Genomic DNA, 58,738 nt, shown 5'->3' with positions numbered 1-58,738 from the left:
AGGATTTGTTGAGCCCAGGAATTGAAGACCAACCTGGGCAACATGGCGGAACCCCGTCTCTACAAATTATACAAAAATTAGATGGGCATATCAAGTTCCTGAGTCTGTAGAGAACTGAAAAAAAAAACAAAAACAAAAACAAAAACCTGGGTGTGGTGGTGCGTACCTGTAGTTCCAGCTACTCGGGAGGCTGGGGCAGGAAGATTGCTTGGGCTCTGGAGTTTGAGGCTGCAGTGAGCTAGGATTAGGTCACTGCACTCCAGCCTGAGTGACAGAGTGAGACTTTGTCTCTGAAAGCAAAAAAAAAAAAGATCGTAAGGACGAATTTACTCAGAGGCGGGACTACTGTGATAGGTACAAGGACCACTGCAATGGGGTCTTGCGGTAGGAGAGTGATATTAGGATCGACTTCGACTCCACCAAAGACAAGTGGGGATTTGCAGTCAAGGAGTAGGAGCAGGGGCGGGGCAGGGGGGCAGTCAAAAGATGGGAAATTACTTGAAGGAAATCTCAGGTGCAAGGGATTCTGGCTAAACGGACTTGACAGGATTTTTGCTGAAACAGGCTAAATGGGCAGAGTACCTGGATGAAGGACAGAGCCTGAGGTTGGGACCTAGTCATTAACAGGACTCAGAGGAGCCCCACTCAAGTTTGGTCAAAGGAGAGTGTCTCTGTCTGAAAGCATAAGCAATAAAGTCAACAGCAGTAAAACGAATGGATCACAAAGGAGAATTTTTGTGCAATGCTAAGCAGGACTCTGCTTTAATCATTGTAAAAGTTGATTATGTGAAGTGTGTCATTCTTAGTTTTTTTTAAGTTCTTATTTGCAGAGGAAGCCTTCAGCTACTATGCTTCAGAGAGAACAGATTGTAACCTTTTTTTTTTTTTTTTTTTTTTTTTTTTTTTGAGACGGAGTCTCACTATGTCACCAGGCTACAGTGCAGTGGCTCCTTCTCTGCTCACTAAAACCTCCGGCTCCCGGGTTCAAGCGATTTTCATGCCTGAGCCTCCTGAGTAGCTGAGACTACAGGTGTGTGCCACCATGCCCAGCTAATTTTTTGTATTTTTAGTAGAGACGGGGTTTCACTGTGTTAGCCAGGATGGTGTTGATCTCCTGACCTCGTGATCCACCCTCCTCGGCCCCCTTAAGTGCCGAGATTATAGTCATGAGCCACCGCGCCCGGCCAACATGTTTCTTATCAGACTTCAAGTCTTTGTTGATGTTGATGCCAGAGAGGTATAATGAAGCATGTCTGACCCCCACTTCCTGTCATGGCCTGAAACCGTCTCTCTGGTTAAATTTTAAAACAGTCCTGGCTTAGGAGGACGTTCATTCAGATGGGTGGGAGCAGAGGGCTTAGGATTTTATTTTTGATGTACAAGTCCTATAAGATAAAACTGCACAAATTTTAAAGAACAAGTGTCATGCCTGATGTATGGATCACACAAAAAGTTCACCAAACTGTCCAATGCTATAACCAGAGACATTCGAATGACAAATCAGGATGAGAAGTTAATGTTTCCACACTGTAGACAGCTTTTCCCAAGACGTCAGAATAAGTCTTCATATCATAATGAGACTCTTACGCCCTTAACATCTACATTTTTCACTTGACAGAACCTGACCCCCAAATCCTTTCCTGCCGGGGGGATGGCTTGAGATCAGGAGGTCAAGACCAACCTGGTCAACATAGTAAAACCATCTCTACTGAAAAAACAAAAATAAAAATATTAGTGGGGGCGAGGTGGTGCATGCCTGTAGTCCCAAGAACGAGGCAGGAGGATTGGCCAAGGCAGATTTTACCAACACCACAATCACATCCCATAAGTAAATATCTTTTCCTCTCTCCAGGACTACAGGTAAAGAATGGTAATTGTGCACACCATACTTAGATTCCCTTTCAAAAATGTAATCATAGGTTAGAGGGCCTTGGACTGTTTTTTTTAGTTGCAACAGGTGTAGAAGCCACTGAAGAATGAACTCTGTGACTAAGTCCAGCAAAGCTGTGCAAGTGTGCTAGTTTGGAAAACATTGTGTCTTTCAAGTAGAAAAACGACAGATTGACCATTTATTTCTTCCCACAGTTCAGACTAAAATACAGATGTTTAACCCAAGATCCAGGGAGGGTCTTCAGAGAGATCAAAATCTCCTGATGGTGCCTGAGGACCTCCCACTTTGTCGCAGTGGCAGGAGGAGACAATATTCTGCAATGTCACTGCCCGAGGATGATGGACCAATCAGGGCAGTTAGTGAACTCGATCTGGCCAATCGGAAGTCAGAACAGTAGGCGTGACAAGCGAAGCTGATGTAGTGTCTATCAGTACAGGCTCCAGTGAGACAACCTTCCCAAGCAGTGATGGCAGGGAGAGGGAGAAGAGGGGACGGAGACTGATTTTCCCGAATAAAGCATCCCCTGGGATTGGCTACTTTAAGTTCAGAGTACACCTGCTCTTTCCATTCTTCCAAAATCAGAGTAAGCATGTGCTGATTTTCTCTTTCCATTCTTCCTACCCCTCCTCCCACCGTGGTGCATTTGTTATCTACTTTTAATAAGGCAGGTCGCCATCTCAAATCCTTCCTGTCAGTTTCTAACTTTTTCAGGTATGGGATTTTTCCTAGGAACTCTCTATTAACTTAAGAAATTTGGGCCAGGCGCTGTAGCTCAGGCTTGTAATCCCAGCATTTTGGAGGACACAGCTAGTGGATCGCATGAACCCGGGAGGCAGAGGTTGCAGTGAACTACGATCACACTACTGCACCCCACCCTGGGCAATGGAGCAAAACCCTGTCTCCAAAAAAAAGCTCACTCAAATCATTCCTCCTGGGCTCAATCGATCCTGTCACCTCCGCCTCATTACTACAGGCGTGTGCCACCTCACCCCTGCTTATTATTATTATTATTATTGGTTTTTTTAGTAGAGACGGTTTCTCTGTGTTGGCCAGGCTGGTCCAGACATCCCGGACTCAAGCCATCTGCCCGCCTTTGCAGAGTAGTAGCCCAGGGGACAGTGTGGGGTGACCAGGTTTCTGAGGAGGGGAGGACAGAGATACTGGGGGCAGGGAGCAGGGTCTCGGGGGAGATCTGGACCCTTGGGAGCCTCCCACCCTCGCTCTGTCATCACCTAGCATCCCTGGAGACAAGTCTGTGACCGTGCACTACATTTGGTGACTCTCAGTCCATTCTGGAAGGTGGGAAGGGAGCCAGCCAGCAGCATTAAAGCCCTACTGTGTGGCAGGGGAGAAGCTAGGGAAGATCCCCCATGTTCTGTCAGTTAGCCATGGCATCAGCCAGGACGGATTATCATCCCCACTTCCTAGATCCAGCACACAGGAAGCGGCTCCAGCTGAATGGCAGACATGCCTAGCTGAGTCACTGCCAGAATTCCTTTTTATTTTCCAGGCCTTCAATGATATTGCCCAATACTTCTCTAAGAAAGAATGGGAAAAGATGAAATTCTCAGAGAAAATCATCTATGTGTATATGAAGATAAACTATGAGGCCATGACTAAACTAGGTAACAGAAAGTTCTAGGTACCGGCAAGTCTGGGGACACATGAGCATCCCTTTTCCTGCCTAGGCTACTTCTTAGGCTGCAGAAAGTACCCCACATTTTCCTTTTGTGCAGGGAAAAATCACAAGGCAGCTTCTGGATGTTCTGCTCTTCTGTATCCTGCAGGGCTGAGGGCAGGGACTGGCCACAGTGGAGCTCATACCTGGATCCTGCACATTCCTCTCCCTTAGGCGTCTGTTCGGATAAGTCCAGCTGTCTCTGTGGCATTCCGGCACCCCCTACCCCCACCACCACCCACCCTACCTTCCTTCTCTCGGCTTGTCTCTCTTTTATTTTTTTGAGTCTGAGTCTCACTCTGTCACCTAGGCTAGAGTGCAGTAGTGCAATCATAGCTCAATGCAGCCTCAAACTCCTGGGCTCAAGCAATCCTCCTGCCCAGCCTATGGAGTAGCTGAGGCTACAGGCTCGTGCCACCATGCCAAACTAGTTTTATTTTATATTTTGTAGATAAGGGAATCTCTCTATGTTGCCCAGGCTTGTCTTGAGCTCCTCGCCTCAAGCTATCCTCCCGCCTCAGCCTCCCAAAGTGCTGGTACTACAGACATGAGCCACCGTGCCAGGCCTAAGCTTGTCCCTTAAGGAATAAACATTTGGCTTCTTTCTAGATTTCAAGGTCACCCTCCCACCTTTCATGCATAATAAACGGGCCACAGACTTCCAGGGGAATGATTTTGATAATGACCATAATGGCGGGAATCAGGGTGAGTAGATGGGAAGGGGCTGGAAAGGGTCTCCTCAAGCCCAACTACTTTTCAGCTCAGCTACCTGGGAAAGATCCTCAGACATTTGTTCCCTCATACACATCAGGACTGAGTGGAAAAAAAAATTGCTTGCAGAAAGTTAACTACAGAGGCCATTCATATAAAATGCTAAAACATGCAAAACAAGAATATATATTTTATGGATAATAAGTAAATGGTAAATGTATAAAAACATGAATGCGAATAAAAAGCCATCAAATTGAGAACAATGACTGTAAGTGGAGAAGGAGGGGAGCAGGGATTGGTGAGTGCTGCACAGACAGCTTCAGCCGTGACTTGTTGATAGTAGGGGTTTTTTTGTTTGTTTTGTTTTGTGGTTTGTTTGTTTTCACGGAGTTTCACTCTTATCACCCAGACTGGAGTGCTATAGCGTAATCTCAGCTCACGGCAACCTTCACCTCCTGGGTTCAAGTGATTCTCCTGCCCCCGCCTCCCGAGTAGCTGGGATTACAGGCGCCCACCCCCATACCCAGCTAATTTCGGTATGTTTGGTAGAGACGGGATTTCAGCATGTTTGCCAGGCTGGTCTCAAACTTCCTGATCTCAGGTGATCCACCTGTCTCAGCCTCCCAAAGTGCTGGGATTACAGGTATGAGCTACCACTCCCTGCCTGTTTATAGTATTTCTAACATTCTGAATAAATAAATCAGGTCTAACATAGTTGTGGGGTACCGTTGAGATGCGACTGGACTCAATAGTATTCCACATACTTTTCTGTGTGTTTGAAATATTTCTTTTTTAAAGGACATGTTGTTCTTGCTAAGCACTGTTAATGAATGAAAGGACAGTTAAGAAAGCGTTACAAGTGAAAAAAATTTTAAAAGAATGTATTAAAAGTGCAGATCTGCAAAAAACTTCCAGAGTTTGTTTGATTAACAACACGTAGGTATTGGATAAGTATCTTATGAGAGAGGATAATGAAAATATTATGTAAAAAAGATCACTATTTCTCTCTATTTTACAAAAACCAAATACTCTTCTCACTCTCAAACAACTCTGAATCTCCATGATGAGCTTGGAAGAGAGTTTGAAAGAGTGATCCCTCATCCAACACAGACAGCTTTCCCACTTTTCAGTGAGCAGAGATAACATAGGGTGAAAAAAGACAGGTTCTTGCATAGAGATCTTTGTGGATTTCAGGACTATTAAGGGGACTTTTATGTTTACTTGCTCTTCTGCTCTGAAAACACAGTTATAAGATAAGGTCAGAATGTCCAAACTGTCTCCAATAGACCTATTACTCCCCAACTAAACAGGCCAGGTTCTACAATCTCCCACCATCACTATAAGAGATCTGAAAATCCAGTGCTTGAGTATCTGCCAAATTTTTGACATTAAAGGAGTGTCTTTATACTGAAAATATTTCAGAGCCACTGGACTAAATCATCCATGGTTCATCACACATTTAACAGCTTAATTGACATACCATAAGATTCACCCATTTCAAGTGTAAAATGATTTTGAGTTGTTGTATATCTTGAGTGGATACAGTTCAGATTCCCAACCAAATAATTTAATTATTTGAGAAAAATTAAAAGATATGTAATGGAATAAGATGAGACCGTGATGGGGTTTAATCCCCATTTAATAAACCATGAGATGGAAAATTCTGAACTGATGCCACAGATAAATGCACCAACCATGACTAGACATAATTCAGAAGCAAATCTCAAATAACTCCTCAACAATGAGTGGACTCATAACCCTCCGCTGCAGAATGCCCTCATGCGACAGAAGTCTCTCTAGAGTTTGGAAATCTTTCCCAACAAAGAAAAATTCTGATGTATTCTCTTTCAGTTGAACGTCCTCAGATGACTTTCAGCAAGCTCCAGAGAATCCTCCCAAAGGTGAATGTCTCTCAAATTTTAAGGGCCAGAGAACCTTTGTCCCTCCATGGATGCAAACACTGGTAAGAGTTGGGGAATATCAAAAATGCCCTCACTGCCTCCTTCTCCCCATGTCTATCCAACACCTGATGTAGCATCGACAGCTTGATAATACTAACAGTTATGATCCTAATACCTCTTTGTTTTCATAGAGATGCCAGATATTCTAAACAGTTTACATGGATGAATTTAATCTTTAAGAAGACCTCTATGATGATGTTTCTATTATTATCTCCAAATAATAACGTCTCATACATTTCGGTTGTCATCCACACAAAAGCCATGTGACTTGGTGCAAATCTTCTAAGTTCTCTGAGCTCCAGACTCCTGGTCCATGAAATGGAAGTAAAGAATCATAGTTCATGTTATAGATCATAGTTATCAGCAAAATAATAATGACATGAGGCAGTCGTGGTACAGAGATGTTAAAGAATTTTCCTGAGGTGCAGTGGCAGTGGTAGCCTAATCCAGAGCTCCAAGCCGTTTAAAGCTCATTCATGTTTGCATTAGTTTAAGAAGTTCAGATACTGCTCACTATGGCTTTACCTCATAGGGCCTGCTGGTGCTTCCATTGAGACACCCACTCTTGCAACAGGAAGGACCAGCTGGCCTCTGCTCTGTTACTGGGGCCACTCGCATCGCTTAGGAATCGCTTGACTGTTGGTCCCTTTCTACTGTGAAACCCTTGAGGGCCTCGTCTACACCTGGGGCATCCCGGAAGCCCCAGTCCCAGCCCAGGGTATCCCTCAGAGGCCCTTGAATGAGTGATTCCACAAGCGCAGATTCAACTCTGGTTTAGAGGGTAAAGGGATCTGTGAGTTGGGTTGCCAGTGTGGAGAACAAATTCAAAGAAGGATCATGAAAAGTATTAGCTTTTGTTACTACTATATTTAAAGTGTTTGCAAGCTCAGAGAGGACTTTCCCTTAGCCTGTTTTACATGTATTTTTCACTATTTCATAAGTGAAGAAGCTGTGTAAATGTAGCTTAACAATGTTGGTCAGTGACACTTCCCAGTGTAGCCAGAATTCGTATGGGTACCACCTCGCCTAATTCCACATTCAGTGTTCGTTCCTTGGTAGGGTGGTATGCCGTATCTAGTACTGCTTTCTTTGCTACCTAGATTAATTTCAGCAAACCATTTCTTTCCCTCTCCCTTCCCTGTATTCATCTCCACACACCATCTTTCCCAGCAGTGTTTTGTCCCCTCTCTATGTACATTTACTCTCTCAGCAGCTGTCTACAAGCTTATGTGGGATCCCTTGTATTTTATAGAAGCTCTTCCTTTTATAGACCTTGTGAATTCTTAGAATGCTATTCTCCAAATCTTCTGTATAACAGACTCTCAATTACATTGAGATTTTTCACAGACTACTCTAACAGATATAGTAATAATGGGTCTAAGGTATCAGCCTCTCTAAGCCAGAGAATGAGAAACTGGATAAAGAAGACACATGGGCACTTGGGAGCAGCGAGGCATCTCCTTTTTTTGAGTAAACAGAGACTAACACTCTCCAGCCTACCCAACCCTCATTTTCCAATCTTCCCCATCATAGGACCCAAAAGGGGGAAACATACCTGGACCCACAGACTGCGTGAGAGAAAGCAGTTGGTGATTTATGAAGAGATCAGCGACCCTGAGGAAGACGACGAGTAACTCCGTAAGTGAACCTTCAGCTCATCCCCCACATCCCTGCAGATGTGCTCTTCTGTTATGGTACTGGTATCCCATCTTGTCACTTGTTCCCCAAATCATTCCCTTCTCATAATTTTCTAGGGTACAGCATTGAGGCTAAATGATGAGATCTCCCATGCTCTTTCTACTCCCTTGCCTGTATATGCAGGGATCCTCCCTACCCAGGATGCTGTGGGATCCCAAACCCCAGGTCAGCCCTGATATGCGGGCCACACCTTCCACTAGCCTAGGAATGGATAAACCAGGCGAGGAAGTCACTGTGGCATGTGCAGATGGTTTATTTCAAGGAATCGTGGAAGGCCTGTGTGGGTCCTGAGGTAGGGCAGAATCGGAGTGTGCAGGGTCTGCAGGTCAGGAGGAGTTGAGATTGAGTTATCAGGCAGTGGGAACTCACTGCCACTTACTTACCTTCTCTCTTCTTGCCTCACCCTCAGGGATGTGACACATGCCCATGATGAGAAGCAGAACGTGGCAATCTTTCACGAACATAGGCATGGCTGTGGACCCCTCATCATCAGGTGCATAGCAAGTGAAAGCGAGTGTTCACAACAGTGCAAAGTTGAGCATCATTTTTCTTAGTGTGCCAAGAGTTCGATGTTAGCCTTTCCGTCGTATTTTCCTACAGTGTGCCATTCTGTTAGATATTAGTGTTTTCATTGATGAACAAGACATACTTAACGTATATTTCAATTTGTGTATCCATGCACCTGCCTTAGAAAACAAGTATTTTCAGGTATTCTCTCCATAGCATAGCACTACCCTCCTCTCTCCCCAGATGTGACTACTGAGGGCAGTTCTGAGTGTTTAATTTCAGATTTTCTCCTCTGCATTTACACCGCCCCCCCCCCCGCCACACACACACCAAGTACCACTATAAGCATCTCCCATCTGTTTTTCTCCATTGCCATGCGTCCTGGTCAAGCCCCCCTCACTCCATTTCCTGTTCAGCATGCACTCCCTTCATCCGATTCCCCTCTATCAGTCACTGACAGTTAATAAGCATTTGCAAATGTTCCCCAATTGTTTGTTCCTCTCATTATTGTGCACACAGTTCTGTGCACGTGTGTAAATATTTCTTTAGTATAGATTCTTAGAAGTGCAATTGCTGCTTTCAAAGAGTCATTTATTCAACAAAAACCTAATGAGTGCGAACTGGTGCTGAGCGCTGTTCTAGGTGCTGGAGAGACATCAGGGAACAAGGCAGACAGATGTTCCTGACCACCATTCTAGAGGAGGATATTTCAAGTTGTTGGGTTTGTTTGTTTGTTTGTTTGTTTGTTTGTTTGTTTGTTCTAGAGACAGGGACTTGCTCTGTCCAGGCTGGAGTGCAGGGAAATGAGCATAGCTCAATGCAGCCTTGAACTCCTGGGCTCAAGCGATCCTCCCACCTCAGCCTCCAGAGTAGCTGTGACTACAGGCACGTACCATCATGATCTACTAATTTTTTTTTAGGTTTTGCCTACAGAGTCTCACTATGTTACCCAGGCTAGTCTCAAACTCCTGGACTCAAGCGATCCTCCCACCTTGGCCTCCTAAAGTGCTGGAATTACAAGCATGAACCTCCTTGCCTGGCCTCCAGTTTTTATTTTGATAGCGACCATACACTTCAGTCCTGGAGCAGGATTATGCAGCAAGTGGTTGGGCATCTTGGCCTTCGCTCTCTGAACGATTTTCAAGTTCTAGGGCTGGGACGGTCCATTTGGGAGTATGTGGGAGGAGACACAGATGAAATCGTCCTCTGGGAAATGTGGAGGAATGAGGAAGATGCGTGCACTGTAGACCCTGTGATAGACAGGGAATAGAAGAGTCCACTTAGTCTCCATGCAGGGGAGCAACGGTGGGAAAGTCCCCTGGACAGAAGCATGAGACTGCCCATCAAGGGTCTCACCAAGCAAGGGCCTCAGGGATGGGGTGGGGACAATGATTTGAAATGGGTCAGTTATTTCTCACAGGTACCACTGCACAGTGCAGAGGGGAAACAGTTGTGGGGAAGGGAAGGGCAGAGGGGAGTCTGTTTTAGAACAAATCATTGTGTGTGAATGAAGACATTAAGGCTCCATTCACACACAACAGACTTGAAACACCAGCCCCAGGTGGAGGCAGGATCAGAGCTGTTTTGACTATCTGTAGCCCATCACCTTGGCCTCCTGGTTCTCCCCAGCCTTGGAAGGAGGACACTATCATCATTATATCTCTATGATAGATGAGAGACGGAGTCCCAGACAGATGGTAGGCGTCTTGTCACAGGTCCTACAGCTGGCAGGTGCAGGAGAAGCTGAGTTTGGAGCTCACTGACTCTAGAAACATTAAGGAGGACAGGTGTGTGTGATGGACGGAGGGAGAATTGAACAAACCCCGGGTTCTGCCCCCAATCACAATGTAGAGGCTGTGGGTTCATTTACCCAAGACAAGGAGCGCTAGGGGAGAGAGAGTGCAAGGATGGAGAGGCAGTCGTAGTCACAGCAGGGACAGTGGGAGACAGAGATATGCAGGGTGGGCAGAAGAGGGGCAGGCAAAGAAGCTGGGAGACCCAAGGCCAAGTGTGGGCTGTCACAACCACCAGAGGAAGAGGGTGCCAGGAAGGAGGTTGTGGGGCTCCAGGAGCAGCAGAGGTTCCCCAGATCTGTGAGCATGCCCTGCCTGGCACTGCAGGAAGAGGTGGCTGCCACCCGGGTCAGTGTGGACGTACCTTTACCTGTGTCTCAGAGGAAACAAATTCTATTTTATCCCAATATGGTTCTGTACTAAACAAATGTAACATTCAGCTACTAGATATTGAGTGCCTTATCCTCCACCCAAATAGAGGAGAGGATGCCCCAAGAGAGATACTGAAGGGTTTAATTTTTCTTTCTCCCTGGGAAAATGGGATCCATAAGTTGGGTCCCCCAGCCCTCCAGACAGGTGCAAGGAAGGGTGGCTGGAAGATTCTGAGTCATGACAGGGAACATTTTTCCTTACATTCCTTGGGTGTATAAAGCTCCTGACTATCTGTCTATCATGTGTAGATAATGAGTGAACATGGTCCCCTCTCCACAAATGTGTTTCTCTCCTTCATTATTTTTGTGAAGGGCTGAATTTACACCAAGTCATGATACACTACTTTTGGGGTTTTTTGAGACAGGATCTCACTCTGTCTCCCAGGCTGGAGTGCAGTGATGCAAGTCCAGCTCACTGCAGCCTCGATCTCCCAGGCTCCAGGGATTCTCCCATTTCTGCTTCCAAACTAGCTGGAAGTACAGGAACATGCCACCACACCCAGCTAGTTTTTGTATTTTTTCTAGAGAGGGTGTCCACTATGTTTCCCAGGCTGGTCTCGATCTCCTGGCCTCAGCAATCCTCCTGCTTCAGCCTCTCAATGTGCTGGGATGACAAGTGTGAGACACCTCGCCAGGCCTTCACTTTCTTTAATGAACAATTAGCAGAGTTTCATCTTAGAGGCAAAAGTGGCTACTGCCAGCCGATCTGTCTGTGGTGTTGGAGGGGAATCTGGCTGATTCAGATGTTTCCAATGAACTTTTAAATTAACCTACCTGATGACTATCCTAAGGCCCTTTCCAGCTCCGTGTTTTTTTGATTCAGAGTGTGGAGTTTTTCAGAGGCTTTATTACAAAGAGCATCTCCTGGCCAGGCGCGGTGACTCACACCGTGATGCCAGCACTTTTTGAGGCTGAGGCAGGCAGATCACTTGAGGTCAGGAGCTCGAGACCAGCCTGGCCAACATAGCGAAAGCCCTGTCTCTACTGAAAATACAAAAATTAACCGGCCGTGGTGGCAGGCCCCTTTGAATCCCAGTTACTGCAGGGGCTGAGGCAGGAGACTCCCTTGAATCCGGGAGACAGAGAGTGCAGGGAGCCGAGATCACGCCACTGAACTCCAGTCTGGGTGACAGAGTAAGTCTCTATCTCAAAAAACAAACAGCATCTCATTCCTACAGTGATTTAAGCTGTGGTCTTTTCTACCTGGGTTTCTCTATCAGTCTGATCCCATCTACTCTATCTCCCAGGAATGTCTCAATATTTCTGGTGGACCACTGACCTGTTTTCCTATTTTCCTCTACTGTTAAGAATTGATCCTTGAAAACATTTTCTTCCCAGTTCAATGCAATGTTGAGTGGGGCACAGGATCTATCTTCTATCTTGCTCCAATCATCTGGTTTTAGATATTTTATTTACTTTTGTCACTATATTAGTGTAATTTTTCTCAATTTGGTTTTCTAAATGGTTATTAGTGGTATGTAGAAAACCTACCTATGAGTGTATATAATATTTTATTACCTGTCTGGGTGCAGCTTCCTCTGCATTTTGGCACAAGACTCAGTCTGTTTTATTCTCCAAAAGGAAAGTGGCAAGCTGAGCGCAGTGGTTTACGCCTACAATCCCAGCACTTTGGTAGTCCAAGGCGGGTGGATCACTTGAGGACAAGAGTTCGAGACCAGCATGGCCAAGATAGTGAAACCCCATCTCTACTAAAAATACAAAATATATATATGTGTGTGTGTGTGTGTGTATGTATATATGTATATATATGTGCGTATATATGTGTGTGTATATATGTATATATATGTGCGTGTATATATATGTGTGTATATATGTATATATAGCTGGGCATTGGTGGTGGGCGCCTGTATTCCCACCTACTAGGGCAACTGAGGCAGGAGGATCACTTGAACTCAGGAGGCAGAGATTACAGTGAGCCGAGATCGTGCCGCTGCACTCCAGCCCGGGAGACAGAGACTCTATGTCTAAATAAAAAAGAAAAAGAAAAAAAGAAAATTCACCTCACAGGCAATAGATAGTTATAAAAGGATACTGTATGGAAGATTTCATAGGGGAGACTGATGGAAAGAAAGGAGATATATAGATATATATATTTTTTTTTACAGAGCTGAGCAGTTCACTGCAAAAATCAACAGAACTGCCTTTTTCTCCAAAAATTTTACCCATAAGCTATTCTACTACTGGTTCTTCTAGTCCTTCCCTCTATTCCAAATCCTTAAATTGTCCATTTCCTTATTGCGATAATTTTCCTCTGCCCAAGTCTGGGTCCTCCACACATGTAACACTGTCTTCAGTGTTTGAATGCCCATTGTTTTAGCTCAGGTTCCCAAGGAAACAGGCTTTGGGCCATACAGGACACCTCTAGACAGACTATACTGAGAAACCATGCTTGGAACGGTGCATGGGGAGTGGAGAGGAGAGGGAATTTACATACCTGGCTCTCATTCCTGGTTCCTTTTCTTATTGATCAAAATTTACCCCACAGGCACGAACTCCCCCATGCTTCTAGATTGTATCACCTGCCCCTTTCGCAACTGTCTGGGAAGCCAGATCCCACACTTGGAAGTGTAGTGTTTCATACAATCCAAAACTGGTAGCAGAGGCCAGGTGTGGTGGCTCACACCTGTAATCCCAAAACTTTGGGAGGCCGAAGCAGGTGGAGAATGAGGTTAGGAATTTGAGACCAGCCTGGGCAGCATGGTGAAACCCCTTCTCTACCAACAATACAAAAATTAGCTGGGCATGGTGGTGCACGCCTGTAATCCCAGCTACTTGGGAGACTGAGATAGGAGAATCACTTGACCCTGGGAGGCAGAGGTTGCAGTGAGCTGAGATCACACCACTACACTTCAGCCTGAGTGACAGAGCAAGACTCCATCTAAAAAACGAACAAACAAACAAACAAAAGTGGTAGCAGAAGTCAGAAAGTCCAGGCATGTAGCTACTTTGCCTGGTTGTACAGCAGCAGCCAAGGGTGAAAACTAATGCTCCAAGGCAAGTCCTAAATTCACCTAGTAACTGGAGTACCCATCTGTGTTAGTTAATTGCCTTTATCTGAGGAAAAATAAAACTCATATCTCTATGACAAGCAGGTGCTTACAAGGTGGAGCTAGGCACCTAGGCTAAACTCCCCTGGTGACAGGGAGACAGGGACATCATCTTCCTCAACGTTCACATTTCAAAGATGGCTCCAAGAAAAGAAAGACATTTCCAGGGGCCGGGCGTGGTGGCTCAGGCCTGTAATCCCAACACTTTGGTAGGCTGAGGCTGGAGGATCATTTGAGGCCTGGAGTTCAAGTTCAAGACATTCCTGGGTCATAGGGTGGCCAGAGGCTTACAGATCAAAGGAAGAATTTACAAATACAAATTTTCTCAAGGAAATACTCTAAGGAAAGTGAAATGGGGGAAGGTCTCTTTTTCCCTTTTGGCAAGAGGAAAAACTCAATTCATATTTAGTTACCCTTACAATTTCCCCCGTTTGTTATTCTTTTATAGTAACACTACAATTTTCTAATTATCTCCACTGCTGTTTCTATCTTTCTCTGGGTAGTTTACAGCCACCTAGATATCCAACAAGTCCATAGTAAGATGCAAAGCAAAGCAATTATCAGGATTACAATAGGATGAAAAAAAAATTTTTTTTTTTTTTTTTGAGATGGAGTTTCGTTCTTCTTGCCCAGGCTGGGGTGCAGTGGTGCAATGTCGGCTCACTGCAACCTCCATCTCCCGAGTTCAAGCTGTTCTCCTGTCTCAGCATCTGGAGTAGCTGGGATTACAGGCATGAGCCACCATGTCCAGCCTGGAATGAGTTTTTAAATTCAGTATAATACTCACCGTGTCAGGGTGAGGGGCGACCTTTAAACATATCATACTGGTTAATTGTGTCAAAGTCAAAATAAATTATAGAGACAAATCCCTGAATCAAATGCTCTATTCGGGAATCACAAAATTGCAATTCAGGACATACACACGGACTGCGGTGGTCTTCAGTATGTCCAACAAACAAAGGGAAGTTGGAAGTGGCCAGGCGCGGTGGCTCAAGCCTATAATCCCAGCACTTTGGGAGGCCGAGATGGGCGGATCACGAGGTCAGGAGATCGAGACCATCCTGGCTAGCCCGGTGAAACCCCATCTCTACTAAAAAATACAAAAAACTAGCCGGGCGAGGTGGCGGGTGCCTGTAGTCCCAGTTACTCGGGAGGCTGAGGCAGGAGAATGGCCTGAACCTGGGAGGCGGAGCTTTCGGTGAGCTGAGATCCGGCCACTGCACTCCAGCCTGGGCGACAGAGCAAGACTCCGTCTCAAAAAAAAAAAAAAAGAAATAAAGAAAAATGTTACTGTGAATAGTGCCGCAATAAACATACGTGTGCATGTGTCTTTATAGCAGCATGATTTATAATCCTTTGGGTATATACCCAGTAATGCAAAGACTTGGAATCAACCCAAATGTCCATCAGTGACAGACTGGATTAAGAAAATGTGGCACATATACACCATGGAATACTATGCAGCCATAAAAAAGGATGAGTTTGTGTCCTTTGTAGGGGCATGGATGCAGCTGGAAACCATCATTCTTAGCAAACTATCACAAGAACAGAAAACCAAACACCGCATGTTCTCACTCATAGGTGGGAACTGAACAATGAGATCACTTGGACTCGGGAAGGGGAACATCACACACCAGGGCCTATCATGGGGAGGGGGGAGGGGGGAGGGATTGCATTGGGACTTATACCTGATGTAAATGACGAGTTGATGGGTGCTGACGAGTTGATGGGTGCAGCACAGCAACATGGCACAAGTATACATATGTAACAAACCTGCACGTTATGCACATGTACCCTAGAACTTAAAGTATAATAATAATAAAAAAAAGAAAAATGTTACATATTGTTTTGGAATGAGGCTCATTGGCCCTGGAGAAGCTGATTCATTGGCACAATCAGCTTTCACATTCCCTCTTTTGATCAACATCTTTCTTTGAAAACCTCACTGATCAGCCATCTTAAAGTAAGGCTTCATTGTCACTCCATGCGAGGATGGACCTGGGCCGGTTGTCTTTGTCCCATGTCAAGGGAAAGGTAAGGGAGTCGATATCAGGGACATGGGCCACATTTGAGCAACAAAGAGGTCAGAAGAAAAAAAAATCAGGCAGTTTTGTCTGCAGTTCAGCAACATGTTCCATCTTATTAGTCCCATCTGTATTGGCAATCATCTTGAAGCACTAGGCCAACATAATCCTGTTTGGAGAACTGGCTTAACAAATATTAGACTGACAATCTAATATCATAATACAAAACTACTTAGCAATCGTTTTATTTTATTTTATTTTATTGATATGGAATCTTGCTCCGTCACCCAGGCTGGAGTGCAGTGCCACGATCCTTGCTCACTGCAACGTCCACTTCCTGGGTTCAAGCAATTCTACTGCCTCAGCTTCCAGAGTAGCTGCGATTACAGGCACCTGCCACCACATCTGGCTAATTTTTTTGTATTTTTCATAGAGACCAGGTTTCACCATGTTGGGCAGGCTAGGCTCAAACTCCTGACCTCAGGTGATCTGCCTACCTTGGCCTCCCAAAGTGCTGGGATTATAGGCGTGAGCCACCATGCCTGGCTCATCCCAAGTTTTTAGATAAATCTAACCAATTGTCAAGCAGAAAATGTTTAAATCTACCCACAAGCTGGAAGCCCCTGCTTTGAATTGTCCTGCCTTTCTGGACCAAACCAATGTATTTCTTAAATGTATTTGATTGAGTCTCCATAAAATGTATAAAACCAAGCTGCACCCCGACCTCCTTGGGCAACTCAGGACCTCCTGAGGCTGCGTCATGGCCCATGGTCACTCCTATTTGGCTCAGAATAAATCTCTTCAAATGTTTTCCAGAGTTTAACTCTTTTCATCAGCAGACTTCAGGAATGGAGCAGAATCTGTTTTTAGTAATTTTATGGGGAAAGGTTGGAATTAGTCCATTCTATATGTAGATAACAAGAACTCGACTGGGCGCAGTGGCTCATGCCTGTAATCCCAGTACTTTCGGAGGCTGAGGTGAGTGGATCATGAGGTCAAGAGATCAAGACCATCCTGGCCAACATGGTGAAACCCCATTTCTACTAAAAATACAAAAATTACCTGGGCATGGTGGCGTGCGCCTGTAGTCCCAGCTACTCTGGAGGCTGAGGCAGGAGAATCGCTTAAACAGGGGAGGTGCAGGTTGCAGTGAGCCAAGATCGCGCCACTGCACTCCAGCCTGGTGACAGAGAGATTCCATCTCAAATACAAACAAAAAACCAAGACCTCGAAACAATGCAGACAGCCACAATCTAATAACTGGTCTATTAGAACTTTTCTTTAGCAACATGATTTTTCTCTATATATTGATCACTTAGGAATCTCAGATTTAAAAACCTCTTGAGGACAGAAAGTGAAACCAAGGCAGACTCTAGATTTCACCTACATTCTCAAGGTTCCTGGGCCTGCCAGAAAGTGACCGTTTTTATTTACTCACTGTAAAGCTAAAAATACTTGAAGTTAGCCATTCCTTGCATTTTGATGAAAGCCTTGGTAATATAACCAATGTTTCATTTTTTTTTCTTTTTGAGACAGGGTCTTGATCTGTCACCCAGGCTGATGTGCAGTGGTGAGATCTCAGCTCACTGCAGCCTCCGCCTCTTGGGTTCAACCAATTCTCCTGCCTCAGCTTCCTGAGTAGGCAGGATTACAGGCGTGTGCCACCAAGCCTGGCTAACTTTGTATTTTTAGTAGACATGTGGTTTCACCATGTTGCCCAGGTTGGTCTCAAACTCCCAACTGCAGGTGATCCACTTGCCTCAGCCTCCCAAAGTGCTGAGATTACAGGCGCAAGCCACTTTGCCCAGCCCTATAACCAATGTTTTCAGTTGTATCCCTCTATAAAGAGAGAGCAGAGGTGTTTTGTTGTTGTTGTTGTTGTTGTTGCTTTTTTGGTGGTTTTGTGTGTGTGTGTGTGTGCCTAAAAAAAAAGGGGGGGGCCAGGTTCAATGCCTCACACCTGTATTCCCAGAACTTTGGGAGGCCACTTGAGCCCAGGAGTTCAAAACCAGCCTGGCCAACATAATGAGACCCCCATCTCAAAAAAATAAATAAATAAAGGAAAAGAGAAGAGAAGTATGGTTTTATTACTACCTGCATGCAGGGCCTGCATGAGGTGGTAGGTGTGCTGGGCCCAGGGGACGTGTGGGCTGTGAGGAGATGGTGATGGCAAGGCTGCAAGGAAAGGGGGTGGCTTGGAAACCAGGCCCAAGGGATCCTCAGATCCGCTTCTTGAAATGGGCAGCCTTGAGAAAAGAGTCACGGTAAGCCACAGTCATGCCATCCATCAGATGCAGAAATTCTTGGAAATCTAACTGCCCATCACTAGTGAGATCCAGTCTCTTCACCATGTGTTCAAGGACACTGGGGCGCTTCTGGTTCTTTGTGAAGGCAGCTAGTTCCGTATTCATGAAGCTTGGGAACTCCATCTTGGGGTGAATGCTGTTGTAACCATCCTTTCCAGCCTATTTCTGGAAAACAGAAATTGGGGAATCGATGCACTGCTGTGTCTCTGTAGGGCTGGAGATTTTTGCCATGTTGGAGTTGAATGAGTCACCAAGAGCAGGTTTTTACTGGACCTGTGTAAATAACCATATTGCCATAAGAATATTTACAAATGGTTTTCGAATTCTGGAGGAATCCAGTAGAAAGAAAAAGCAAACATTTCCATCTTAGTTTACAAAAGTATACTTAACCAAATTGTTATAAACTATAGATACTTTAACAGAGAAAATTTTCTCCTTTTTTTTTTTTTTTTTTTTTTTTTTTTTTTTTTTTTGAGAAAGGTTTGTGCCCTGTTGCACAGGCTGGAGTGCAGTTGTGCAAACACAGCTCCCTGCAACCTCTGCCTTTCAGCTCAACTGATCCTCCCACCTCGGCCTCCCAAGTTGCTGGGACCACAGGCGTGTGCCACCTTGCCCAGTTAATTTTTTTTGTATTTTTTGTAGAGGCAGGGTTTTGCCATGTTGCCCAGAATGGTCTTGAACTCCTAGGCTCAAGCGATCCTCCCTCCTTCGCTTTCCAAAGTGAGCAACCCCACCCCACCAGAAAATTTTCTTATATGTGGAAAACAAAACATTTAATTAAAAAGAAAGTTTTTATTGTCTTAATTTTTTTTTTAGAAACTGGGTCTCCTATGTTTCCCAGGTCGGTCTTGAACTCCTGCACTCATGGGATTCTCTTGTCTCAGCCTCCCAAAGTGCTGGGATTACAGCTATGAGCCACCGCACCCAGCCAACAAACAAAGTTTTTAAAAAAGGTCAAAAATACATTAACTTTATCAGTTATTCAGCTTCATGTAATTAATTTTTGTTCTGCTTGATCTTGATGATCATTTGCATGAACCCATCAGTTTCTGTTAGAGTTTTGAAAAAAAATTATTTAGTTCATTGATCTGAAAGATATTAGAAATCTATATTCAACAGTACTTGTTAGAATCTTTTTAATGAATCTGATTCTAGATGCTTTTAGAGAAGAATCAGCCCTGTAGATGAAAAAACTTAGAATAGTGATGATTAAAATCTGATGAAAGTTCAATATTTGACATGAAAGTTCAGATATTTCTATTATATAGAGCATTTTAAGATAACAACCAGAATCATGACTGATAGCATCACATCAGGATCATCAGACCTCTGTAAATTTTATATGATCTTCAGATCATATAAACATTAACATCAATAACATATCTATGTAAGTGTAAACATATAACATTAACGTCAATATCATATCTACATAAGCGTAAACAGCAATTAGTATTATTTTATTATTTGACATTGCTTTTCATATAATCTAGCATATCAAATAAGCCTAATGAGAGACACATTCTTTGAGGCTCTCCAGGGGCCTCACTGGTAAATCTCAAAGTCAATTTCAGGTTAAAAAGACTTAAATTAGAATTTGATTAGTTTGTTCAACAGCAACAGATAAATTAAAACAGAATTTGATTTGGGGGAAGTTTGTCAAAGATGTTTAAAGGCTCAAAACATTTGTTCAAAACAGGATCACGGGTCACTGTGAAATAATAGTCACTCGTTTAGGGGCACATGTTCTCAGGACCTCCTGAGTGCTGTGTCACAGGCCAAAAATAAATTCTAAAAGAAAGAAAAGAAAAAGGGAAAAAAGAAAATAGTCACTCATGTAACCAGATTGATAGTCAACAGACTTCAACAACAATACAGAAAGTTACGTGGACTTAAAAACATAACCCTTCCAAAGCTCAGTTTCCTAAGCAATCAGAAACCTAATTATAGGCCTGGCGTGTTGGCTCACACCTGGAATCCCAGCACTTTGGGAGGCTGAGGCAGGGAGATCACTTGAGGCCAGGAGTTCAAGACCAGCCTGAGCAACATGGTAAAACCCCATCTCAATTGAAAGGACAAAAAATTAACTGTGTGCGGTGGCCTGTGCCTGTGGTCGCAGCTACTCCGAGGCATGAGAATTGCTTGAACCTGGAAGACGGAGGTTGCAGTGAGCGGAGATCACGCCATTGCACTCCAGCCTGGGCGAAAGAGACAGACTCCGTCTCAAAACAAAACAAAACAAAACCCTAGGATCAACAGAAAGGAATGCCAGGGTTAAGATAGAGGATTGCAGAGCCCCAAGTTCTTCCTTGCAGAGGAAGCCTTCAGGTACTAGGCTACAGAGAGAACAGGTTGTTAACATGTTTCCTTTTTTTTTTTCTTCAGATGGTGTCTCCCTCTGTTGCCCAAGCCAGAATGCAGTGGTGTGACCTCAGCTCACTGCAACCTCTGCCTCCCAGGTTCAAGTGATTCTCCTGTCTCAGCCTCCTGAGTAGCTGGGATTACAGGCGCCTGCCACTGCATCCAGCTAATTTTTGTATTTTTAGTAGAGATAGGGTGTCACCATATTGGTCAGGCTGGTCTGAAACTCCTGACCTCAGGTGATCCCCCTGCCTCAGCCTCCCAAAGTGCTAGGATTACAGTTGTGAGCCACAACGCCCGGCCATAATATGTTTCTTATCAGACTTCAAGTCTGTGTTGATGTTGATGCCAGAGAGGTATAATGAGGCATGTCTGACCCCCACTTCCTGTCATGGCCTGAAACCATCTCTCAGGCTAAATTTTAAAAGAGCCCTGGCTGAGGAAGAAGTCCACTCAGATGGTTGCAGGGACGCAGGGGTTTAGGATTTTATTTTTGCTTTACAAGTCCTATAAGATAAAACTGTATAAATTTTAAGGAACAAGTCTCATGCCTGACGTATGCACCACACAAAAAGTTCACCAAACTGTCCAATGCCATAAGCAGAGACATTCCAACAACAAATCAGGATGAGAAGTTGATGTGTCCACACTGTAGACAGCTTTTCCCAAGACACCAGAATAAGTCTTCATATCATAATGAGACTCTTACCTGCTTAATGTCTACATTTTTCACTTGACAGAACCTGATCCCCAAATCCTTTACTTCACCTAGTGCTCCCTTTTATAGAGTTGGCACTCTGCTTTAATTCAACCCAGTCCTGAAATGCTACTCAAAGACTATAAGAGGTCTCATTCACTTTCCCCACAGTCTTTTGATTTGTTCAGCTGATGGCCCTTAGGCTTCGGATCTTGGATCAAAACTATTGTACAAACTAAATTTATTATACTATTGCTAATGACAGCTGGGTGCGTTGGCTTATGCCTGTAATCCCAGCACTTTGGGATGCCAAGGCAGGCAGATCACTTGAGGTCATGAGTTGGACACCAGCCTGGCCAACATGGTGAAACCCCGTCTCTACTGAAAATACAAAAGTAAGCCAGTCATGGTGGTGGGCTCCTGTAATCCCAGCTACTTGGGAGGCTGAGATAGGAGAATCGCTTGAACCCAGGAGGCGGAGGTTGCAGTGAGCAACCTAGCTCACTGCACTGGCTGGATCGCACCACTGCACTCCAGCCTGGGCGACAGAACGAGACTCCATCTTAGAAAACAAAAACAAAAACTTAATAAACACAGTTAAGAACCTTTCTTAAAATGCGAAATCTCTGTTGTTATAGACTGATTATTTAAAAGGTAAAGAAAAACAGATCAACACGTTAAGAAAACCTATCTCAAACAGAGAGGAGCAGACTCGCCCTGCTTCAGTGCACCCTTGACACTAATGTTCAATTTTTAGAAAAACTGATAAACAATTTCTTTTCCATCCCAACCTATCTCATCATATATAAGACTTCCTTCCCAAGGCTCATCCTTCATAAACCCTCAGCAACTTGCCTAGACATTCTGTCATTTTTTTTTTTTTTTTGAGACGAAGTCTCACTCTGTCGCCCAGGCTGGAGTGCAGTGGCTCGATCTCGGTTCACTGCAAGCTCCACCTCCCAGACCCACGCCATTCTCCTGCCTCAGCCTCCCAAGTAGCTGGGACCACAGGCGCCCGCCACCACACCCGGCTAATTTTTTGTATTTTTAGTAGAGACGGGGTTTCACCATGTTAGCCAGGATGGTCTCGATCTCCTGACCTTGTGTTCCGCCCGCCTCGGCCTCCCAAAGTGCTGGGATAACAGGCGTGAGCCACCGCGCCTGGTCGACATTCTGTCATTTTTTTACCCCCAGTCTTAGCCGTATAAATTTTCATTTTTATATTGGACTCCATTCCAAGTACTAACCAAGCCTGACCCTATTTAACTTCTGAGATTAGACAAGATTTGGCACATTCTGGGTGGTATGGCCATAGACTATTTTTTATATTAAAACAACCAATCATTTTATTTTAGGAAAAAAGCGTATTGTCACTCAGACCACACAAAATTTTGTCATATAAAAATTATTTTTTTACATTTTGTATATAGAATTATATATACAAAGAATTTTTAATTTTTAGTAACCTTAATTTTTAGTAAAAACCTAGGAAGTAGTTGGGAATTGTTACATATTAACATCTCATGAATATATATTTTATAATCTTTAAAAATATTTTTATAGAACAATTTTCAATGTGGAACAGGGTATTTTATTAACAGATCCAAATACGTTTTGTCTTTTATAAAACTTAAGGGCCAAGAACAAACTTGTACTTATGTTCAGCGATTTGTATCTGTTATTTTCTTAGTTGGAAATGATCCTGGCATTTAGTGAGTACCTGTTACTTAATCTGACATAACGTAACTTTAATATTTCATCTTCATATGGTAAGAGCAAGAGAAAAAACATTTCAAATTACATGAAAAGTTCACTTTATAAACATGTATCTCACATTTACCTCATTTATTCATTTTAACAATCATACTTAGATTACTTATGAAAACTGACATATTAAGCAAAGCCAGTTGGCTGGGCGTGTTGGCTCACGACTATAATTCCAGCACTTTGGGAGGCCGAGGTGGGCAGATCACTTGAGGTCAGGAGTTCAAGACCAGCCTGGCTCACTGGGTGAAACCATATCTCTACTAAAAACTATAAAAATTATCCAGGCGTAGTGGCGCACGCCTGTAATTCCAGTTACTCAGGAGGACGATGCACGAGAATCAGTTGAGCCTGGAGGTGAAGGTTGCAGTGAGCCCAGATCACACCACTACACTGCAGCCTGGGCAACAGAGTGAAACACTGTCTCAAAAAAAAAGAAGAAAAGAGAAAAAGAGACAAGAAAAGAAAAGAAAGGAAAAGAAAAGAGGAGGTTCCATAACCAGGAGGAAGAGAAAGACCCTTCCTAACAAATTCCCAAATAAAACTGAACTCAACCACCCAGAAAATGGCAGTTTGATCCAAGAAACACACACCACGGGGGAAAGAAGCAACCAGAAAAGCAAAAGCTCAAGGGGGCCAAGTGTGCAGACCTCATGCCATAGTTCCAGAGGTCATTGATGTCTCCAAGGTGAGTCAGCTTCAGATCCCATTTCTGACACCACAAATATCAAAGTCAAAGACTATGGAGATGAATCTCTTTTCATAACTACAATATCAAGGATGTTATATTATGGGGTTCTTTTGTTTTAAGACAGGGTCTCGCTCTGTCACCCACCCTGACGTGCAGGGGCACAATCTCGCCTCACTGCAACCTCTACCTCCCCTACTCAGCCTCTGGAATAGCTGGGATTACAGACATGCAACACCACATCCAGCTAATTTTTTGTATTTTTTGTAGAGACAGGGTTTCACCACGTTGTCCAGGCTGGTCACGACCCCCTGGGCTCAAGCAATCCGCCAGCCTCGACCTCCCAAAGGGCTGGGATTACAGGCGTGAGCCACCATGCCCGGCCATGAATCTCTAAACATTTTCTTTCAGAATCATAAAATCGTAATCTGAGGCATACACACAAACTGGCTGGTCTTTGGTGTGTCCAAAGAACAAAGAGAAAGTTGAGAGTTTTATTAGAAACAGAAATGTTACCTATATTTTTTAAAGCAAGTCCATTGGCACCAGAGAAGCTTTCGGGAGCTGGCAAGCTGTGATTGGTGAGTGCGGACAATAGGTAAAACGAGCCTTAGAGTCATTGCAGGTTGTTTCAGCATTTACACAGTAAAAGTGGTCTTAGGATGGCAGTAGGCCATTTCAGCCACCAGCCTTGTGGAAAATTCACTTCTTGGAGCAGGTGCAATGTGCCCTGAGTGCTTTTTCCCCTGGCCACCCAACTCTGACATAGTTGTGTATGTCAAGAATTGAGTCAATTCAGGTGGGTTGTGGTGGAGCACGCCTGTAATCCCAACACTTTGGGAGGCCAAGGGGGGCAGATGGCTTGAGGTCAGGAATTCAAGACCAGCCTGGTAAACATGGCAAAAACCCTGTCTCTAGCAAAAAAACAAAATTAGTGGGGTGTGGTGGCGCGTGACTATAGTCCCAGCTACTCAGGAGGCTGAGGCAGAAGAATCGTTTCAACCCAGAAAGCTGAGGTTTCAGTGAGCCAAGATCACGCACTGCACTTCAGTCTGGATGACACAGTGAGACTTCATCTAAAAAAAAAAAAAAAAAAGAACGACTCAATTCACATAATAAACTTTCACAATGGTTAAAGCAGAGTCCTGCTTAGCAATACACAAAAATTATCCTTTGTGATCCACTCATTTTACTGCTGTTGACTTTATTGCTTATGCTTTCAGACAGACGCTCTCCTTTTACCAAACTTGAGTCAGGCTCCTCTGAGTCCTGTTTCTGACTAGGTCCCAACCTCAGGCTCCGTCCTTCATCCAGGGACTCTGCCCATTTAACCTGTTTCAGCAAAAATCCTGTCAAGTCAGTTTAGCCAGAATCCCCCTGCCCCTGAGGTTTCCTCCAAGTAATTTCCCATCTTCTGACCCCCGGCTCCTACTCCCTGACTTCAAATCCCCACTTGTCCTTGGTGGAGTTGAAGTCGATCCCAATATCACTCTCCCAGCACAAGACCCCATTGCAGTGGTCCCTGTACCTATCACAGTAGTCCCCGCTCTGAGTAAAATCGTCCTTATGATCTTTTCTCTATTTTCAGAGACAAAGTCTCACTCTGTCACTCAGGCTGGAGTGCAGTGACCCAATCCTAGCTCACTGCAGCCTCAAACTCCAGGCCCAACCAAACTTCCTGCCACAGCCTCCCGACTAGCTGGGACTACAGGTACGCACCACCAAATCCAGCTATTTTTGTTGTTGTTGTTGTTGTTGTTGTTTAATTCTCTACAGACCCAGGAACTTGATGTGCCTGGCTAATTTTTGTATTATTTCTAGAGACGGGGTTCCACCATGTTGCCCACGCTGGTCATGAACTCCTGGGCTCAACCAATCCTCTTGCTTCGGGCTCCCAATGTGCTAGGATTATAGGCATTAGCCACTGCAGTTGACCCTTCCTTACAGTCTTTAATAAGTGCAATAAATACTTGTTTGCTTTAACATTTCCCTGTGTCTTCAATCTCCTGAAGTCTTACATGCCTGACATTGTCTTTACTCCACCCGATATCAAAATTCCTTTCTGTCGTCTGGTTCAGTGGCTTACGCATGTAATCCCAGCACTTTGGGAGGCCGAGGTGGGCAGATCACCTGAGGTCAGGAATTCTAGACCAGCCTGGCCAACATGGCGAAACCTTGTCTCTACTAAAAGTATAGAAATTAGCCAGGTGTGGTGGTGTGTGCCTGTAGCCCCAGCTACTCAGGAGGCTGAGGCAGGAGATTTGCTTGAACCCAGGAGGCATAGGTTGCAGTGAGCCAAGATCATGCCACTGCACTCCAGCCTTGGTGACAAAGCGAAACTCTGTCTCAGAAAAAAAAAAAAATCCTTTCTTTCAACAGTTTGGAGTTATTACACCATTGTATCCTTGCCTCCAGTGTGGTGTTCGAGAGATCCAATGTCAGTTTAATTATTTTTCCTCTGTAAGTAACCTGCTATTTCTCACTGATCATTTTTAAAATATTTTTTCCTTGTCTTTCACAATTTTACATTTCACTGTTCCTGTGTGTGTGTACTATAACACCTTTAATTCTTAAGTCATTTTTCTAAATCTGAGAAATTCTCATTCATTACTTAAATATACTCTCCTTTTTAATGACTATATTTTCTTGTTATAAGGCTACTATTAGATGTGTTCTGACATTTGTTCTTCTATCCTCCCTATTAATTAACTTTTCCTTCATTTACTTCTTCTCTATCCATTACTGATTACTTTTATGAATTCTTTAGATACATTTCCTTAGCTCAGTAATTGCTTTTTCAACTATATCAATTTTAACATCCAACTATTCCACTGAATTATTTATTTGAGCAGTTAATGTTTTCATATCCAATAGGTTTTCTTTTTTATTTATTTATTCATTTCTTCGTTTATTTGAGACAGTCTTCCTCTGTTGCCCAGGCTGGAGTGCAGTGGCACGATCTTGGCTTACTGAACCTCTGTCTCCCGAGTCCAAGCAATTCTACCTCAGCCCCTTGAATAGCTGGAACCACAGGCCTGTGACACTATGCCAGGCTAATTTTTGTATTTTTAGTAGAGACAGGGTTTCACCATGTTGGCGGGCTGGTCTCGAACTCCTGACCTCAGGTGATCCACTCGTCTAAGACTCCCAAAGTGCTGGGATTATAGGCGTGAGCCACGGTGCCTGTCCTTCCTTTTTTTTTTTTTTTTTTTTTTTTTTTTTTTTTTTTTACAGAGTTTCACTCTTATTGGCCAGGCTGTTCTTGAACTCCTGACCTCAGGTGATCCTCCTGCCTTGACCTTCCAAAGTGCTGGGATTACAGGCATAAGCCCCCACCTCCGGCCTTTTTTTATTTATTTATTTTTAGACGGAGTTTCACTGTTGTTGCCCAGGCTGGAGTGCAATGGTGTGATCTCAGCTTACTGCAACCTCCGCCTCCCAGGTTCATGTGATTCTCCTGCCCCAGCCTCTTGAGTAGCTGGGGTTACAGGTGTGCACCACCACGCCCAACTAATTTTATATTTTTAGTAGAGATGGGGTTTTGCCATGTTGGTGTTCCTTGAACACCAAAAGAACTTCTCTTTTCTTTCTTGTCCCTCCTCCCATCTTCGAAGCTTATAATACTGGGAATTTTAGTTCAAGACTGCAATTTTTTAAATTTACAGTCTAAAGTTTACACTTTTCGATACATTTTACTATTTTTCTCCTCACCATTGCTTATTGAAATCACCTCCTTTCTCCTAAATTTAGTTTTTCCTTCTGATAGAACTGTATACCAATAATGATTTCTGAAGGGTATATGTGTCGTGAATTTTCTGAATATTTTTTCCTTCATTCTGGATTATCCTGGCTGTATACAGATATCTAGGTTCACCTTTTTGTGTTTGTTTGTTTTTGTTTTGTTTTGTTTTGAGACAGTGTCTGGCTCTGTCACCCAGGCTGGAATGCAGTGGCACCATCTCAGCTCACTGCAATCTCCACGTCCTGGACTCAAGCGATTCTCCTGCCTCAACCTCTCAATTAGCTGGGACTACAGGCATGTGGCACCACATCTGGCTACTTGTATTTTTTGTAGAGATGGGTTTCGCCTTGTTGGCCAGGCTGGTCTCGAACTCCTAAGCTCAAGCAATCCTCCCGTCTCGGCCTCCCAAATGCTGGTACTACAGGCATGAGCCACTGCGCCCGGCCCAAAGTTATCTTTAATCAGCTCCTTGAAAAACTTCTCCATTGCATTTTCTCTTCTCTTTTTCTCTGGGACCTTTCAGGATTTTATCTTTCTCCTAGAAATTTTACTCCTACGGTGTGTGGGGGTGGGGGGGGGGGCGGGGGTGCACCCATGTGTGTGTGTGCACATGTGTGTTAATCATACTCAGAACTAGGTGGCTCTTTTCAGGTGAAGATTCATGTCTTTGTTTAGTTGAGAAAATTCTAGAGCATTATTTCTTCAAGTACTGCCTTCTCTCCAGTCTTTCTATTCTTTTCTTTTCTTTCTTTTTTTTTTTTTTTTGACGGAGTTTTGCTCTGTCACCCAGGCTGGAGTGCAGTGGCACAACCTCAGCTCACTGCAATCTCCGCCTCAGGAGTTCATGTGATTCTCCTGCCTCAGTGTACCTAGTAGCTGGGATTTCAGGCGCCTACCACCCCACCGGGCCAATTTTTGTATTTTCAGTAGAGATGGGGTTTCACCATGTTGGCCAGGCTGGTCTCTAATCCTCACCTCAGGTGATGTGCCTGCCTCCCAAAGTGCTGGGATTACAGGCGTGAGCCACTGCCCCTGGCCCGGTCTTTCTATTCTCTATCTCTGGAACTTCTCTTGGATGAACATTGAAACTTCTGGGATCTATTCTCCATTTCTTTTATTATTTTTCTTTCGTACTTTCTATTGCATAGTCCTTTTCTGCTATACGGTGAAGAAGTGCCATGTCTGAACACATTTTTTTCACTAGGTTGTTCCAGTTTCTCTTACTGATATGCAAAAGCTCTGTTGTATATTAGAGATGGTTACTTTTAATTTATTGCGGATCCTTCACCATTTTCCCCCAAATTTGCCTTTTTAAACAGTTGTTTATGGTGTCTTTTGACTTAGATGATAGTTTAACTTTTACATCTTTATGTCAGATTCATTGTTTATAGCCTTGGTGTAATGTCAGGAAGTGCCTATGCCAACTCAAGATGTCTTACACTATAATATTTTCCTAAATTTTCATGTAGTTCTTTATGATTTCATGTTTTCACACTGAATTTTTAGAATTTACTATTTTATGTGGTTTAAAGTGAGGATTTAATCTTTATTTTTTCAAATGGATAGACACTTGTCAAGCAATAATTTATTATACAACCCACCTTTTGCCCACTGTTTGGAAATGCATGCTGAAGTCTGCACATAAATTAGTCTCTTTCTTGATTTTCTATTTTGTTTCACTAATCTGTTTCTATGTGTATTCATTTTGTATTGTTGCTGTAACAAATTGGCAATAGCTAAGACAATGCTGGACGCGGTGACTCATGCCTGTAATCCCACCGCTTTGGAAGGCTGAGATGAGCGGACCGCTTGAGGTCAGGAGTTTGAGACCAGCATGGCTAACATGGTGAAACCCCGTGTCTACCAAAAATACAAAAATTAGCCGGGTGTGATGGCACATGCCTGTAATCCCAGCTACTCAGGAGGCTGAGACAGGAGGATCCCTTGAACACAGGAGGCGGAGATAGAAGTGAGCTGGGATCACCCCACTGAGCTCCAACTTGGACGACTACAGTGAGACTCCATCTCAAAATATATATATGTAGCTAAGACAAATTTTGAAAAAGAAGAATAAGGTGGGAGGAATGGCTCTACCATATTTGAATACTTCTTATACAGCTACAGGAATCAAGACTGTAGTATTGTGAGAAGAATAGACACGTAGATCACTGGAACAAAATAGAGAACCTAGAAAAGAACGTAGAAATAGCCCCACACTGATTTTTTACAAAGAGACAAAAAGAAGGAAGGATCGCCTGCTTAACAAGTGGCGCTGGAGCAGTTGCATATCCATAGGCAAAAAAGAAAGAAAGAAAAAAAAAAAAAACCTTTATACAGAAAAAAAAAACCCCAACACCCAGTGAATCATAGATTTAAATGTAAAATATAAAACTGAAAAAACTTTCACAAGAAAACATAGGAGAAATGTCTAAGATCTAGGGCACAGTGAACGGTTCAAACAACATAATCCATAAGGAAAAAAAATAAATTAGATTTCATCCAATTTAAAACTTTGGCTCTGTAGAAACTGTGTTAAAAGGATGAAAAAACAGGGTATAAACTGGGAGAAAATGCTTGCAAACCACATATCCAACAGAGGACTCACATCCAGAATATATAACGGGTATGTATAGTACTCTCAAAACTCACCGGTAGGCTGCGCGTGGTGGCTCACGCTTGAAATCCCAGCACTTTGGAGTTCGAGGTGGACAAAGCGTAGATCCCTTGAGGCCAGGAGTTCGAGACCAGCCCAGGCAACATGGCAAAACCCATCTCTACTGAAAACACAAAAATTAAACAGGCATGATGGGTTGCGCCTGTAATCCCAGCTATGCGGGAGGCTGAGGCATGAGAATCGCTTGAACCTGGGAAGCAGAGGTTGGAATGAGCCAAGATCATGCCACTGCATTCCAGCCTGGGTAACACAGCGAGACTCTGTTTCAAAAACAAAACAAAACATGGATGAAAGCAAACAAACAAATAATCCAATTAGAAAATTATGAAAAGATATGAACATACATTTCACTGAAGAGGAAATAAGCAAAGAAGTATATGAAAAGATGTTCAACATTCATTTGCTTCACTAGATGCAAATTAAGACCATGATGAGGTATCACTACACCCTTATTACAACAGCTCAAATAAAAGATGTACTGACAACACCAAATAGTGACAAGGATGCAGAGAAACTGGACATTTTGTAAAATGCGGCTGGGAAGGTAAAATCTTACAGCCACTCTGGAAAGCAGTTTGGTAGTTTCTTATACAACTAAACATGCAATGACCTTACAATTCAACAATTACACTTCAGAGAAGTTAAAATTTATCCCCATCCAGAAATTTGTACATAATTATTCATAGTAGCTTTACTTGTAATAGCCAATAGCTGGAAATAATCCATATGTCCTACAATAAGTGAATGGTCAAGCTGTGGTACATCCATCCCATGGAATACTACTCAGTAATAAAAATGAAATATTGGTCATGCACGGTGGCTCACGCCTGTAATCCCAGTACTTTGGGAGGCCAAGACAGGCAGATCATGAGGTCAGGAGTTCAAGACCAGCATAGCCAACATGGTGAAACCCCATCTCTACTAATAATACAAAAATTAGCTGGGCCTGGTGGTGTGCACCTGTAGTCCCAGCTACTCAGGAGGCTGAGGCACCTGAATCGCTTGAATCCGGGAGGCAGAGGTTGCAGTGAGGCAAGATCGCACCACTGCACTCCAGCCTGGGCGACATAGTGAGACTCTGTCTCAACAACAGCAACAAAAATATGAACTATTGATACACAAATATTAATATCTTGGATGAATCTCTAGGGAATTATGCTGAGTGAAATAAGCCTCTAAAATGTTATGTACTATGAGATTTCATTTGTACAGCATTCTAGAAAAGATAAAATTGTAGAAATGAAAAACAGATTAGTGGTTGCCACGGGTTAGGGATGGTGGATGGGAGGAGAGTCGGTATTACTAAAAACAAGTAGCACAAGGGATAGCATTGTGGTGACGGAAATGTCTGTACCTTTTTTTTTTCTTTTTTTCATTCCAAGATGGTGTCTCACTTTGTCACCCAGGCTGGAGTGCAATGGCAGGATCTCAGCTCACTGCAACCTCTGCCTCCCAGGTTTGAGCCATTCACCTGTCTCAGACTCCTGTGTAGCTGGGACTACAGGCATGTGCCACCACGCCTGGCTAATTTTTGTATTTTTAGTAGAGATAGGGTTTCACCATGTTGGCCAGGCTGGTCTCAAACTCCTGACCTCAAGTGATCTGCCTACCTTGGCCTACCAATGTGCTGAGATTACAGGCGTGAACCACCGCACCTTGCCATGTTCTGTATCTTTTTTCTTCTGAAATACATGCTTTATTTTAAATTTAAAGAAATATTTAAAATAAACATTTTTTTCACAAATTACAATCAAACACTCAAAACAATTTAGGAATTTTAAACACTAATTCTTAATTCAAAGTAATGACATCCATAGAATACATTCTGGCATTGGCCCAATATGAAGTTTACTTAATATTGGTGTTTTACATATGACTAACCATTCATCCTTCCTGAAATTCAATGCTAACAGTGATTTGACTTTACAAGGTGAAGCCTTTTATTTAATACCCCAGAGATAACTTTTTCAAATACAAAACATATATACCAGCAAAGAAATTATAAAAACATATATAAAGTATACTAAAGGACATGATTTAAAGGCTGTCTGTATACGTAGGTGCGTTTCACCTTAGAAAGTATGCCATTACTTTCCCTTTCTTACATTGCAAAGCAAACAGCAGCTTCATAAACATTGTTCTATTATGTATCAACTGAAAAAAAACATATATTCCACAAAAAGGTTTTGAAGACACATGGAAGTGGAATACGCCCTCATTAAGAGCCAAGCTTTTACAGGACCACCTGTCTCCAGCTGGCTCCCAGCGTCCACTGAAAATAGCTGCTACCCTCAGAAAGACAAGATGGTCTTGTTAATGATTTCTATGGATTCTCGACTCCCATCCTCCTTGACCACCAGTGGAGGAGAAACCTGATGATGTCACCATGGGTGGGCTTGGCCAGAAGTCCATTATCTCGAAGTCTTACACACACCTTCCAAGCAGCACAATCTTTGGTTCCTTTAATAACATTAGAGACTAATAATTCTTTTCCTCACCGGACATGGTGGCTCACACCTGTAATCCCAAAACTTTGGGAAGCCTAGGCGGGTGGATAGCCTGAGGTCAGGAGTTCAAGACCAGCCTGGCTAACATGGTGAAACCCCATCTCTACTAAAAGTACAAAAATAGCCAGGAATACTGGCTCGTGCCCGTAAACCCAGCTGCTCATGAGGCTGAGGCAGGAGAATTGCTTGAACCGAAGAGATGGAGGTTGTGGTGAGCCAAGATCGCGCCATTGCACTCCAGCCTGGGCAACCAGAGTGAACCTCTGACTCTAAATAAATAAATAAATAAATAAATAAATATTTTCCTCTGATGGCAGTTACAACATCAGAAGGTAACTTTATGGGTTCATTTCTCAAGATAATACCCATTTTTTCTGCATTTTCAGCAAGGTTTTCTTCTTCTAAAACCTCAAGGGCTGAAATGGCCACTTCGCAGCCTAGTGGATTGCCACAGTATGTGGACCCATGTTCCCCTGCCTTAATGGTCAGCATTATGTCATTGTTCCTCAGCATGGCAGACACAGATTATCAGCCCCCAGAAAGGGCCTTTCCAAGGAGGACTGTATCAGGTCTGACATTTTCATAATCAACAACCAGCCATCTACCAGTTCTGGCCAATCCTGTCTGGATTTCATCAGCAATGAACGGAACCAAGATGGGAGCATGAGCTGGGATGAGTGTAAGTTAAAATGCCACAAAGCTTACTGTTCTTACAGAGATTCAGCTAGTTTTTTCTCTTTCTTTCTTTCCTTTTTTCTTTCTTTCTTTTTCTTTCTTTCCTTCCTTCCTTCTTTCCCTTCCTACCTTCTCTCTTTCTTTTGTTCTTTTTTCTTTCTTTCTTTCTTTCTTCCCTCCCTCCCTTTCTTCTTTCCATCTTTCTTCTTTTCTTTTCTTTTCTTTCTTTCCTTTCTCTTTTTTTTTTTTTTGAGACAGTCTGGCTCTGTCACCCAGATTGGAGTGCAGTGGTGTGATCTCAGCTCAGAGCAAACTCTGCTTCCCGGGTTCAAATCATTGAGTGAGCCCAGGAGGTTGAGACCAGCCTGGGAAACATAGCAATAGGCAGGGTGGTGCAGGCCTATAGTCCAGAGAGCAAGGCAAGAGGATGGCTTGAGCCCAGGAGGTCGAGACCAGCCTTGACAACATAACGAAACTGTCTCTACTAGAAAACTTAAAATTTCAGTGGGAGCGGGGTGGTGTGAGCCTGTAGTTCCGAGGCCAAGGCGGGAGGATTGCTTGAGCCTAAGAGGTTAAGGCCAGCCTGGCTAACATAGTGAAACCCAGTTTCCACTAAATAAATAAATAAATAAATAATTTAATTAAAAAAAAAATCTGGGCAGGGCGGTGCATGCCTGTAGTCCTGAGGCTGAGGCGGGAGGATCGCTTGGGCACAGGAGGTCTAGACCAGCCTGGCCAACATAGCAAAGAAGGCTCTACTTAAAAAAAAAAAAAAAAAAAAAAAAAATTAGTTGGAGCTGGGTGGTGCATGGATGTAGTTTGGGGATCGAGGCGGGAGGATTGGACAAGGCAGATGTAACCAACACCACAATCACATCCTATAAGTAAATACATTTTCCTGTCTCCAGGGCTCCAGGTAAAGGATGGTAATTGTGCACACCGTACTTAGATTCCCTTTCAAAAATGTAATCAGAGGTTGGAGGGCCTTGGACTGTTTTTTCAGTTGCAACATGTAGAAGCCACTAAAGAATGAACGCCACGACAAAATGTGGCTGAGGTGGCGACAACATTCTGCAATGTCACTGCCCAAGGATGATGGACCAATCAGGGCAGTTAGTGAACTCCATTGGGCCAATCAGAAGTCGGAACAGTAGGCAGGATAAGCGAAGCTGATGTGGCGTCTATCAGTCCAGCCTCCAGGGACAGAACCTTCCCAAACGGGAAGGGGCGGGAGGCGGGGAGCCAGGGCAGAGACTCTGATTTTCCCACCTAAAGCATCCCCTGGGATTAGCTACTTTAAGTTCAGAGTACGCATGTTCTGACTTTCTGTCTTTTTCGATACTTCCAAAATCAGAGTAAGGATGCACTGATTTTGTCTTTCCATTCTTCCTACCCCTCCTCGAACCTCTCCCCCACCCCTCCACCAGTGGTGCATTTGTTATCTAGTTTTAATAAAGAGTGTATATGAGGCAGACCGCCATCTCAAATCCTTCCTGTCAGTTTCCAACATTTTCAGGTATGGGATTTTCCCCAGGAACTCTGTAGTAACTTAAGAAATTTGGGGCGGGAGAGGTGGCTCACGCGGGTAATCCCTGCACTTTTGGACGCCACAGGTGGTGGATCGCTTGAACCCGGGAGGCAGAGGTTGCAGTGAGCCAAGATCAGGTCACTGCACCCCAACCTGGGCAACAGAGTGAGACCCTGTCTCAAAAGGAAAAAAAAATAAAGCTCACTCAAATCATTCCTCCTGGGCTCAAGCAATCCTCTCGCTTCAGCCTTGAGACTACAGGTGCTCACCACCTGGCCCCTGCTAATTTTTGTTTGTTTGTTTGTTTGTTTGTTTGTTTGTTTGTTTGTTTAGTAGACACGGTTTTGCTATATTGACCAAGCTGGTTTCAACTTCCTACCTCCTGGGCTCAAGTGATCCGCCCACCTTGGCCTCCCAAAGTGCTGCAATATCACAGGCCTGTGCCACCACTCCCAGCTAATTTTTTGTATTTTTTGTAGACAAGGGGGTTTGCTGTGTTTCCCAAGCTCGTCTCGACCTCCTGGGCTCAAGCAATCTGCACGCCTTGGCCTGTCAAACTACTGGGATTACAGGCGTGAGCCACTGCGCCTGGCTGATTGCTGCATCTTGAAAAACCCCACGTTCTCTCTAAGTGATGGCAGGCTCTTGTAGTCTCAGAAATTCTAGCCTTCTTCCTCCTGATAATTTACAAATCACCCAGTAATAGCCTCTAAATCTGTTCATATTAGCGATGCTCATTTCCCTTCAACAGAACAGAACCCCCTATCCCACTGCCTGATCAGATCCATCACCAGGGAGACCATGTTATCTCTGGGACTCACTTCCCTTCCTTTATTTATTGAGTGGGGGTGTCAGAATGCCCCCACTGAATAAAATTACAAAGTCACATCCCTGCCTCCCCAACAAGGGTCTGTACATCTTTCAGGGTAAGCCTAGCCACAGGGAAACTACTAACAACAGTAGCCAACCCCCTCCCAAAGACTCAAGTTTGCGTTGCCCATAGGAAACCTGTCATCCCCAATCAATACTTCTCCCAGAGACCCCTGGCTCCCTGTTTACATCTGACTTCTCCCCATGTCCTTACTGAGGGACAGATGAGCCCCGGATGGAGAAATGCAGCACCTGATTCCAGGTGACAGAGTGTGACTGGCCTTCACTGATTTCTCCCTCCACAGGACCAAAGGTCCTACGGCTGGAAAGACTCAGGCAGTTTCTCTTGCAGGTTAGACTGGTCCCGGTGCCATGAATGGAGATGACGCCTTTGCAAGGAGACCCAGGGTTGCTTCTAAAATGCCAGAAAAGATACGAAAGGTGAGGTGACCTGGAGGGGGCAGAGTAGTGGACCAGGGGACAGTGTGGGGTGACTAGGTTTCTGAGGAGGGGAGGACAGAGATACTGGAGACAAGGAGCAGGGTCTCGGGGGAGATCTGGACCCTTGGGAGCCTCCCACTCTCACTCTGTCATCACCTAGCATCCCTGGAGACAAGTCTGTGGCCGTGCACTACATTTGGTGACTCTCACTCCATTCAGGAAGGTGGGAAGAGAGCCAGCCAGCAGCATTAAAGCTCTACTGTGTGGCACGGGAGAAGCTAGGGAAGATCCCCCATGTTGTCTCAGTTAGCCATGGCATCAACCAGGACGGATTATCATCCCCACTTCCCAGATCCAGCACACAAGAAGCAGCTCCAGCTGAATGGCAGACATGCCTAGCTGAGTCACCGCCAAAATTTCTTTTTTTTTTTTTTCCTAGACCTTTGATGATGTTACCAAATAATTCTCTAAGAAAGAGTGGGAAAAGATGAAAGCCTCGGAGAAAATCATCTATGTGTACATGAAGAGAAAGTATGAGGCCATGACTAAACTAGGTAACAGAAAGTTCTAGGTACAGATAAGTCTGGGGACACATGAGCATCCCTTTTCCTGCTCTGGCTACTTCTTAGCTGCAGAAAGTACCCCACATTTTCCTTTTGTGCAGGGAAAAATTGCAAGGCAGCTTCTGAGTGTTCTGCTCTTCTGTGTCCTGTCAGGGCTAAGAGCAGGGACTAGCCACAGTGGAGTTTATACCTGGATCCTGCACGTTTCTCTCCCATAGGCGTCTGTTCTGATGAGCCCAACTGTCTCTGTGGCATCTCGGCACCCTGCCACCAACCGCACCTTCCTTCCCTCGGCTTGTCTCTCTCTCTTTTTTTTTTTTTTTTTTTTTTTTTTGAGTCAGAGTCTCACTCTGTCACCTAGGCTAGAGTGTAGTAATGCAATCACAGCTCACTGCAACCTCGAACTCCTGGGCTCAAGCAATCCTCCTGCCCAGCCTCTGGAGTAGCGGAGGCTACAGGCACGTGCCACCATGCCCAACTTATATTATTTTATATTTTGTAGATACGGTGGTCTCTCTCTGTTGCCCAGACTCGTCTCGAGCTCCTGGCCTCAACTTTTCCTGCATCCTCAGCCTCCCAAAGTGCTGGTACTACAAACATGAGCCATCATGCCAGGCCTAAGCTTGTCTCTTAAAGAATAAACATTTGGCTTCTTTCTAGGTTTCAAGGTCACCCTCCCACCTTTCGTGCATAATAAACGGGCCGCAGACTTCCAGGGGAATGATTCTGATAATGGCTGTAACCGTGGGAATCAGGGTGAGTAGATGGGAAGGGGCTGGAAAGGGTGGTCTTCTCTAGCCCAACTGCTTTTCAGCTCAGCTACCTGGGAGAGATCTTTTTCTTTTCTTTTCTTTTCTTTTTCTTTTTTTTTTTTTTTTTTTTTTTTTTTTTGGATACAGTTTTGCTCTTATCGCCCAGTCTGCAGTGCTATAGGTCAATCTCAGCTCAAGGCAACCTTCACCTCCCAGATTCAAGCGATTCTTCTTGCTCAGTCTCCCATGTAGCTGGGCTTACAGGCGCCTGCTCCCATACCCAGCTAATTTTTGTATTTTTGGTAGAGACGGGGTTTCACCATGTTGGGCAGGCTGGTCTCAACCTTCCTGACCGCAGGTGATCCACCTGCCTCAGCCTCCCGAAGTGCTGGGATTAAAGGCGTGAGCTCCCACTCCCTCCCTGTCTGTAATATTTCTAATATTCTCAATAAACAAATCAGATCTAACATAGCTGTGGGGTAATGTTGAGATCTGACTGGACTCAATATTATTCCCCATACTTTCCTGTGTGTTTGAAATATTTCTTTTTTAAATGACGTGTTGTTCTTGCTAAGCACTGCTAATGAATCAAAGGACAGTTAAGAAAATGTTACAAGTGAAAGAAAATATTAAAATCACAGATCCGCAAAAAACTTCCAGAGTATGTTTCATTAACAGCATGTAGGTATTGCATAAGTATCTTAACAGAGAGGATGATGAACACATTATATAACAAAGATTGCTGTTTCTCTGTATTTTATCAAAACCAAATAGCCTTCTCATTTTCAAACAACACTGAATCTCCGTGATGAGCTTGGAAGAGATTTTAAAACAGTGATCCCTTATCCAACACACAGAGAACTTTCCCACTTGTCAGTGACAAGAGATAACATAGGGTGAAAAAAAGACAGGTTCTTAGGTAGAGAGATTTGAGCATTTCAGGAATATAAAGGGGACATATGTGAGCTCATCTGCTCTGACAACACAATTGTAAAACAAGGTCAGAATGTCTAAACTGTCTTCAGTAGACCTATTATTCCCCAACTAAACAGGCCAGATTCTACAGTGTCCCACAATCACTATAAGAGGTCTGAAAATCCAGTGCTTGAGTATCTGCCAAGTTTTTGACATTAAAGGAGTGTCTTTATACTGAAAATATTTCAGAGCCACTGGACTAAATCATCCATGGTTCATCACACATTTAACAGCTTAATGGACATACTAAAAGATTCACCCATTTCAAGTGTACAGTGATTTTTAGTTGTTGTACATCTTGAGTGGATACAGTTCAGATTCCCAACCAATCAATTTAATTATTTGGGAAAAAGTAAAAGATATGTAATGAAATAAGATGAGACTGTGATGGGGTTTAGTCCCCATCTGATACACCATGAGATGGATAATTCTGAATTGATGCCACCAATAAATGAATCAACCAGGACTAAACATAATTCAGAAGCAAATCTCAAATAACTCCTCAACAGTGAGTGGACTCATAACCCTCTGCTACAGAATTCCCTCATGCAACAGAAGTCTCTCTAGAGTTTGGAAATCTTTACCAACAAAGAAAAATTCTGATGTATTCTTTCAGTTGAACGTCCTCAGATGACTTTCGGCAGGCTCCAGGGAATCTTCCTGAAGGTGAGTATCTCTCAAATCCAAAGGACCAGAGAACCTTTGTCCCTCCATGGATGCAAACACTGGTAAGAGTGGGAGAATATAAAAAATGCCCTCACTGCCTTTTTCTCCCCATGTCCCAGGTTTCTCCTACTTTAGGCGAGGGTAACTCTCCCAGCATTGCTGAGAACGCTGACTAAGATAACGCATGTGAAGATGCTTTGTAAGCTCTAAAGCACTATAGAAATGTCACTGATACTGTTTATCTGTGACCTTCACATTATAAAGATCATGCTCAAGAAGCCAGCAGAGGAAGGAAATGATTCGAAGGAAGTGCCAGAAGCATCTGGCCCACAAAACGATGGGAAATAGCTGTGCCCCCCGGGAAAAGCAAATACCTCTGAGAAGATTAACAAGAGATCTGGTAAGAGGAAACAATTTGGGAACAACCCCTCTGGCTTCCCTGGCTATGTTCAGGTGTGGGGACTGGGTGTGTGGCATGGATCCCAGACAAGCCTGGGTCCAGGCTGGGCTGAGGAGCTCACCCAACTCCAGATGAGATGTTAGACATGACTTCCAGAGACACAGACTGGAGTTGTCATCCATATAAAAAAACCACATGACTTGGGTCAAGTCTTCCAAATTTTCTCAATTCCAGATTCCTAGTCCATAAGATGGAAATAAAGAGTCAGAGTTCATAAATTGTTTGGAGGCATTAAATTAAATCTAGAAGGCCTGATGACATGAAAGGTGCTCAAGCAATTCTGTCTGTAATTACCTGGGATCATATCTTACGCAGCTCAATGCCTGACACCCAATACATGTGTACTTCAGATATATTGCAGGCCACTGCAATAAAGTGAGTCACACATTTTTTTTGTTGTTGTCGTTTTGCAGTGCATAAAAACTTTATGTTTACACTATACTATAGTCATTAAGTGTGCAATAGCATTATGTCTAAAAATGTACATACCTTAATTTTAAAATAATTCATTGATAAAAAATGCTAACAATCTTCTGAGCCTTCAGTGAGTCACACTCTTTTTGCTGGTGGAGGGTCTTGCCTCGGTGTTGATGGCTGCTGGCTGATCAAGGTGGTGGTTGCTGAAGGCTGGAGTGGCTGTGGAAGTTTCTTAAAAGGACACAACTATGACATTTGCCGCATAGATTAGGTCTCCCTTTCATGAAAGATTTCTCTGTAGCATGTGATGCTATTGGTTAGCATTTTACCCATAGTAGAACTTCCTCAAAGTTGGAGTCAGTCCTCTCTAGCTATGAAAGTCCTAGATGGCATCTCCTTCCAATAGAAAGCTATTTTATCTACATTGAAAATCAGTTGTTTAGTGGAGCCACCTTCATCAGTGATCTTAGCTAGATCTTCCGGATAACTTGCTGCAGCTTCTCCCTCAGGGTTTGCTGCTTCACCTTGCATTTTTATGCTGTGGAGACGGCTTATTTCCTTAAACCTCACGAACCAACCTCTACTAGCTTCACACGTTTCTCCTGCAGCTTCTTCACTTCTCTCAGCTTTCACGGACTTGAAGAGAGTTCAGGTCTTGCTCTGAATTAGACTTTGGCTTAAGGGAATGTTGTGACTGGTTTCATGTTCTATCCTCACCACACAATCTTTCTCTATTTCAGCAGTAAGGCTGCTTTGCATTCTTATTTGTGTGTTCACTGGAGTATTAGTATTATTATTTCCTTCAAGAACTTTTCCTTTGCATTCACAGCTTGACTGTTCGGTGGAAGAGGCCAAGCTTTCAGCCTCTCTTGGCTTTCAGCATGCCTTCCTCACTAGGTTTAGCCATTTCTAGCTTGTGATTTAAAGCGAGAGACATGTGACTCTTCCTTTCATTTGAACACTTAGTGGCCATTGTAGGATTCTTAACTGTCATAATTTCAGTGTTGCTGTGTCTCAGGAAATAGGGAGGCCCAAAAAAAGGAGGAGAGATAGGGAACAGCTCATTGGTGGAGCAGTCAGAACACACACAACATTGGTTGATTAAGTTTGTCATCGTCTATGGGTGCAGTTCCTGGTACCCCCAAAATAATTACTCACAAAGGGGTGTCTATAGTCATAATAACTTAATTGTACATTTTAAAAAACTAAAAGAGTGTAAATAGATTGTTTGTAACAGAAGGATAAATGGTTGAGGGGATGGAGACCCTATTTTCCATGATGTGATTATTACCCATGGCATGCCTGTATCAAAGCATCTCATGTACCCCATAAGAATATATACTTACTATGTACCCACAAAACTAAAAAACAAAAATTATTTTAAAACACCAAAGAACAACAAAACAATTGCAATCATAATATCAAAGCTCACTGATAACAGATCACCATAACAGATATAATAATAATGGAAAAGTGTAAAATTGGTGAGAATTTCAAAAAAAAATTGCAGTATCTGCGAAGCGGTATAAAAATGAGGTGTCATAAAACAAGGTATGACTGCAAGCCCTTAACAAATATGTGCAGCATGGAAGCTAGGTATGGGTGAATGTTCCCGTAAGTGAAGAGGTTGGAAATCTAAACCTAACAAGGGAAGGACCCAGAAGCTAAAACTTTAACTGGCATTTGCAGTGTACTGGTGTGGGTCTAAGATCTCAGCCTCTCTAAGCCAGAGGATGTGAAAAACTGGATAAAGAAGGCCCATGGGCACTTGGGAGGAAGGAGGCATCTGCTTTTTTTGAGTAAACAGAGCCTAACACTGTCTAACTTACCCAACCCTCACTTTCCAACTCTTCTCCATCATAGGACCCAAAAGGGGGAAACATGCCTGGACCCACAGACTGCGTGAGAGAAAGCAGCTGGTGATTTACGAAGAGATCAGCGACGCTGAGGAAGATGACGAGTAACTCCGTAAGTGAACCTTCGGCTCATCCCTCACATCCCTGCAGATGTGCTCTTCTGTTATGGTACCGGTATCCCATCTTGTCCCTTGTTCCCCAAATCATTCCCTTTTCTAGGATACAGCATTGAAGCTGAATGATGAAACTCCCCTTTCTCTTTCTTTCTTTTTTCTTTTTTTTTTTTTTTTTTTTTTTTGGAGGGATTATTCTTGCTCTGTTGCCCAGGCTGGATGTGGTGGGGTGATTTTGCCTCACTGCAACTTCCACATCTGGGGTTCAAGTGATTTTCTTGCCTCAGCAACCTGAGTAGGTGGGATTACATGTGTGCACCCCCAAACGCAGCTAGTTTTTGTATATTTAGTAGAGATGAACTTTCACCATGTTGGTCAGGCTGGTCTCGAACTCCTGACCTCGTGATCCACCTGCCTTGGTCTCCCAAAGTGCTGGGTTTACAGGCGTGAGCCTCTGTGCCCGGCCGATTTACCATGCTCTTTCTTCTCCCTACCCTGTATATCCAGCGATGCTCCCTAACCAGGATGCTGTGGGTTCCCAAACCCCAGGTCAGCCCTGATATGCGGGACACATCTTCTTCTAGCTTAGGAATTGATAACGTAGACAAGGAAGTCACTGTGGCATGAGCAGATGGTTCACTTCAAGGAACCGTGGAAGGCGTGTGCAGGTCCTGAGGTAGGGCAGAATCAGAGTGTGCAGGGTCTGCATATCAGGAGGACTTGAGATTGAGTTGTCACGCGGTGGGAACTCACTGCCACTTACTTTCCTTCTCTCTTCTTGCCTCAGCTTCAGGGATATAACACATGCCCGTGATGAGAAGCAGACCTTGGTGACCTTTCACGAACATGGGCATGGCTGTGGACCCCTTGCCATCAGGTGTATAGCAAGTGAAAGCAAGTGTTCACAACAGTGAAAAGTTGAGCATCATTTTTTTTAGTGTGGCAAAAGTTCGATGTTAGCGTTTCCGTTGTATTTTCTTGCAGTGTGCCATTCTGTTAGATATTAGCATTTTCATTGATGAGCAAGACATACTTATCGCGTATGTCATTCTGTGTATCCATGCACCTACCTTAGAAAACAAGCACAGTCAGGTATTCTCTGCATAGAACAGCACTATCCTCCTCTCTCCCCAGATGTGACTACTGAGGGTAGTTCTGAGTGTTTAATTTCAGATATTTTCCTCTGCATTTACACACCACACACACACCCACACAAACACCAAGTAACACTATAAGCATCTCCCATCTTCTTGCACTCCCCTCATCTGATTCCCCTGTATCAGTCAATAACAGTTAATAAAACTTTGCAAACGTTTCCCAGTTGTTTGCTCCTCTCATTATTCTGGACACAGGTCTCTGCACATGTGTGAATATTTCTTTAGGAAAGATTTTTAGAAGTGGAATTTCTGGGTCAAAGGAGTCATTTATTCAACAAAAACCTAATGAGTGCATCCTTGTGCTGAGCGCTGTTCTAGGTGATGGAGAGACATCAGGGAACAAAGCAGACAGATGTTCCTGACCACCATTCCAGAGGAGGATGTTTCCAGTTGTTGGTTTGTTTGTTTGTCTGTTTTTTCTAGAGATGGGGTCTTGCTCTGTCCCGGCTGGAGTGCAGTGGCATGATCATAGCTCAATGCCGCCTTGAACTCCTGGGCTCAAGCGACCCTCCCATCATGGCCTCCTAAAGTGCTAGGATTCAGGTGTGAGGCACCGCTCCTGGCCTCCAGTTTTTATTTTGATGGAGACTATACACTTCAGTCCTGGAGCAGGATTCTGCAGCAGGTGGTTGGGCATCTTGGCCTTCGCTCTCTGAACAATTTTCAAGTTAAAGATCTGGGACCGTCCATTTGGGAGTATGTGGGAGGAAACACAGATGAAATCATCATCTGGGGAACGTGGAGGAATGAGGAAGATGCGTGCACGATAGACCCTGTAATGGAGAGGGAATAAAGAGTCCACTTAGTCTCCATGCAGGGGATCAACGGTGGGAAAGTCCCCTGGACAGAAGCATGAGACTGCCCATCAAGGGTCTCACCAACCAAGGGCCTGGGGACTGGGGTGGGGACGATGATTGGGGAATGGGACAGTTCTTTCTCACAGGTACCACCGCACGGTGCAGAGGGGAAACAATTGTGGGGAAAGGAAGGGCAGAGCTGAGTCTGTTTTAGAACAAACCATTGTGTGTGAATGGAGACATCAAAGCTCCATTCACACACAATGGACTTGAAACACCAGACCTGGGTGGAGGCAGGATTGGAGCAGTTTGACCATCCGTGGCCCATCACTTTGGCCTCCTGGACCTTCCCAGCCTTGGAAGGAGGACACTGTCATCATTATGCCTATATAATAGATGAGAAACGGAGTCCCAGACAGATGGTAGGCATCTTGTCACAGGTCCTACAGCTGGCAGGTGCAGGAGGGGCTGAGTTTGGAGCTCACTGACTCTAGAAACATTAAGGAGGACAGGTGCGTGTGATGGAGGGAGGGAGAATTGAACAAGCCCAGTTCTGTCCCCAGTCACAAGGTAGAGGCTGTGGGTTCATTTTCCCAAGACAAGGATCACTTGGACAGAGAGAGTGCAGGGAGGGAAAGGCAATCATGGTCATAGTGGGGACAGTGGGAGACAGAGATATGCAGGGTGGGCAGAAGAGGGTCAGGCAAAGAAGCAGGGGAGACCCAAGGCCAAGTGTGGGCTGTCACAACCACCAGAGGAAGAGGGTGTCAGGAAGGAGGTTGTGGAGTTCCATGAGCAGCAGAGGTTCCCCAGATCTGTGAGCATGTCCTGCCTGGCACTGCAGGAAGAGGTGGCTTCCAACCAGGTCAGTGTGGACGTACCTCTACCTGTGTCTCAGAGGAAACAAATTCTATTTTATCCCAACATGGTTCTGTATTACACAAATATAACATTCTGATACTAGATATTGAGTGCCTTATCCTCCATGCAAATAGAAGAGAGCATGATTTGATTTTTCTTTCTCCCTGGGAAGATGGGATCCATAAGTTGGGTCCCCCAGCCTACAAGACAGGTGCAAGAAAGGGTGGCTGGAAGATTGTGAGTCGTGACAGGGAACGTTTTTCCTTAGGTTCCTTGGGTATATAAAGCTCCTGATTATTTGTCTATCCAGGGTAAAGAGTGAACATGGTCCCCTCTCCACAAATGTGTTTCTCTCCTTCACTATTGCTGTGAAGGGCTGAAGTTCCATCAAGTTCTGATACGTTACTTTATTATTATTATTATTATTATTATTTTGAGACAGAATGTCACTCTGTCGTCCAGGCTGGAGCACAGTGGCTAGATCTTGGCTCACTGCAAGCTCTGCCTACCAGGTTCAAGTGATTCTCCCACCTCAGTCTCCTGACTAGCTGGGAATCCAGGCACGTGCCGCCACACCCAGCTAATTTTTTGTATTTTTAGTAGAGACGGAGTTTCACTGTGTTAGCCATGATGATCTCAATCTCCTGACCTCGTGGTCCGCTGACCTTGGCCTCCCAAAGTGTTGGGATTACAGCCCTGAGCCACTACACCCAACGATACATTAGTTTTTTAGTGTTTTTGTGAGACAGGATAGCACTCTGTTGCCCAGGCTGCAGTGCAGTGATGCAATTACAGCTCACTGCAGCCTCGATCTCCCAGGCTCAAGGGATTCTCCCACTTCAGCTTCCATTCTAGCTGGGACTACAGGCACACGCCACCACACCCAGCTAATTTTTGTATTTTTGGTAGAGATGGCATCCACTATTTTGCCCAGGCTGGTCTGTATCTCCTGGCCTCAGTCAATCATCCTGCCTCAGCCTCCCAAAGTGCTGGGATGACAAGCGTGAGCCACCTCGCCAGGCCTTCATTTCTTTAATGAACAATTATCAGAGTTTCATCTTAGAGAAAAAAGTGGCTACTGCCAGCCAATCTGAGTGTGGTGTTGGAGGGGAATCTGGCTGATTCAGACATTTCAAATGAACTTTTAAATTAACCTACCTGATGACTATCCTAAGGTCTTTTCCAGCTCTGTTTTTTTGTTGTTGTTGTTTGTTTGTTTGTTTGATTCAGGGTTTGGAGATTTTCAGAGGCTTTGCTACAATGAGCATCTCCTGGGCGGGCGCGGTGACCCACGCTGTAATATCAGCACTTTGGGAGGCCGAGGCAGGCAGATCACTTGAGGTCAGGAGTTGGAGACCAGCCTGGCCAACTGGGTGAAACCCCCATCTCTACTAAAAATACAAAAATTACCCGTAGTGGTGGCTGGCCTCTGTGAATTCCAGTTACTACGGGGAGTGAGGCGGGATAATCACTTGAACCTGGGAGACAGAGGGTGCAGTGAGCCGAGATCACACCACTGCACTCCAGCCTGGGCGACAGAGTAAGTCTCTGTCTCAAAAAACAGACAGCATCTCTTTCCTACAGTGATTTGTGCTTTGGTCTTGTCTCCTTGGGTTTCTCTATCAGTCTGATCCCATCTATTCTATCTCCCAGGAATGCCTCAATATTTCTGGTGGACCACCGATCCGTTTTCCTATTTTCCTCCACTGTTAAGAATTGATCCTTGAAAACATTTTCTTCCCAGTTCAATGGAATGTTGAGTAGGGCACGGGATCTATCTGCCATCTTGCTCCAATCATCTGGTTTTAGATATTTTATGTATATTTGTCACTGGATATAAGTGTAATTTTTCTCAATTTGGTTTTCTAAATAGTTATTATTGGTATGTAGACAACCTATGTATTACTGTATATAATGTTTTGTTACCTGTCTGGGTGCAGCTTCCCCTGCATTTTGGGACAAGACTCAATCCGTTTTATTCAAAACAAACAAACAAAAAAACTGACAGCCTGGGTGCGGTGGCTTATGCCTGTAATCCCAGCACTTTGGTAGGCCGCAGTGTGTGGATCATCTGAGGTCAGGAGTTTGAGACCAGCCTGGCCAAGATGGTGAAACCCCATCTCTACTAAAAATACAAAAAATAAAAATAAAATTAGCCGGGCCTGGTGGTGCACGCCTGTATTCCCAGTTACTAGGGCAGCTGAGACAGCAAGATCATTTGAACTCGGGAGGAGGAGATTGCAGTGAGCCGAGGTGGCACCACTCCACTCCAGCCTGGGCAACAGAGATTCTATCTCTAAATAAAAAGAAAAAAAGAAAATTCACTTCACAGGCAATAGATAGTTATAAAAGGATAATTTATGGAAGATTTCATAGGGGAGACTGATGGAAAGAAAGAAGTATATATTTTACAGAGCTGAGCAGTTCACAGGGAAAATCACCAGAACTGCCTTTTCCTCCAAAATTATTACCCCTACGCCATACTACTACTGGTTCTTCTAGTCCTTCCCTCTATTCCAAATCCTCAAATTGTCCATTTTCTTATTGGGATAATTTTCTTCTGCCCAGATCTAGGTCCTCCACAACACTTAACACTGTCTTCGGCTGTTTGAATGCCCATTGTTTTAGCTCAGGTTCCCAAAGAAACAGAATTTGGATGATTGAGGACACCTCTGAATAGACTATACTGAGAAACCATGCCTGGAATGGTACATGAAGAGAGGAGAGGAGAGGGAATTTACGTACCTGGCTCTCACTCCTGGTTCCTTTTCTTAATGGTCAAAATTCAACCCACAGGCACTAGCTCCACTACACTTCTAGATTGCATCATCTGCCCCCTTGGCAGCTGTCTGGGAAGCCAGATCCCACACTTTGAAGTGTAGTGTTTCATACAATCCAAAAGTGGTAGCAAAGGCCAGGCATGGTGGCTCACGCCAGTAATTCCAGCGCTTTGGGAGGCCAAGGCAGGCGGATCATGAGGTTAGGAGTTTGAGACCAGCCTGGCTAGCATGGTGAAACCCTGCCTCTACTAAAAGTACAAATTTAGCTGGGCATGGTGGCGTGCACCTGTAATCCCAGCTACTCAGGAGGCTGAGGTAGGAGAATCGCTTAATCCCGAGAGGCAGAGGTTGTACGGAGCTGAGATCGCACCATTACACTCCAGCCTGGATGACAGAGAGAGACTCACTCTCAAAAACAAAACAAAACAAACAAACAAACGCAACAGTGGTAGCAGATTTCAGAAAGTCCAGGTATGTACCTAATTGGCCTGGTTGTACAGCACCAGCCAAGGGTGAAAACTGAAAACTCCCATGTAAGTCCTAAGTTCACTGAGTAATTAGAGTACCCATCTGTGTTAGTTAATTGCCTTTATCTGAAGGAAAAATAAAACTCATATCTCTATGACAAGCAGGTGTTTACAGCTTGGAGCAAGTCACCTAGGCTAAACTCCCCAGGTGACAGGGAGACAAGGACATCATCTTCCTTGATGTTCACATTTCAAAGAGATGGCTCCAAGGACCTGAAGATAGACATTCCTAGGGGCTGGGCATGGTGGCTCATGCCTGTAATCCCAACACTTTGGGAGGCTGAGGCTGGAGGATCACTTGAGGCCTGGAGTTCAAGTTCAAGACATTCCTGGGTTCTACGGTGGACAGAGGCTTACAGATCAAAGGAAGAATTTACAAATACAAGTTTTCTGAAGGAAATGCTCTAAGGAAAGTGAAATGGGGAAAGATATCTTCTTCCCTTTTGGCAACAGGAAAAATTCAATTTCGTGTTTAGTTACCCTTACAATTTCCCCCTATTGTTATTCTTTTATAGTAATACTGCAGTTTTCTAATTATCTCCACTGCTGTTTCTATCTGTCTTTGGGTAGTTTACAGTCACCTAGATATCCAACAAGTCTATAGTAAGATGCAAAGCAAAGCAATTATGAAGATTATAATATAATGATTTTTTTTTTTTTCCGGACGGAGTTTCACTCTTGTTACCCAGGCTGGAGTGCAATGTTGCGATGTCAGCTCACTGCAACCTCTGTCTCCTGCGTTCAAGTGATTCTCCTGCCTCAGCCTCCCGCGTAGCAGGGATTACAGACATGTGCCACCATGCCCAGCTAATTTTGTATTTTTTGTAGAGATGCAGTGTCACCATTTTAGCCAGGCTGGTCTTGAACTCCTTACCCCAGGAGATCTGCCCACCTCGGCCTCCCAAAGTGTTAGGATTACAGACGTGAGCCACCATGCCCTGCCTAGAAAGAATTTTTAAATTCAGTAAAATACTCACCTTGTAGGGGCAGGATGACCTTTAAACACATCATAGTGGTTCAAAGTCAAAATAAATTATAGAGACAAATCCCTAAATCAAATGCTCTATTCGGGAATCGCAAAATTGCAATTCAGGGCATACACACGGACTAGGGTGATCTTCAGCATGTGCAACTAATGAAGAGAAGTTGGAAGTTTTATTAGAAAGAAAAATGTTACATATTGTTTTGAAATGAGGCTCATTGGCCCTGGAGAAGCTGGTTCATTGGCACAAACAGCTTTCACATTCCCTCTTTTGATCAACATCTTTCTTTGAAAACCTCACTGATCAGCCATCTTAAAGTGAGGCTTCATTGTCACTCCATGCCAGGATGGACCTGGGCCGGTTGTCTTGGTCCCATGTCAAAGGAAAGGTAAGGGAGTCAATATCACAGACATGAGCCACATTTGAGCCACAAAGAGGCCAGAAGAAAAAAAAAACTCAGGCAGCTTTGTCTGGAGTTCAGCATCAAATTCCATCTTATTAGTCCCATCTATATTAGCATTCATCTTGAAGCACCAGGTCAACATTTTCCTGTTGGGAGAACTGGCTTAACAAATATTAGACAGGCAACAAGTACGGAGCTCAAAGATCATAATACAAAAGTAATTAGCAATTGTTTTATTTTATTTTATTTCATTTTATTTCATTTCATTTCATTTCATTTTATTGCAATGCAATCTTACTCTGTTGTCCAGGCTGCAGTGCAGTGGTGTGATCTCGGCTCACTGCAACCTCCACCTCCTGGGTTCAAGTGAATCTCCTGCCTCAGCCTCTCGAGTAGCTTGGATTACAAGTGCTCACCACCTCGCCTGGCTAATTTTTGTATTTTCAGTAGAGACGAGGTTTCACCATGTTGGCCAGGCTGGTCTCGAACTCCTGACCTCAAGCGATCAGCCCTCCTTGGCATCCCAAAGTGCTGGGATTACAGGCATGAGCCACCGCACCCAGCTATAATTAGCAATAGTATAATAAATTTAGTTTGTCCAATGGTTTTGAACCAAGATCCCAAGACTAAGGGCCACCAGCTAAACAAATCAAAAGACTGTGGGGGAAGTCAATGAGGCCTCTTGTAGTCTTTGAGTAGCATTTTAGGACTGGGTTCAATTAAAGCAGAGTGCCAACTCTACAAAAGGGAGTACTAGGTGAGTCAAAGGATTTGGGGGTCAGGTTCTGTCAAGTGAAACATGTAGACATTCGGGGGCAAGAGTCTCATTATGATACGAAGACTTATTCTGACGTCTTGGGAAAAGCTGTCTACGGTGTGGAAACATCAACTTCTCATTCTGATTTGTCATTGGAATGTCTTTGGTTATGGCATTGGACAATTTGTTGAACTTTTTGTGTGGTCCATACATCAGGCATGAGACTTGTTTCTTAAAATTTATGCAGTTTGGCTGAGTGCAGTGGTTCTCAGTACTTTGGGAGGCCGAGGTGGGGAGATCATGAGGTCAGGAGATCAAGACCATCCTGGGTAACTCAGTGAGACCTCGCCTCTACTAAAAATACAAAAAATTAGCCGAGGATGGTGTCATGTGCCTGTAGTCCCAGCTACTCGGGAGGTTAGGCAGGAGAATCGCTTGAACCCGGGAAGTAGAGATTGCAGTGAGCCGAGATCTCGCCACTGCACTCCAGCCTTGGCGACAGTGTGAGACTCTGTCTCAAAAAAAAAAAAAAAAAAAAAACCATTTGCGGTTTTATCTTATAATGTTTGTAAACCAAAAATAGCATCCCAAGCACCTCTCCTCCCCTTAAGCATCTGAATGGACTTCCTCCTCAGCCAGGGCTCTTTTAATATTAACCTGAGAGACGGTTTAGGCCATGGCAGGATGTATGGGTCAGACATACATATATCAGGTATAATGGTACCTCTCTAGCATCAACATCAACACAGACTTAAATCTCATAAGAAACATGTTACAACCTAGTCTCTCTGAAGTCTAGTCCCTGAAGGCTTCCTCTGCAAATAAGAACTTAGGTCACCACAATCCTCTGTCTTAACCCAGACATTCCTTTCTGTTGATCCAGTGCATTTTTGTTTGTTTGTTTGCTTTTGTTTTGAGGTAGAATCTAGATCTGTTGCCCAGGCTGGAGTGCAATGGTGCATTCTCAGCTCACTATAACCTCTGCTGCCCGGATTCAAGCAATTCTCCTGTCTCAGTCTACCCAGTAGTTGGGGTTACAGGCACCCGCCATCACATCCAGCTAATTTTTTTTTTATTATTTTAGTAGAGACCAGGTTTCACCATGTTGGCCAGGTTGGTCTCGATCTCCTGATCCCAGGTGATTCATCTGCCTCGGCCTCCCAAAGTGCTGGGATTATAGGTGTGAGCTATTGTGCCTGGCCAATCCTAGGTTTTTAGAAAACCCAACCAATTGTCAACTAGAAAATGTTTAAATCTACCTATAAGCTGAAAGCCCCTGCTTCGAGTTGTCCTGGCTTTCTGGACCAAACCAATGTATTTCTTAAAAGTATTTGACTGAGTCTCCACAAAATCTGTAAAACCAAGCTGCACCCCGACCACCCTGGGCAACTCAGGACCTCCTGAGGCCGTGTCATGGGCCATGGTCACTCCTATTTGGCTCGGAATAAATCTCTTCAAATGTTTTCCAGAGTTTGTCTCTTTTCATCTGGAGACATCAGGAACACAGCAGTTTCTGTTTTTGGTAATTTTATGGGGAAAAGTAGGATTAGTCTAGTCTAGCTGGGCACAGTGGCTCACACCTATAATCCCACCACTTTGGGAGGCTGAGGCGGCTGGATCACGAGGTCAAGAGATCGAGACCATCTTGGCCAACATGGTGAAACACCGTCTCTATGGAAAATACAAAAATTAGCCGGGCGTGGTGGCGGGCGCCTGTAGTCCCAGCTACTCAGGAGGCTGAGGCAGGAGAATCACTTGAACGCGGGAGGCAGAGGTTGCAGTGAGCCGAGATCCCACCACTGCACTCCTGCCTGGTGACAGAGTGAGTCTCTGTCTCAAAAACAACAACAGGCCAGCCGCCGTAGCTCACACCTGTAATCCCAGCACTTTGGGAGGCCAAGGCAGGCGGATCACTTGAGGTCCAGAGTTTGAGACCAGCCTGACCAACATGGAGAAACCCCATCTCTACTAAAAATACCAAAAAAAAATTAGCCGGGCGTGGTGGCACATGCCTGTAATCTCAGCTACTCGGGAGGCCGAGGCAGGAGAATGGCTTGAACCCGAGAGGCAGAGGTTGCTATGAGCCAAGATCGCGCCATTGCACTCCAGCCTGGGTAACAAGAGTGAAACTCCGTCTCAAAAAAAAAAAAAGAAAAGAAAAGAAAAAAAAAATAATAAGAACTCGAAATAATGCAGAGAGTTACAATCTAATAACTGATCTATTAGAGCTTTTCTTTAGCAACATAACTTTTCTGTATACATTGATCACTTAGGAATCTCAAATTTAAAAAACTTTTGAGGATAGAAAGTGAAACCAAAGCCGACTTTAGATTTCACCTACATTCTTAAGGCTCCTGGGCCTGCCAGAAAGTGATCGTTTTTATTTACCCACTGTAAAGCTAAAAACACTTGAAGTCAGGCATTCCACGCATTTTGATGAAAGCCTTGGTAATATAACCAATTTTTTTTTTCTCTTTGAGACAGAGTCTTGCTCTGTCACCCATACTGGTGAGATCTCAGCTCACTGCAGCCTCCACCTCCTGGGTTCAAGCAATTCTCTTGCCTCAGCCTCCTGAGTAGCTAGGATTACACATGTGCACCAGCATGCCCTGCCATATATATATATATATATATATATATATATATATAAATTTTTAGTAGAGATATTGTTTTCCCATGTTGGCCAGGCTGGTCTCAAACTCCTGACCTCAGGTGATCCACCCACCTCAGTCTCCCAAAGTGCTGGGATTACAGGTGTGATCCACCATGCCCGGCCCTATAACCAATGTTTTTAATTGTATCTGTCCACAAAGAGAGAGCAGATTTTTTTGTGTGTGTTTAAAAAAAAGGGGGGTGAGGTGCAATGGCTCACACCTAAAATCCCAGTGCTTTGGGAGACCACTTGAGGCCAGAAATTCAAGATCAACCTGGGCAACATAACTAGACTCCCATTGCTAAAAAAAGAAAGAAAGAGAAAAAGGAAAGAAAGAAAGAAAGAAAGAAAGAAAGAAAGAAAGAAAGAAAGAAAGAAAAAAGAAAGAAAGAAAGAAAGAAAGAAAGAAAGAAAGAAAGAAAGAAAGAAAGAAAGAAAGAAAGAAAGAAAAGAGAAGAGAAGAGAAGAGAAGAGAAGAGAAGAGAAGAGAAGAGAGAGAGAAGGGAGGGAGGGAGGGAGGGAGGGAAGAAAGGAAGGAAGGAAAGAAAGAAAGAAAGAAGGAAGGAAGGAAGGAAGGAAGGAAGGAAGGAAGGTTGGTTTTATAACTACCTGCAGGTAGGGCCTGCATAGGTGGTGGGTGTGCTTGAGAGAAGAGAAGAGGAAAGGAGGAGAGGAGAGGAAAGGGGAAAAAAGGGGAGGGGGAGAAGGGGGATGGGAGGGAGAGGAGGAGGACAGGGGAGGGTGGGGGTGGAGCAGCACGGGGGAGGGAATGGTTATTACTACCCACAGGCAGGGCCTGCATGAGATGGTGGGTGTATTGGGTCCAGGGGATGTGTGGGCTGTGAGGAGACGGTGATGGTGAGGCTGGAAGGAAAGAGGGTGGCTTGGAAACCAGGCCCAGCGGATCCTCAGATACACTTCTTGGAATGGGCAGCCTTGAGAAAAGAGTCATGGTAAGCCACAGTCATGCCATCCACCAGATGCAGAAATTCTTGGAAATCTAGCTGCCCATCACTAGTGAGGTCCAGTTTCTTCAACTTGTGGTCAAGGACACTGGGGCCCTCTGGTTCTTTGTGAAGGCATCCAGTTCTCTAGTCATGAAGCTTCAGAACTCTATCTTGGAGTGAATGCTGTTGTAATCATCCTTTCCAGCCTATTTCTGGAAAACAGCAATCAGGGACTCTCTGTAGGGCTGGAGATTTTTGCCATTTTGGAGTTGAATGAGTCACCAAGAGCAGGTTTTTACTGGACCTGTGTAAATAACCATATTGCCATAAGAATATTTACAAATAGTTTTCGAATTCTGGAGGAATTGAGTAGTAAGAAAAAGCAAACATTTCCATCTTAGTTTACAAAAGTATACTTCACAAAATTATTATAAACTATAGATAGTTTAACAGAGAAAATTTTTCAATTTTTTTTCATTTTTTTGAGAAAGGTTGTGCCCTCTTTCACAGGCTGGAGTGCACTGGTGCAAACACGGCTCTCTGCAACCTCTGCCTCCTGGCTCAAGTGATCCTCCCACCTCGGCCTGCAAAGTAGCTGGGACCACAGGCGCGTGCCACCATGCCCAGCTAATCATTTTGTTTCTGTTTTTGTAGAGACAGGATTTTGCCATGTTGCCCAGACTGGTCTTAAACTCCTGGACTCAAGTGATCCTCCTGCCTTGGCTTCCAAAGTGAGCCACCGCACCCCACCAGAAAATTGTCTTAAATGTGGAAAACCAAACATTTAGGTAAAAAACAAATATAGCTTTATTTTCTTAATTTCTTTCAGAAACCTGGTCTCCTATATTTTCCCAGGTTGGTCTTGAGCTCCTGCACTCAAGGGATCCTCCTGTCCCAGCCTCCAAAAGTGCTGGGATCAGAGGTGTGAGCCACTGCACCCAGCCCAAGAATAAATAAAGAATAAATAAAGTTTTAAATGAAGGTCATAAAACATTATTGGTTATTTAGCCTCATATAATTAATGTTTGTTCTGCTTGATCTTGATAATCAGTTGCATGAACCCATCAGTTTGCATTAGAGTTTTGAAAAATAATTTATTTAATTCATTGATCTGAAAGTTATTACAAATCTATATTCAACAGTAGTTGTTAAAATCTTTTTTATGAATCTGATTCTGGATGCCTTTCGAGAAGAATCAGCACTGTAGATGATAAAGCATAGAACAGTAATGATTAAAATCTGATGAAAGGTTCAAAATAAGAAAAAATTCAGTTATTTCTATTATATAGAGCATTTTAAGATAACAACCAGAATCATGATTGATAGCATTACACCAGGACCATCAGACCTCTGTAAATTTTATAGGATCTTCAGAATACTAACATCAATAACATATCTATGTAAATGTAAACAGCAATTAGTATTTTTTATTATTTGACATTATTTTTCATATAATCTAACATAGCAAATAAGCCTAATGAGAGACACATTCTTTGAGGCTCTCCAGGGGCCTCACTGGTAAATCTCAAAGTCAATTTCAGGTTAAAAAGACTTAAATTAGAATTTGATTAGTTTGTTCAACAGCAACAGATAAATTTAAAAAGAATTGGATTTGGGGGAAGTTTGTCAAAGGTGTTAAAAGGCTCAAAACATTTGTTCAAAACAGGATCACAGGTCATTGTGAAATAATAGTCACTCATTATTTCATCATGATCATCATAATATATCACTCAGAGTGATAGTCAACAGACTTCAAAAGCAATCCAGAAAGTTACATGGACTTAAAAACTTACCCTTTCAAAGCTCAGTTTTCCTAAGCAATCAGAAACCTAATTAGTAGGCCAGGCATGATGGCTCATGCCTGGAATCCCAGCACTTTGGGAGGCCGAGGCAGACGGATCACTTGAGGCCAGGACTTCAAGACCAGGCTAAGCAACATGGCAAACCCCCTTTTCTACTAAAAGGACAAAATATTAGCTGGACATGGTGGCCCATGCCTGTGGTCCTAGCTACAGGAGGCATAAGAATTGCTTGAACCCGGGAGACAAAGGTTGCAGTGAGCCAAGATTCTGCCCATTGCACTCCAGCCTGGTAGACAGAGAGAGACTCCATCTCAAAACAAAACCCTTGGATCAACAGAAAGGAATGCCTGGGTTAAGATAAAGGACTGTGGAAACCCAAGTTCTTATTTGCAGAGGAAGACTTCAGGTATTGGCTTCAGAGAGACTAGGTTGTAACACGTTTTTTACTAGACTTCAAGTTTGTGTTGATGTTGATGCCAGAGAGGTGTAATGAGGCATGCCTGACCCCCACTTCCTGTCATGGCCTGAAATCATCTCTCAGGTTAAATTTTAAAAGAGCCCTGGCTGAGGAAGAAGTCCATTCAGATGCTTGCAGGATGGCAGGGGTTAGGATTTTATTTTTGATCTACAAGGTCTATAAGATAAAAGTGCATAAATTTTAAGGAACAAGTCTGCTGCCTGATGTGTGGACCACACAAAAAGTTCACCAAACTGTCCAGTGCCATAACCAGAGGTATTCCAACGACAAATCAGGATGAGAAGTTGACGTTTCCACACTGTAAACAGCTTTTCCCAAGACGTCAGAATAAGTCTTCCTATCATAACGAGACTCTTACTCCCTGAATGTCTACATGTTTCACTTGACAGAACCCGACGCCCAAATCCTTTACTTCACCTAGTGGTCCCTTTTATAGAGTTGGCACTCTGCTACAATTCAACCCAGTCCTAAAATGCTACTCAAAGACTGCAAGAGGCCTCATTCACTTCCCCCACAGTCTTTTGATTTGTTTAGCTGGTGGCCCTTAGTCTTGGGATCTTGGTTCAAAACTATTGGACAAACTAAATTTATTATACTATTGCTAATTATAGATGGGTGCGGTGGTTCAGGCCTGTAATCCCAGCACTTTGGGATGCCAAGGAGGGCAGATCACTTGAGGTCAGGAATTTGAGACTAGCCTGGCCAACATGGTGAAACCCCGTCTCTACTGAAAAGACAAAAATAAGCCAGTCATGCTGGTGGGCACCTGTAATCCCAGCTACTCAAGAGGCTGAGGCAGGAGAATCGCTTGAACCCAGGAGGTGGAGGTTGCAGTGAGCCGGGATCACGCCACTGCACTCCAGCCTAGGCGACAGAGCAAGAATCCATCACAATAAAATAAAATAAAATAATAAAATAAAATAAAATAATTGCTACTTATTTTGGTATTATGATCTTTGAGCTCCGTACTTGTTGCCTGTCTAATATTTGTTAAGCCAGTTCTCCCAACAAAATAATGATAGCCCAGGGCGTCAAGATGATTGCTAATATAGATGGAACTAACAAGATGGAACTTGATGCTGAACTCCAGACAAACATGCCTGAATTTTTTTTTCCTTCTGGACACTTTGTTGCTCAAATGTGGCCCATGTCCCTGATATCGACTCCCTTATCTTTCCCTTGACATGGGACAAAGACAACCGGCCCAGGTCCATCCTGGCATGGAGTGACAATGAAGCCTCACTTTAAGATGGCTGATCAGTGAGGTTTTCAAAGAAAGATGTTGATCAAAAGAGGGAATGTGAAGGCTGATTGTGAGAATGAACCAGCTTCTCCACGGTCAATGAGCCTCATTTCAAAACAATATGTAACATTTTTCTTTCTAATAAAACTTCCAACTTCTCTTCATTCGTTGCACATACTGAAGACCACCCCAGTCCATGTGTATGCCCTGAATTGCAATTTTGTGATTCCTGAATAGAGCATTTGATTTAGGGATTTGTCTCTATAATTTATTTTGACTTTGACACAATCAACTAGTACGATGTGTTTAAAGGTCGCCCCGCCCCCTGACAAGGTCAGTATTATACTGAATTTAAAAACTCATTCTAACCCGGGCATGGTTGCTCACATCTGTTATCCTAACACTTTGGGAAATCAAGGTGGGTGAATCACCTGGGGTGAGAAGTTCAAGACCAGCCTGGCTAAAATGGTGAAATCCCATCTCTAAAAAAATACAAAAGTATCTGGGCGTGGTGGCACATGCCTATAATCTCAGCTACTTGGGAGGATGAGGCAGGGGAATCACTTGAACATAGGAGACAGAGGTTGCAGTGAGCCAGCATCGCACCATTGCACTCCAGCCTGGTCAACAAGAGTGAAACTCCATCACGGGGAAAAAAAAAAAAAAAAAAAAAAAAAAAAAAAAAAATCATTCTATTACAATCTTGATAATTGCTTTGCTTTGCATCTTACTGTGGGCTTGTTGGATATCTAGGTGGCTGTAAACTACCCAGAGAAAGATAGAAACCACAGTGGAGATAATTAGAAAATTGCAGTGTTACTATCATACAATAACAAAAGGGGAAAATTGTAAGGGTAACTAAACACGAAATTGAATTTTTCCTGTTGCCAAAAGGGAAGAAGAGACCTTTCTCCATTTCACTTTCCTCAGAGCATTTCCTTCAGAAAAGTTGTATTTGTAAATTCTTCCTTTGATCTGTAAGCCTCTGGCCACCCTAGAACCCAGGAATGTCTTGAACTTGAACTCCAGGCCTCAAGTGATCCTCCAGCCTCAGACTCTCAAAGTGTTGGGATTATAGGCATGAGCCACCATGCCCAGCCCCTAAGAATGTCTATCTTCAGGTCCTTGGAGCCATCTCTTTGAAATGTGAACATCAAGGAAGATGATGTCCTCGTCTCCCTGTCACCCGGGGAGTTTAGCCTAGGTGCCTTGCTCCAAGCTGTAAGCACCTGCTTGTCATAGAGATATGAGTTTTATTTTTCCTTCAGATAAAGGCAATTAATTAACACAGGTGGGTACTCCAATTACTTGGTGAACTTAGGACTTGCCTGGGAGCATTTAGTGTTCACCCTTGGCTGCTGCTGTACAGCCAGGCCAATTGCCTACATATCTGGACTTTTTATTGTTTGTTTTGCTTTTTTTTGTTTGTTTGTTTTTCAGGCAGAATCTCCTCTGTTGCCCAGGCTGGAATGCACTGGTGTGATCTCAACTCATTGCAACCTCCACCTCGCAGGTTCAAGTGATTCTCCTGCCTCA

The 58,738-nt window shown here is 43.8% G+C and overlaps 3 pseudogenes; 1 reads left to right on the top strand and 2 right to left on the bottom strand.

The window, feature by feature from the left end:
• Positions 1–17,981: 17,981 nt before the first annotated feature.
• Positions 17,982–18,299, bottom strand: LOC105493886 (protein S100-A11 pseudogene; annotated as a pseudogene).
• Positions 18,300–32,282: 13,983 nt separating this feature from the next.
• On the bottom strand, positions 32,283–34,557 carry LOC105493960 (ornithine aminotransferase, mitochondrial pseudogene; annotated as a pseudogene).
• A 1,386-nt stretch (positions 34,558–35,943) lies between these two features.
• On the top strand, positions 35,944–41,809 carry LOC105493887 (protein SSX2-like; annotated as a pseudogene).
• Positions 41,810–58,738: the final 16,929 nt, after the last annotated feature.

The sequence above is a fragment of the Macaca nemestrina genome, chromosome X (assembly GCF_043159975.1).
Source record: "Macaca nemestrina isolate mMacNem1 chromosome X, mMacNem.hap1, whole genome shotgun sequence".
Lineage (NCBI taxonomy): Eukaryota > Metazoa > Chordata > Mammalia > Primates > Cercopithecidae > Macaca > Macaca nemestrina.
This window is presented reverse-complemented; position numbering and strand designations above follow the sequence as displayed.